Here is a 71,188-nt window from a genome sequence, read left to right as displayed (position 1 = left end):
CACAGGTAAAACCATTTAAGCATATTAAGTTCATCACTTGAAATCGAGTTTCATGCTACCCTAAACCCTAAACCCAATTTCGAATGCTGAAAGACTTGAAATCGAGTTTCATGCTACCCTAAACCCCAAACCCTAAACCCAACTTGAAATCGAGTTCAAAAACAGTCCGTAACGCTGAAAGACTTCGAATAATCGAATTTCGAACAACCTTAAACCCTAAACCCAATTCAGGTCGATTAAATAGTGTTGGAAACTTACTTATATCCTTAAAATTTAGTTACTAAAGGTCTCGGCCAAATTCCAAGTTAGTCATCTTCGAAATTTACGACACATACACAACAGTACCATCCCTGACATCGCATTACGCTATATGACAAACAAACTTTTTCATCCGAACTCCAAATAAGTAGTAATATACCTTTCCGGAATCGTAACAAGACGAGCTACAATATTGAAGAAGACTCAAACAACATTCGATATCTCGATGACCAGCTAAAACAGTAAGCAGATTTCAGGTTTGTTGAATAGCGCGCTGTTTGGTAAAACAGTCGTAATTCTCTCTTCCGATATCGAAACGACTTGTACCATACCATTCTGGAAAGATAACACCCTAAGCTACGACTCTCGTGTTTAGGAAAAATACATCCGAGTACTATACAAGGCCCAAATTATCCGACAACAGTAGACTGAATTTCAGTCCCCCGAATCGTTGTTCGATCGATAAATTATATGAAATAATCTCTCTAAAGTTGCTTATATACCAAAATTTCTTACAAAATTCATACCAAAACCAAGATAAAAACTTTCAATGACACTTACTTAATAAAGAAATCGAATTCCCCTTTGAAAACAACTTGAAATTGTCCATTTGATCAAATTTGGTTCTCTCAAAAATCCTAACCCCAATTTTTGTCTTTTTCTTTTAAACCAAGTGAAACTATTTCATTTCATAAGTGATAAAATCACAATGTTACATGGATATAATTGTTATTTCTCTCCTCTGAAAACTTCATGAGAGTTACATACCTTTAAATGTAAAGTGCCTCACAAAGAGAAAGAAATTGACTCAAACTGACTCAAATAAAAGACCCTAAAGATCCATGTAAAGGCCGACAAAAGATCCTAAAGATCGAGGATGAAAAGACCCTAAAGGTCGAGAATGAAATGACCCTGAAGGTCGACAAAAATACTGTACTAATACTAAAAGAGCCACCAAAGCCATCACCGGAAAACCGCCGCCGTCACCGAAAAGTCGTTTCCATCGCCGGAAAACCGCCACCATCGCCGAAAAACCGCTGTCGTCACCGGAAAACCGCTGCCGTCACCGGAAAACCGGCGCCCCTGAGAGCACCAGACCCGCTGAATTGCACAACTCCGCCACTGAAATACAACTCCACCACCATCACCATTAAAACATATCCATCTTCTTTATACCTCCACACCACCACCACCATCACCACCGAATCATGAAATCCGCCACCCAACACCACGAACACACCACAAGATCAAACACCAACACCACCCCTAAACACACCTAAACAACCAGATCTAACCATTAAATCCGTCTCCTTTATATAACGTGTAAACCCTAGATCCTGTGCTAATTCAAACTCCACCACCATTAACTCCCCGTGTGAAGACAATTAAGGCTGGATACTTCTTACTTTAGTTCCTAGGTGTTCTCCTTCTCTGTTGTTGATATTGTTGCCGCCAATGCTTGTGTATCTATGTAATTGAAGGAGTTGAAGGAGATGTCCTTCGACCAAGGTGACAATGCGAACAATTTGTCGGATAGGACAATTGATGTGGAAGATCATCAAGTCCGATTGATTTAGGGATCGTAGAGTTGTAGCTAGAGACCAACTACGATCGTCGAATTACGAAGTAATTCGCGGCTAACTTCGATCGGATCCTACAACGGGTTACACATAAGAGTGACAAATTGATCTAGGATATGACTAGTGGGAGTGAGATATAATCATGGGAGTGTCCCATAAACATATCTCATAGGCCTAAAAAGGAATTAGGCAAAGATAGTACAAAAAGGCCAAAAACAGGGTTTTTGGGCCTAGACCGGTTCGGGTACTTCTAGGACTCGGATTGGGCTGAATTTTGGAGGGTTAGTTGCTGATATAATAAACATTATATCTGCCAATTTTCGTGGTGTTTGGACACCTCCTCCTTAGGGAATTGAGAAAATACCAATAGTTGCTATTTTCGACTATTTCCCTAAATCTTATTCTAAAGGGTGTTTTAGGAAACCTAAAAGGAGGTGGATTCTTATTAGGGTTCTATATAAACACTCTTAGGGCAGAGAATAAGGTGTGGAATTTCTCTCTAAGCTTTCTTACTCTACCACATCAAGTAGAGAGGAGAAAGTGAGCTAATTCCCATTAACTATCAATCTAGTCAAAGAAGAAGGTGTTCTTCTTTTCCAACCACCATTGGTGTGCTAGCTATACAACAAGGTTGGAGATCAAATTGATTGCTCGTGTCCCAAGTAGAGGAGCTACACTTGAAGCTTTTGGTCTTCTTCAATCAATTCAACTAGTTCGAGGGAAAAGCGATTAGGGTAATCTACTATCTCCATTAGATTAATTACTAGTTTTGCATGTGATCCTGGGAATACTAGTGTAGACATTAGATGTCATATTTCCGCTATAAACACTAGTAGAAGGGTGTAAATCCTTACAGTGGCGTCAGAGCCTCTTGCTATTAACTAGTTTTTGCTAAGAATCGAACTAATTCATATGCTTGATAGTTTGAAAATTGAGTTTATAAAAATATTTTAAAAGGTGTTTTAAAAGGTATTTTTAACTCATAATTTGATAGGATTCAAAAAAATTTCAAATTGAGAATCACATTGATGATTAAAAGTGTTTTAAAAGTCTCAATTTGATTGAATTTCAAACTAATCCATGCTTGATTAAATTGATAGTTATGTTTAAAAAGATTTTAAAACATAAAATTTGATTAATTTTGAATTGGATTCAAAGATTTTTCAAAATTGATTTCAAAATTGTTCTTTGAAAAATTTCAAAAACCTAGATTTTGATCCAAAATTGGTTTGATTAAGAGTTGTTTTTAAGTTTTGGAAACTTTTGAAAAACAAAATTTTGGAATTTTAGAAGTGTTCTAAAAAGAGTAGTTTTGACTTTAGGAAGCTCTCAAAACAAATTTGGAAAAATTTAAAAGTTTCTAAAAGTTTTAAAAATTTTTTTTAGAAGTGTTCTAAAAGGAATTTCAAAAATTTAAGAAAAGTTTTAAAATTGGAAAATAGCAACTTAGAGTTGCATAAGAAAAAAAAAAAAATTTCTTTTTGGAAACTAGGGTTTTGAAAAACCCTAGTGTCCGGCCAGGAAGCTTCCTGGCCGGACCAGAAGCTCCAGGATGCGTCCTCTGGACGCGTCCAGAGCAGCTGCTGAGACGCGTCTTGAAGACGCGTCCAGAGCAGCTACTAAGGACGCGTCTTGAAGACGCGACCAGCAGCTGCGAAGGAGCTTCCTGGACGCGTCTAGGACGCGTCCAGAGCACTCGACCAGACGCGTCTTGGAGACGCGTCTGGGAGGTTCTGGGTGTCTCGGACTAGTCCGAGACACCTAGTGCTGGTCCGGTCCAGTACCAGACACGTCTAGGACGCGTCTGGTACATGGACTAGCGTCCTCGCTCCGGCCAGGACGAGACCAGGCCTTGATAGGCCTCGGCCAGGACATGCCGGCCCTATGGGCCGTGCTATGTCCGGACCTTGTCCGAGCCCTTTTTGGGCTTGGGCCGGGACTTGTCTAGGACTTGTCCCGGGCTTTTTCGAGGCTTTTCGGACCACGAAAAGGGACCATCATTCGAGTGGGAGTTTTTGCCAAAATTTTTTCCGATTCCAACCAAATAATTCCAAAATCAATCCGGGCCATCCAATAGCCCAAAACGGATTTCTCTTTAAATTGATTTATGAAATCATTAAGAATCGAACCAATATTTTTTCCGAAATTGACCCGGGCTTTCTCGAGCCCAAAACGGAGTTTTTCTTAAAGATGATTTTAGAAATCATAAAAGATAAAACCGGAAAGCACCACTAGTAGAATTCTTCGAATTTAGACTTAAGGTCCGTAATGTGACATGTGATGTCAACAAAAGTATCCCCCAAGATAATCATGCATATATAATTCTTAGCCTTGATATATTATATGATTGCATGTGATGTGAATGCGGGAAACTAGTATGGCCATAGATTTATTTCTTTATTCTTGTTTTAAGCACGGATGGGTGCATGCTTTGTAATTAATTTTAATTTCAAGTTTATACGATCTGCGAATCGTTAGAGTCTTGTAATTAGAGTTTAGGGTCTATGAGTCCATTGAAGGAACTCGAGGATGAAATCCAAAGGCGAGTGGGAGAAATCAATGGAGGTTCAAAGATGGCGATCTAAGACGAACCAAAAGGCGAAACAAGAAGAAAACCAAGGGTGATTAGATCTTCTAGGTTAGGGGCCATACTAGGATCCATGTCTGCTTGATTTACTTTCTCGCGCGCATTTACTTACTTATTTACGCTTTATGTCGTGGATGTTAGTTAGGCTAAATAGTTCACTATAACAAACGCCAGACTAGCGTAAAAGTCCCCAAAAGTAATCTTGAGTAATCGCCTATCCAGATTAAGACACTCGTTGCGCCCTTGTTCGAGGAAGGTGGGTCGGCCTTCGCAGAGTACCTCCTCTACCTTGGGACAATGCGGGTAGGTCTATAGAAGAGGCCTACACGTCTAAATGGTTCTACTCAACGAGATCAGCAAGAGAGTCTTGGATACTCGAGGCAAAAGGATAGATTAGTCATTCATTAATGAAATCTATCAACCAAGAGTCATAAGGTATGATCAGTGAAGTAGTTCGCTCACCCGGAACGACGGAGTCAAAGGGTAGGGCCTTCGTCCGCTTTACTTCGAAGAACTGGGGTCTTGGAATCACTTATTCAATCGGGGACGATTTTATATTGAATAATGTGGGAAAACTAATGTTTTTCAAAAACGATAACGAGTTTTAAAACTTTGCCATTACTTTATGTAGTTTTAAAGATGACACAAGGAAACAAGTTCGACCTTGGAACATACCTAAGGAAGGTGTTAAACGAAAACATCCATGAAGGAAGGAATCGGGAGATACTTCAAATATTGGATGGAGAGTTTAAAAACAAGCTAAATGTCTCAGACTATCCATTTTTGGATTTTTTGACTGCTAAGGAAATAGAGCATCAAGAGGATGATCAAAAGAGGGCAGAACCAGAATCAATGACTTCTCGATTGTTATCAGCCATGGAGGCTACTCTTAACGAGAAACCTCTGAACATGGAAGTCCCCTCCATCACTCCGAAAACTGAGGATTCAATCCGAAGCAAAGCGAGAGTGGAGAGGTTTGATACAACCAGTAAATTATTGCGTCTGCGCCTCGAGAAAGGAAAACCAGTAGGTCCTCATGTTCGGCAAATGATAGAACTCTTTGCTAAACTAGAAGAGCTGGGTTCTCCTGTTAGCCAATCGGCGGCTAATGACATGATCCTCTATTCACTTCATGAAGGGTTCAATCTATTTAAGATGGAATATGCGATGAATGGATGGAACAAGCCTTTAGAGGAACTTGATGCAATGCTTCAGGCAGCAGAACGACTAACAATGGACTTGGAGCCAAAGAATAAGATTCTTGTGGCTCAAGAGAACAAGAGGCAGAAGAAGAAACCCGCGTTAAAAGGAAAAGGCAAACGTATTGCTAAACCTCAAAACAAAGGTATTCAATCTACGTCAAGATGTTTCTACTGCAGTGGCATAGGCCACTGGAAAAGAAACTGCCCTAAGTTCTTGGAGGACAAAAAGAATGGAACAGTGGCTTCCAATTCAGGTATAAACAGTTAACTTATCAAATACTGAAAATTCCCAAACCTTGGTATATGATACCTAAAATTGCCCTTTCATTGTGAATGTACAGGCGCAGCTGGGAACTGAGTATTTGGCTAAGGAAGACAAGATCCAAGAGGGAGCAGAAGCCTCGACTGCTAAGGATGCTGAAAGGGATCGAAGTCTACTTTAGGCACTATTCTAGATTAATCGTTTTCTAGTTTTTTTTAACATCATCTCTGTACTAAGTATTATGGAGAATCAATAAAGAACTTTATTGAGATGTTAATAAGTGCTAAATTTAACAAACTATACCAAAAGATTCTAAAATTGGTCAAAAACCTATAAGATAGGTTCATCCCAATCGGAAAGGGATGAGGACAACAAGTCCACTATAACCAAAACATGAATCAAACTGACAAGAAAGAAAGCCTTGAGTCAAAAACAGAGATTGATCTTCAAACGTACTTCTAACCTATCCATATTTGGAGTGTCCAAAAGGATTAAGATGAAGAACACGAATCAAACTCTATCCTCCAAAATCCATTTAGTCTAGACATAGCTTCTCACAAAACTACCAAAATTCCGTCTAACAGCTAAGCTTGTAAAAGCATTACAAAAACTAGCTAATATCTGACGCAATTTCTTTTGAAAGAAATTTGGGCTTCTTCCACAACCAATCAAGAGAACAAAGTGTTTGTTGCTCATGATAGTATTCTTCTAATAATTAGCACACCTGGTCGTCTGGGAGAAAAACACTAATTATTACAAGAATAAGTGGGAGAAAAGTACAAGTCGATTTAATTCGATCATGAGAAAAATCATGGAGGGTCATGAAGAACAATCATGAAACTTGTACAAGACGATTAAAGTCGACCAAGAGCAACAAACTGCGGCTCCTCGGAAAAAGAAAGGTTAAAGACATGATCTTATAAACCCACCGCACAAAAGCGAATGTCATTCGCCGGAGAACTCTCAAAATAAGTGAAAGTGTCTCTAAAGGAATATCTTAAAGTAATTGAGAAAATTCCAAATTGTTGTTCAAAAGCCCTAAAAGGTCAAATCTCAAAGACACAGAAAATAAAGGTTATTTCTGAAGAGATAAAAGACCTGCGTAGAAACGGAAACTGACTCTAGATTTTGGCTAGAACCCAAAATCATCGTGGAATCCATATCTCGTCAAGACATGAAGCTTGATAATTTAAGTCAACAAAAGACCTAAATTGGTTTTCCAAAATAGAAAACTGAGAAGGATGGAAACATTCGTGTTTCCCGAAATGAGACAAGAAGAATAAAGATTCTTCCAATCAAGTTATGTCCACAAGCATGCTTCAGAAATCTATCGACGGATTAAAAGCACGCAAGAGTTAGAATCTTCGATTCAAAAGGCAATCAGAGAAATTTGATTCCTGGAGAATGAAGAAAATCTTGAATCACGAGTTTCAAGAAGGTAAGTGGGAGTAAACAAACCTTCCGGGTCCGTATGCAGAGTACATACAAAAGATTGAGTACGACATAAGGTGTTGTATAACAGTAACGAACTGACTCAATAAAGGACCACACACAAAAGGATAAAATGCCATTTTGGGCATCTGAAGATCTATAAGCATAGATCAAAAGGATGATAGGATTAGAGAGACTCAGTACGCTGAGATGCTTGAGATCCGAAACAGAAAATCTAAGACTCGGAAAGTCTAAAAGAATTTCGACCCAAAAAATCATGACAGAGGGCGTTGCAAAACTCGGAGTCTAAAAGACACCGATGAGCTAGCACGCATGAGAGAGACATTTATGTTCGAAAACATAAAGTCAATCATGTTGGACATGATTAGCATTTAAACATCCGAATTCGGATTGGAAAACCGAAACACTACTTAGTACATCCTAGAAGGCTAAAGGATGAAGTAGTACAAAGTTGAACATGTCATCGTAGCAAACTTCCAGACATGGAAGGAAAGTAGGCTAAAAGTGTTTTAAGCCGGGAACTGTTGCAAATACTACACAAAGAATTAAAGGCCTTAACTCTAGTAAAGATTACTAGATATTATCAAGGTTGAAGATAGTAATCTTCAAATTAATTGATAATAAGCAAAGTTTAAAACCGACTACCACGGTAGTCAAACTAAACTGTCACCTAAGACATAGTATGAGATTCATACACAGTCTAAGGCATGAGGTATAAATTTTAAACCTCGACAAGTAAAACTGAGTGGGTAAAAGGAGTTTTACGGAAGAGGCTCAGATTTACAACTCTCGTTATCAGAAATAATAAGAATTATTTCACCAGTCGTCTAAACTTGGTTTAGTGTTTAAACGACAGTCCATCGATGATAAAACGTTCCGAATAGGTTTGTCAGATACGTGATCTGATGAATGAAACCCTATTAAGTGAACTTGGAATATTTATTATCAAAAATCCCTGGTCCAGGTCATTGCATGGACAACAATGACTCACGAAGACTAGCACGGGAGTCGATGGGTTAGCGCAGTTTCATGGGCTATAGGAATAGTATATTCTATTCGACTACGTGGGTGTATAAAAGGTTTATACACTGGATAACCCTCAAATGAGAAGTACATCATTCATGATGAACGTCAATACTTCTCATAAAGACAATTGGAGAGATTCCTCAAAACATGAGTGCTCCACTCATCTTATGTAAGGAATGCCCGACTTTGGTTCCGTTAAACGCCGCGCCGTAAAAGGAGGTTATAAAGACGGATACTGGGAAGGACAGGATAGACATGAAGTTAAGTGGGAGCGCAAGAATGGATTGTGTCACCCTAATCACATTAGGTACAAAGTGTCTCAAGGCCACTTGATGAGTAGCAACTGAAAATGCGTGGCCGCGCTCAAACGGATTAAAAGTTAATCGTTTGTCTTTTACAGTTGTACTCGGATATCAAGAAAGTCTGAAAGATGTGACGTATCAGATGGGATACTAAATTGACACGGGAATCGAGGCATTGCACTTGATCTAAGTCCAAGTGGGAGTCTGAAGGAGTTGAAGGAGATGTCCTTCGACCAAGGTGACAATGCGAACAATTTGTCGGATAGGACAATTGATGTGGAAGATCATCAAGTCCGATTGATTTAGGGATCGTAGAGTTGTAGCTAGAGACCAACTACGATCGTCGAATTACGAAGTAATTCGCGGCTAACTTCGATCGGATCCTACAACGGGTTACACATAAGAGTGACAAATTGATCTAGGATATGACTAGTGGGAGTGAGATATAATCATGGGAGTGTCCCATAAACATATCTCATAGGCCTAAAAAGGAATTAGGCAAAGATAGTACAAAAAGGCCAAAAACAGGGTTTTTGGGCCTAGACCGGTTCGGGTACTTCTAGGACTCGGATTGGGCTGAATTTTGGAGGGTTAGTTTCTGATATAATAAAAATTATATCTGCCAATTTTCGTGGTGTTTGGACACCTCCTCCTTAGGGAATTGAGAAAATACCAATAGTTGCTATTTTCGACTATTTCCCTAAATCTTATTCTAAAGGGTGTTTTAGGAAACCTAAAAGGAGGTGGATTCTTATTAGGGTTCTATATAAACACTCTTAGGGCAGAGAATAAGGTGTGGAATTTCTCTCTAAGCTTTCTTACTCTACCACATCAAGTAGAGAGGAGAAAGTGAGCTAATTCCCATTAACTATCAATCTAGTCAAAGAAGAAGGTGTTCTTCTTTTCCAACCACCATTGGTGTGCTAGCTATACAACAAGGTGGGAGATCAAATTGATTGCTCGTGTCCCAAGTAGAGGAGCTACACTTGAAGCTCTTGGTCTTCTTCAATCAATTCAACTAGTTCGAGGGAAAAGCGATTAAGGTAATCTACTATCTCCATTAGATTAATTACTAGTTTTGCGTGTGATCCTGGGAATACTAGTGTAGACATTAGATGTCATATTTCCGCTATAAACACTAGTAGAAGGGTGTAAATCCTTACAGTAATCACCCTCGACATACATGTTTAGTAGGGGTCCATAGATCTGCAAAAACATTGAGTTTAGTAGTTCAAGAAGGTTTAGAAGATGGAAACCTATATTCTCTCTGTGCTTTTAGAGAGATTTGTTGAGGAGTCCATGATTAATGAAGAAGGAGGAATAAGAAAACAGAGTAAGGATAGATTATAATTGATGAAAGGCTAAATCTCAAGAATGAAGGAAAACAAAGGAAGAAACGATACAATATTTGGTGGTAACCGGTCGAAACCGATCTGCCAAAAGGAAAACAAAGGAAGAAACGATACAATATTTGGTGAATAATGGTGGTGCCAGAGAGGAAAAAATCGTTCCGCCTCAGAGCGACCCTTATCCTCTTTCTGCACCGCGTGCTAGTCCACAATCCTAATTTCTGTCGAGCAAAAGAGAGAAAGAAAATCTGATTTTTCTTTCTTATCCTAAATCACCAGAAATTACGTTTTGGTCCCTTATTTTGGCCTAGTTGCATAATACCCTATAAATTGTCCTCTTTGCTGATTTGACCCCTCTTTTGACTTGACCCAATTGTCAAATAGTCCCTCAACTAACCTTAAAAACATGGGATGTTACACCAAGGGCGTCAGGCAATGGCCGATGTTTTCATCCCCAAATCTCACAAAATTTTAGGGCATCTTGTTTCTTTCATTTAGGGTTTCTTCATACCCCCAAATCTAGAGTTAGCTTCTTCATCCCCAAATATACCGTTTCTCTGTCTCAACATAACATAGAGACTCCAAGCTTTAAGATTAATGGATTTTTTATTTTTTTTAAGCTTAAAGACCTTAAACCAACTTTAGGTTTTTGTTTTCCTTGATGATGTTTGATGACAATATTTGTTAGTAGATTAATGGGTTTTTAATGTTTGATTGGTTTTCAAATTGAAAGTGAAAGTAGTGAGAGAGAGAGGATGAAACAGTAACGAAGAAAGAAGAAGAGGAAGGTGCCCGGGAGGTGCCTACAATAATTTGGAAAGGTGCTTACAGAGGGAGGGACCTAAGCAATTTTGGGAGGCGCCCATAGATGATCCCTTTATGAATTTGAAAGACAATAGTAAAAACTATGGATGAACCTAAATTTGTAGGTCCTGGGACTCTGGGAGAAGGACAAAAACAACTCACATTCGTTCTTGATAAATGAATGAGGATGTTCTATATGTGTTCAAGATAGACTAACGATTATTCGATTAAGAATGTCCTTGCTTACTTACAGTTTTTTTTCTACTAAATACATGTTAGGCCGAATGTCATCTTAGACTTGATTTGGAATTGTAAAGTTTTAAATTGACTTCCCCCTTAATTTTATTTTTAGTTCACGTAAGATTTAAAAGAGAAATTTATCTTCAATTTTTGTCCACTTAAGAAATCTGTTTGTCTGTCTCTATATTGATTCTCAATTTTACGTCGTTTGGACTTTTGTTCTACCGATAGTGGTTAAACAAAAAAGTAAAATAAGAAATGTTTAGGCTTCTTTTCTTTTATGTAAGTTTAGAATTGAGACAACTTAAACAGGCTATATATATTTCTTATTAATGTGTGGGATGTAATGTAATTTTTATTACTATATGTTTGAAAGAAGAGATGTAGAGTTGTTCTCTCATTTAGGTATAAAGTTGTTTTTGATCTTTTGCATTGTTATCCTTCTCATGGGGTAACAGTTAAACATGATAAAAATAAACATGTATTAAAATTTTATTAGTAATATAAAAATAATTCAGCATAGGTGTTTGCAACTCTTCTGATTGTCATTACAAATCAACCTTTATTCTTAAAGCCCTCCTCCACAACCACAAAGGGCAGAAGAAGCTTAACTACCCGCGCGGACATGTGCCTCCAAAGTAAAACCCACCACCAAACTTGACAGTGTCGAAGCACTCTTTAGGTTCCGCGAGGGGATAATTGGGTTGAGCTGGTTTTTCCGTCCCGCTTGAGTCCGTAACCATGATTTTCTCAATGTAACAGACCTTTTTAAAATTGTCAGGAAGGTTTTGCATAGGCCGAACCCCACTGCCCATCGGTGGGAAATCTCTGGGGAGAGTGCCCTTGGGGACTATTACTTCCCCTCCCCACAGCAGCATTGAAGCTCCCTTCTTCAATTCTGGAAACAAATCTTCCTTCCAGTAGCCGATAAGTTCACCATCCACTTTGAGACTCCATATGTTCTTTGCATTGTCCTGATCAAAACACATATACAAAAGAAATCTTGTCATGTAAAGTGAAAGTCGGATCTTATAACACAATCTTGTTTTCGAACTCCTACAATGTATTTTACCTTGAAAATGTTAATGTCAAGTAAGGATTGAAAGTTATTTGGAACGGATGTTTTAAGAACTTTTCTGCATGATGTATCAATGTGTTGTAAAGACTAACATCGTACTCGATTTCTCAAAAAAGAAAATTGTTTTTCCAGACATAAAGAAAAATTAAACAAGATAAAACAGGAACCATAACGATGAATATGACGAAACAAGGTTTATAAATGGGAGCGTCTAAAGGCGCCCCGAAAAATTGTTGTAGGCGCTTTCCAAATGATTTGATCGTGGTCAAATGCCGACAACTGTAGGATCCTCCCTAGGCTTGACGATCCGATGCCCAAAAAATTACTTCAGACTGGCCCATGTCTGAAAAGAATCGGATTGGGCCTAGTCCGAGCCCTGCTTTGACCCTCGAATTGACTAGTCTAAGGGCATCAGATAATGGCCGATTTTTTCATCTCCAAATCTCACAAAATTTTAGGGTTTCTTCTCCGTTATTACTTTCACTTAGGGCTTCTTCATACCCCCAAAACTAGAGTTGGTTTCTTCATCCCCAAATCTACGGTTTCTCCATCTCAACAAAACCTAGAGACTCCAAGCTTTATGATTATTGGATTTTTGTATTTTTGTAAGTTTGAAGACCTTAAACCAAATCTAGGTTTTTGTTTTTGTTTTCCTTCATAATGTTTAGTGATGATATTTGTTAGTAGATTAATGGGTTTTTGTTGGTGTAATGTTTGACCGGTTTTCAAAATTGAGAGTCAAAGTAGTGTGAGAGAGAAAGAAACAGTAATGAAGAAAGAAGAAGAGGAAGGTGTTCGGAAGGCGCCTACAATAATTTTGAAAAGGCGCCCACAGAGGGAGGGGCCTAAGCAATTTTCGGAGGCGCCCTAAATGATCCCTTAATAAATTTGGGAGACAATAGTAAAAACTATAGATGAACTCATGAACCTAAATTTGTAGGTCTTGGGATTCTGGGAGAAGGGCAAAAACAACTCACGTTCGTTCTTGATAAATGAATGAGGACGTTCTATATCAGTTCAAGATAGACTAACGATTAAGAATGACCCTACTTACTTACTCACAGTTTTTTTTTTTCACTAAATACATGTAACTTTCTCTAGGCTGAATGTCAACTTAGACTTGATCTGAAATTGTAAGGTTTTAAATTGACTACCCCCTTAATAGTTTTCTTTCTGTTCGCGTAAGATTGTAAAAAAAAATATTCTCTTCAAATTTTGTCCACTTAAAAATCTGTTTGTCTCTACAATTTACGTCGTTTGGACTTTTGTTCTATCAATAGTTAGTAGAGTTCAAATTCATTTGTGAAAGTGGTTGAACAAAAAAGTAAATAAGAAATGTTTAGGGTTCTTTCTTTTATGAGCACATAGTTTATTGAGGCACAATCAATCTGCATGTCACCGTGTCCAACCGGACTATAATAACAGATACAGTCCCCTTTTAAAGTGTCACTCCCTTTCAACAAAAAGAAAAAAAAAGTGTCACTCATGTTATGAAATTGCGGTTCAGGATACCTCTTCGCACCAAACAGTAGAAGTTTATGGTACGATGGCTTGTCCCGAGACATATCCCGAACAAGTATGTATAGTGTGTCCAGACACATTTGTCATCATATAAAAAAATATGCATCAGATTTATATGTCAAGTCATGATTTAGAGGGAGAAAATCATAACTTAAATTTATAATCAAATAAAATAATATGTGAAAATGATTCATAAATTGTAGCGAAAATCTCAAATCAATATAAATCTGCAACTCTTGTTTATAGGTGAACAACCCTCACCTAATAAGTTTCCTAAATTAATAAAATGCAGTCATAATAATCTTTGTTTCTGAAGTAATGATAAAAAAAAAGCACCTACTAAAGTAGTATTAGTTCTTACTACCTTTTATCATATGATGCTTACTGTGGTGAAGGTGGTTGTTTTGATGGGGCTGGTGTTGATGGTAGCGGTGGTAGATTTGGTATTATCTCTGCCTTTACCGACTCTGGTACATCCTCCCACATTATCCAATCATGGTCTATTGGACGTTTAACTCAGATATCCTCTATTTTCGACCATGTTTTAGGTAAATGAACTTTAATGTGGTTGCAGTAATTTTTGCAACCAAACCCATATGGAGGTTTACAATATTCAGCACCATCTGGTAATATGTATAAATATTCTTCACTTGAAGTATAACCTTGGTCATCAGGACTCCCCGTTGCTGATCCTACTCCTATCACGTCTGCTGATGGATCAAAATTTTCTGGAACAATTAGCCATTTGGTATCGCGATTTGGTGGGAGACACACAATATGTGGTGGTGGGACATTAGGCAAATCAAGCTTTGGCAAAAGATCTTCCTCATAACTATATTTTTCATTTTGATATACATTTTTAACATAAACTTCTAGGAGTTCTTTGTTTTTTGTGTTAAACTTGTAAGCTGAAGTGCTTCATAAAATTGTTTCCGTCCGATTAACATAGTTGTGCTCATACCCCCTATATCACGATAAGTTATTATGCACCATATCTGCAAAATCATATAATATACTATATTTATAAAAAAATTATTTGCAATGATCAAAAATAGCCATTGTATATATGAGAATTAGATTAGGAATAATAAGTGTACCGTAGCAATAGTTTCAAAGGGCAAGTTGGAACCTTCAAAGAAGAGGAAGAAATCATTAACACCTATTAAGCCATCCCCACGAGTAGATGATACTTTTGTGAAATAATCATCAAAAGCTTTTGGATCCGATACTTGAAGGACGAGCTCTGACTCCACTGACGCCATTCTTGGCTGCTATAAAATACATGTTCACTTCTTTACGCGATGTGGGACTAAAATTATTTGAATGTTTATTTCTTAGGTGAATCTCATATTTATAGATGTCAAATAGGATATATATTGTGTTGTTTGGATGTTGTGGGGCTAAATATTTTGTTACCAATTTAGTAAATCTCCTAAGTTAAGAGTGCACGATTAAATTGTAATAGTGCACGATTAAATTGTAATAGTGTTACATTTTTAGGAAAAAGGGCTTCAACCAAAGATCATCATACGAAAGTTGAAGGTCGAGAAGAAGGATTCGAATCCCTCCAACTCGTACGGCTAGGATTTTTCAACTTAATCGAGAATCAGGGCACAAATTTTGATTACATATAATTAAGTATAATAAATTCACGACCTTTAGGGTCTCCTTCGCGATCTTTAGGATCTTTACTTTGTGACATTTAGGGTCTTTTTCTTTTATTCTTGCAATCTTGTACTCCTTTCCTTTCATGTTGTTTTTACTGTTGTAAGTTTTCAAATGTTTTCATTTTGCGATATGAAGAAAAATTGGTAAAATGCAAATTATAATAATGTATGTAAAAAAAAAGCATTTCTTTTAAGGTGCGGAATTGATTTGCTAAAAATTGCATTTGTAGGAAACAAACCATGTTTTGTATTGTGCATTTTTCTTTTTGTGAAGCTTGTAACATAAACGATATAGAGTAAGGTTTTCATTTGTGGTGCAAAATCGAATCTGTAAGAAAATTTCATGATTTCAGTTAGCGACCGTTTTAAAACTTTTGCAAAAAAGAATTCAGAACAAAAATAACTTATTTTGATGCAAACAAGATAAAACAAGAATCTATTTGCCATCAAGTCTCGGTGGGATCGAGTCTCGGTGGAAGTTGTTTGCCATCAAAATTTATCCCATGTAATTAGGCAATAAATAATGTAAAAAGGAATTGTCAGTTTTTAGGCATCTTTCATGTTGTTGGGTTTTAAACCTCTTTCGTTAATGGTTTAAATTAGGCGGTTGTCGTACTTACCACATCTGCATGATATGTCAGTGCATTGTAACGACTAACGTAGACGTACTCGATTTCTAAAAAAAAAAAAAAGGTTTTTCTAGACATAAAGAAAATGAATAAAGATAAAACAAACCGGAACCATAATGATGAATATGACGAAACAAGGTTTATAAATGGGAGCGCATCTAAAGGCGCCTCCCAGATCTGTTGTAAGCACCTCCCAAATGATTTGATTGTGCTCAAACGCCGACAACAATAGGAGCCTCCCTAGGATTGACAATCCGAGGCCCAAACCATTACCTCAGACTGGCCATGTTTGAGAAGAGCCGGCCTGGGCCCAGTCCGAGCCCTGCTTTGACCCTCTAACTGACTAGTCCAAGGGCGTCAGGTAATGGCCGATTTTTTCATCCCCAAATCTCACAAAATTTTAGGGTTTCTTCCCTGTTGTTTCTTTCATTTAGGGCTTCTTCACACCCCCATCTAGAGTTGGCTTCTTCATCCCCAAATCTGTCGTTTCTATATCACGACAAAACGTAGAGACTCTAAGCTTTAAGATTTTTTATTGTTTTAAGCTTAAAGACCTTAAACCAATTCTAGGTTTTTGTTTTCCTTCATGTTATTTAATGACAATATTTGTTAGTAGATTAATGGGTTTCTGTTGGTGTAATGTTTGATTGGTTTTCAAAATTGAAAGTGAAAGTAGTGAGACAGAGAAAGAAAAAGTAATGAAGAAAGAAGAAGAGAAACGTGTTCGGGAGGCGCCTACAATAATTTTGGAAAGGCACTTACAGAGGGAGGGACCTAAGAAATTTTGGGAGGCGCCCATAGATGATATCTTTATGAATTTTTTTTTTTTGTTGAAATGATACCTTTATGAATTTGAAAGACAATAGTTAGTAAAAACTATGGATGAACCTAAATTTGTAGGTCCTGGGACTCTGGGAGAAGGACAAAAACAACTCACATTCGTCCTTGATAAATGAATGAGGATGTTCTATATGTGTTCAAGATAGACTTACGATTACGAATGTCCCTGCTTACTTACAGTTTTTCTTTCACTAAATACATGTTGGGCCGAATGTCATCTTAGACTTGATCTGGAATTGTAAGGTTTTAAATTGACTCCCCCCTTAATAGTTTTTTTTTGTTCACGTAAGATTTTAAATTTTTTTCTCTTCAAATTTTGTCCACTTAAGAAATCTGTTTCTCTCTATATTGGTTATCAATTTACGTCGTTTGGACTTTTGTTCTATCAATAGTTAGTAGGGTTCAAATTCATTTGTGAAATAAGAAATGTTTAGGCTTGTTTCTTTTATGTAGATTTAGAATTGAGACAACTTAAAAGAAGAGATGTAAAGTTGTTATCCTTTTCAAGGGGTAACAGTTATACATGATAAAAATAATTCAGCATAGGTGTTTGCAACTCTTCTGATTGTAATGTAATAGTACTGATTAGAATATGCATTTAAGTGTTTAATGGAACCACTCATTACAAATCAACCTTTATTCTTAAAGCCCTCTCCCACAACCACTGAACCACAGAGGGCAGAAGAAGCTTAACTACCCGCGCGGACATGTGCCTCCAAAGTAAAACCCACCACCAAATGGGACAGTCCCGAAGCACTCTTTAGGTTCCGCGAGGGGATAATTGGGTTGAGCTGGTTTTTCCGTCCCGCTTGAGTCCGTAACCATGATTTTCTCAATGTAACAGACCTTTTTAAAATTGTCAGGAAGGTTTTGCATAGGCCGAACCCCACTGCCCATCGGTGGGAAATCTCTGGGGAGAGTGCCCTTGGGGACTATTACTTCCCCTCCCCACAGCAGCATTGAAGCTCCCTTCTTCAATTCTGGAAACAAATCTTCCTTCCAGTAGCCGATAAGTTCACCATCCACTTTGAGACTCCATATGTTCTTTGCATTGTCCTGATCAAAACACATATACAAAAGAAATCTTGTCATGTAAAGTGAAAGTCGGATCTTATAACACAATCTTGTTTTCGAACTCCTACAATGTATTTTACCTTGAAAATGTGAATGTCAAGCAAGGATTGAAAGTTATTTGGAACGGATGTTTTAAGAACTTTTCTGCCTGGAATGGTTTCTTTAGAAAGTTGTACATACCCTTCGCATTCCAAATTGTAGCATTGCGTACCCCGATAGTTAGACACCTGATGAATCCCCAAAAAATCACATGAATCAGTTACGTAACTAAACAAAGTTACATGTTAAAAAATTGAATACTTACACTCCAGTAGGTGAATAAACTAAGAACATTATCAGCTGTCACCTATAAATATAGTTAAAAAGAAAAATATCAAAATGTATACAATAATTATGAAAAACGTAAGAAGATAATTGAACAATTACTTTGATTGAAGAGTAGACTTACCAGCCATCCAGCTTCAATAGTATTCATATTCGGACCAGGTGTACTTGTAACCCAGACTTGGCTCAGTGAAACTTGTTTCGGACCTACTGTGGGCTTCCATACAGAAAGTCTGGCTCTCGTCCCAAAATAATTCGCCCCAGTTTGTGCACCAAAGGCATACTGCAAAAAGGAAAAATTGGCTTAAAACATGTTTCTCAGTACTTTTGATTATGTGGAAAACAAAGAACTATAGTAAAAGAATGTACCTTGTGAACTGCACCATCAGGTGATGGTGCATCTTGTTTGTTTCTTCGGATGATTTGTTCGCCATGAGAAGCAGATGCTATTGTTCTTCTAAGAGAAATGGTGTTGTTGTTGAGAGAAGTCGACTCCACAATATTCACGAAAACAATTAGAAAAACTGCCAACATTAAAATCAACTTGCTCATTGTCTTGTTGGGTGTGTGTGTTCAAACTTTTTTTTTTGATGAAAAGTGTGTGTTCAAACTTGATGAACTTAATTTCTTTACCCCTAACATGTTCAATTTATACTCTTAATTATAAGAAAATGAATTATTCTACCCCAACTGCTTATTTCTATTTGTGAAGAAGTTTTGTAATGGATTGTAACATCTTCATAAAATTATACATATTAGGATTGAAGTTTGTTGCGAATATTCTCCTCATTTTCATATTTGTTAGATAATTTTTTTTTAGTGCAAGTCACATCACCAAATAAGTAAAGAGGAATCAATATTTTTATGACTTATGACCTCCATGTGCCACAATGACTATTCTTACATTTTGCACATCCAATATAGTATTTGACGTTTTCCACAATGACCTAGGATCAACTGCTCAAACAACCTAATGGAAGAACTCCCAAGCTCTCTTGGAAGATGCTTAAATTTGTCTGATCTTAAGGTAATTCCTTGGTTATTCTACCTTGTAAATAACTTTTGAATCTTTGATAAGCCGTAAAATTTCTTAGTCGGGGCAATCGCTTTGGATATGTCTACTACAATGTTGTGCTTTAGTGCTATACATTTTCAATGCACATTTTTGTTGTTGAAACTGTGTAAGTTTTATGATATCCATCCAAGCCACATGCCACTCTTCCAAGAATATTCTTGCACCTGACACATATGGAAAGTATTCGAGCCACTCCTTGATGAGTTGAATTTATGAGTGTTTTATTGGGTGATAATGAAATGTCACCTCAGTGCAACTGATTTTACTTAAAAGTCTCGGTTTTGTTCGGATATGTCTTTGTAGTCTAATTTGTATAAAACAATATGTCATTATTAGTCTAAGCCTTGTTTTACTCTTTGCTCTCTTTCTAAATGGTTCAGGCACGTTTGCATTATTATCCAAAACCGTGCGAATTTTAAATTTTTGTTTCTCTTGACTAGTATATATGTTATTGTAAGAAAAACAGAAAAGAATCCGAAAATGATATAGTACGTGATAAGTGTGTTTCTATGAGTATACACAATTTCTTTGTTTACCATGACTTGTGTGCGCACCCCAAGTGACAGGTGTAACAATCACAACTAAAAATTAGGGGAGGGTCAAAGACGCTTTCATAAAATTCTTTCGCTGTGTAGCTTCCCGTCTTTTGGCTAATCATCCAAATAACCTTTATCCTCATCTAGTCCACCAGTTGGAACCGGAACTTGCTCTAGGTTTGAAGTTATCTCACCTAATACCTTTTAACTCATTCAAATGGGCCTTTACAAAGGTTTCGTACCAAACCTCTAAATTGTCAGCCACCGCCTGCAAACATCGTCCAAAAGTCTTTATCCCAAATCAGATTAGGTTGTACTAGGCCATGGAACCAAAGAGTGTCTTTTATCCCCACACGCGCCAATAACCAGAAAACATTTTTTTCCTTCCTATAGCTAGATGGCTTAACCCAACCCCAGGAACCCATAATCATGGATGATACCTGAAGTACCAATAAAACTAAGAAGAAGAAGAAGAATGAAAGTCAAGAAGAAAGTAGGGGACGGATCATTAAAGCGACAAGAATTTCCGGTTCTTTAAATCTATAAAATCGATCCCTGATGAGCCATGAAAATGTCTCATCCGAATCTCTTAACTCGGGTTAGTTAGTCACTTTCGAGCGGTTACTCTGATGATTTGCTTGTTTCTCTTACTCAGGTGGTTTCTATGCAATTGAGCGCGGAAAATGGTTAAAAACAAGATAAACACGTCTAGGGGCATTTTGGTAATTTGGAGATTATTGTAGTCTGGTGATTAGGCCAATTTTGATGCTCGGATGAAAGTAGAGTCCAAGACGAGTTCGTGGGTGAAAACGGAGGTCGAATCGGAGTCCGGATAAGAAAGAAAGACCAAGTCAAAATTTGTGACAAAATCAGTTGACCAAAGGTCAACATGGATCTCTCGGATGCCACATGGCGACAGATGGACGGTAGAGTGTGCGCGAGGGATGATTTCGGGACTAGCAGTACGGCGCTTAGGGTTTTCTTTTAAACAAGATCTGGTACTCGGCGCATCCAAACTTCGGTAGTCCCTTGCATATCCGACGAACAGTGCAATTCCCGTGAAGATCAGACGGCTGTCTCTGCTTCTCTCGGTAATCCGCGAAACACCATATAGTCCCTTCTAATAGCCAGCGAGGCCTACACGGGTTGGCTGTTTCTTTTCCTTCCTTTTCTTTCTCATCTCCAAGAATAGAGAATATCTTCTCTATTCCTATTTAAAACAGAACGTAGAGAGAGAAGGAAGGAAGTCAAGAACAGAGAAGGAAAGCCGAGACAGCGAGATAGAGAGCTCGGCTGGATAATTTCTAAAGAGAGAAACCTCTCGGCTGGAAATTGGACAATATATTCAGAGAAGAAGGAAAGAAAATGAAAGATATTCTGGAGAGAGGAAGATGGATTGAGTTGGGATTCATCTCTCTATAAAAACAGAGAGTTGTAGACAAAGTGAGACATCTCTCGACTGGGGGGCCTTCCTCTAGTAGCTCAACTAAAATCGAATGTATTAGAGAAGAGAGAGAGTGATGTAGAGATACTCTGGTTTTGGACAGAAACGAAGGAGCTAGAGAGAGAAAGAACCGAGAAGCTTATTTTCTGATTTTTGATTCTTTTAATTGTAATCTCAAGTTCTTAGTGAGAAAGAGAGAGAGATTACAGTGGAAGAGAGAGAATTAGAGAGGAAGACAGAGAGATTGTAGAGAGAGAGAGAAAACCGAGAGCTTGTTTAATGGAGTTTTCTTCTTAATTTTTGGATTTTCTTTTTGTTTCTTCTACTTCTTAGTGAGAGAGAGATAGAGAGAGAGACTTAACAGAGAGAGATTAAGAAAAGAGAGAGAAAACAGAAAGGTTGAAGAGAGAAACAGGAGGTTGAAGAAGGTGAGAAAATTATTTTCCCGCAGGGAAAATAATTCCGGGAAGACGAGAAAATCGTTTTCCCGGAGGGTACGTTTGGCAGAATCTCGGAAAATCAGAAGGAAATCCTTTCCCTAAGGTTCTGTTTGGCTGCAACAGGAAACAATTTCCAGCGAGAAAAAGTTTAGTTTTCTTCTTCCTCTCTTTATTTAATTTTCTAATTTATTTTATATATTATCCATGAGTAACTAACTTTCCTATCTAGGGTTTTAGATGAAGTTTTAATAATTGTTCTAATGATAAATTTATTACAGTTTTTATTATTTTAACGATAATATCTTCCGGGTTTTTAGACCATTCATGGACTGAAAACCTGAGTTATATAAAGAACTATCTAATCAGACCAAAATAATTTGTCGTTAGAATTGTTAGAGGGACGGATTCAGAAAACCCTAGGCTCTCCCCCATTTGAGTTCCTTGTATCATTTGTAATTATTTTCTTTTCGTAAATTTATTTTTAATATTTTATTCATTTTAAAACCAAAACTAAAATTAATTTCAAAATCCTATTACTTCATAGTTTTAGAATAGATTCAACTAGTCTCTGAGGAACGAACCGGTCTTACCGGAAATTACAACTTGACACCCGTGCACTTGCGGGTGTAGACCTATTTAGGGTAACCTTTCTAGGCCCATCAATCCCTCAAGTGACTTTTTTTTAAATGATCTTATTAGCTTAAACCTATCTCTTAAACGAGTTACTTTATTGAATAACATTTGTTTGTAATTGCGAATTACAAGTTTTTTTGACCTCATGTTATGAAATTGTGCTTCGGGACACCTCTTTGCATTACAGAATAGAACTTCATGGTAAGATTCCTTTTGACCTTCGTAAGGGCCTGTAAGTTTCTTTCACTGTGTAACTCGCCTGTTGGCTAATCATCCAAACAAGTGGTCTACTTCGCAATGTACTCCGCTAGCACCCAAAAAAAAAAACATTTAGACAGACATCGTCGAACAGTCTTTACCCCAAACCAGATTAAGTTGTACCCATGGAACTTGCTCTAGGTTTGAAGTTACAGCTTAGACCGTTTTCTCATGATCTGCATCAAGAATCTTCATCTGGTCAGACAGGATCAAACAAGCGGTCTACTTCGCAAAAATGTACTCCCCTAGCACCCAAAAAAGAAACATTTAGACAAACATCGTCCAAAAGTCTTCACCCCATACCAGATTAAAGTTGCACCCATGGAACCCAAATGAGTGTCTTTATCCTCAGACGCCCCAAACATTTTTTTCTTTCTTTCTTTCTATAGCTAATAGCTAATAGCTGGCTTAACTCGATCCCGGGAACCCACAATCATGGATGATATCTAAAGTACCAATAATACTGAGAAAAAGAGGAAGAGGAGGAGAAGAAGAAGAAGAAGAAGAAAGATCAAAGGCAACAAGATAGTATGGATCGGATCATTAAAGCGGCAAGAACTTCCGGTTCTTTAAATCTATCAAATCGATCCCTCAAGTCAGTTTTTTTTTTCTTTTCAAATGATCTTATTATATACTTATAGTTTACTTTATCGAATCACATTTCTTATGTAATTTCTATTCCAAGTTTTTTTTTTCTTGAGAAGTTAACTTGTGATTTTGACACCCCTAAATTTATGGTATCAGTATATAGATTTGTATGAACTAAGTTTCATTGACCTAGAACTGTTATTGACTGACTTGTCGACTACATAAAACTAGGTTTTGAATTTTAGATACAAAAGTACTTTTGGGGTAGAGGTTATGAAACTTCAAGTTCAGATTCGTGGGATTTTAGATACAAAAGAAGTGGGTGAATAATGAGATTATGTGTATCAGTGGATACTTAGCAAGGCTTTTGTCAAGCCTATCGGAAATCTACTGCTTAGCAAGTAATAAATTTTTGGTTTTGGTAGAAACTTCGGTCTGTCCGATAATGAAAATATTTCGGTTCATGTGGAAATTTTACTAACAGAAATGATAGAAATATGATGAATGTGTATATAAAATTATTAAACCATAATGATGTTTATAACGGATTTTAATAGAATCCTTCAGTTTGAGGGGTATTAACAATTACACAGTTATGTCGGCAGGCTAGTCGAATGATTTCTTGACAATAACACCCAAAAGATAACATTTTTATTGTTAATACTTAATAGATAACAAAAATCCGTTAGTTTGAACTTTGAAGAGATATCATCAATTACAGAGTTATATCAAATAAATCTAAAAAACATCAAAGAGTATGTACCTTCAAATAACAAAGTATCTCCAAAACCCAAGGCAGTCTTTAAGGTTTATGTCGACCCCTCATCCAATTTCTACGAAAGAAATTTCCTACTCTGGAAGGAGGTATGTAGTGTCGCGTCGGTGCGGAGCTCTTCATAGAGCGTTAGAAAGCGTCAGTTCTCATAGCGTGAACCATAACTCGTTGATCTTGCGGGAATCCGAAGGCATAGCCGGATCCAACCAAGGGAGAGGCACCATAAGAAGCAGGGAGCAGGTTTGAAAAAGGATCCTAGAGTGTCTAGGAGTGCATAAAGAGGCGAGAACCAAACTTCCCTTGTTCACTAGAATGGGGCAAGAGATTGTTAAGGTAGTGGAGCGAGAACCCGGATCAAAAAGCGGCAGCAGTTAGTATTTGCTTCTTTGGATGGTATTACTAGATTTCCATCATGCCGGTGGACATTTTGAATGTCCATCATGTCGGTGGAAACTATACACGAAATAATTAAGTATGATTTCGTGCACCTAATCTCATTTTATGAAATATTTCGTTATTTTCCTCCGAAATTTGTTGAATTTTATTCCTTGCTGCCTTGGTGATCTGTCGGCAATAGACTCACACAATTATTTACATACATTGCTTCATTCCTGTCGCTTCAATTACTTGAGGCCCAGAGCTAGGACTATGAATGTGACCCGTCTCTATTTGTTTTATGGTGGTAGTATCTAAGTGTGAGTGTTTGCCATAAACGTTTACAAAGAAAGAATCGGGTAGGTAGGTCACAAGAGATTCATCCGGACGAGCACAAAACTATCAGAAAATGTACAAGTTTAAAGAATCGACTTAAGTTTCCCAATGAACGAGTCCTTAGTATGTAAATTATCAGCCCACTCCCCCTTGTGAAAAGAAGAACGCAGGTTTTTCTTAATCCTAGAAGGGCTTCCTCTTGCAGTCCTTTTCTCGCTTGGAATTTGCATTGTTCTTTATTTTGCAAAGGGACCACATAATTGCATGTGGTGATGCCACACAGAATTTCATTCCTTTAGAGGGTACTTTACCTGACTTCTACAGAAGCATAATTGGGCCACCTTCAGATGGATTTGTACTAGTCATTGCTCTATAGTTTGTGAACTAGTTACTGATGGAGAAACAAGTGGATGCTGAGATGGTTCAATGACCCAACTCCAAAGAAGTGTGTTCTAGTGTAAACCACTCCATCAATGCATAAAAATCATCAACTTTGCGCTCATGTCTTGATTAACTTGTTCTTTTATCCAGGGAAATTCCAGATCAAGTTTATAGGATTTTGGAGGTGACTGGGGAGGGTGAAAACTGGTGGGAGGTATTCTTCTACTTCTTTCATTTCTTTTGTCTTTAACATTTCTTTTACATAAGCTTTTTATGCAGCATGTCAATTTTGTAATGATAAAGGGATTTGTCTGGTATTTACAGGCTGTGGAATTACAGAAGCTTATATTGGCTCATAATGACATTGAAGTCTTGAAAGAAGACCTGAAAAATTTATCTATGCTATCTGTCTTAAATATCAGTCATAACAAGCTATCTCACATTCCAGCTGTAATAGGAGAGTAAGTAGTTTTAACGTCTTTACAGTCTTTTCTTTGAGCTTATTTTTGTTGTGATAGTTTATTTGTATCTGACAAATGTGTACTTATTTGACAGGCTTAACAACCTAAAATCGCTAGATGTGTCATTTAACTCTATTGCCGCCATACCTGAAGAAATTGGATCAGTAACTTCTCTTGTGAAGTAGGCACCATCCTTCCCACGTCTCTGGTTAATGCAATTGAAACTAGAATATCTGTTAAAACACAGTCATTAGTATGTATGCATAGTATGTTTTTTCTGCTTACGTAAAAATGCCTTGAGATGTGGTACTTATTATGCGATGAGTAAGAAAAGTTCTTTATGATAGGCAGCGTCCTTTGATCCCGTCGTTCACGTGTTTCTAGTTCGTTATGATTGGCAGCGTTGTTTGATACAATGTAGATACGTAGAAGAGTTCTATATGATTGACACTGATTATGTGTGACGTTTTCCAATTTTATTGAAATGAATCCAGGCTCGACTGCTCAAACAACCTACTTAAAGAACTCCCGAGCTCTCTTGGAAGATGCTTAAATTTGTCTGATCTTAAGGTAATTCTTTGGTTTTTCTGCATTGTATATAACATTATGACCTCTGATAAGCTGTAAATTTCTTAGTTGGGGTGATCGCTTTGGATATGCCTATACTATGTAGTGCTTTAATGGTAACTTTTTCAATGCACATTTTGGTTGTTTAAATCTCTTTACTGTGTAATTTTTTCCACGATACAACTGTGCACATGTTTTATGATATTAATGTTTTTGAAATGAAATGCCAAGTATCTAGAAGTAGAAGATATCCATCCAAGCTACATGCAACTGTCCCAAGAATATGCTTGTACCTGACACATATGGAAAGGATGCAAGCCCCTACACAATGAGTTGAGTTTATGAGTATTTTTAGTGGGTGAGCATGAAATGTCATCTCGGGGCAACTGATTTTACTTAACAGTCTCGGTTTTGTTAGGATCTGATATGCTGTAATTATGAAAAATTGAGAACACTTCGGCGAGTGGAATTGTTATTTTCACATTTTGGATCAGCATTTGCATTTGCCTTGATCATGTTGCTTCTAAACATCTCTTTTGGGATTGTTATTTTCTCATTTTGTCAGGATCTGATATCTTGAGAGTAGCTGATCCCTTAGTTTTGCATTTACCTTAATCATGTTGCTTCTGTAGATCTCCTTTGGGATTGTTATTTTCTCATTTTGGATCAGAATTTGCTTTTCTAGAAATTCAGACCGGAAGCTAATACCAACAGTTCTCTGCTTGTTTTCTGGGCGATATTATTGAAATCCATTATTTGCTCTTACCCAGGCAACCAATAATAGCTTGACAAGATTACCTGAGGATCTAGCCAACTGCTCAAAACTGACAAAATTGGACGTTGAGGTACGAGTTATAAGTTTGTAAAATTCTTTAGGTTGTCAAAGTGGTTGTGCTTTCTGCCTTCCCCTCGCCAAAAGCATGGTTATATTATTTATATGCTCGAATAGTAAAATATCTGTGTTATCTCAGGGGAACAAGTTAACAGTCTTGTGTGAGAACAATCTTCTCTCATGGACAATGCTCACTGAACTTAATGCTTGTAAGTATTTATAACGTATAATATACCATTATGGATGTCTATAATTGGGTGTCATTTCCTGCAAATGATGTAACCATAATTTTTGCCTCTTTTACAGCAAAAAATTTGCTTACCAGTATGCCCGAGAATGTTGGAGATCTGTCACGCCTTATTCGTCTAGATCTCCATCAGAACAGTGAGTGATGTCTCTTTTAACTTATTTAACATGGACGTGGGTACGGGTATCAGTATCTGACATCATTTCAATGTGTCTGCTAGACGCATAAGTGGCCAGATCAGGGTTACCGTCCACAACTATTCTGACCAACCACTTTTACATTAAACAAAAAGATTTAACCTTCAGCAGCGTTTTATGGTCCTAAAACAACTGTGTGCAAGTACAGACAGAATTCGTGCAGACACATAGTTATATGATACCTCCTACTCCTACAGTGTCTAGAGTATTCGAAAAGAACATCCGAGTGCCTGGTACGAGTATCTGAGTATAGGAGTATCCGACACGGGAAAGAATCTAAAAGATAGTACTTTCCATGTTACATAGCCGTCTAAACAGAATTCTTTGGGGTAGGAAGCTGTTTTTTTTTTAAATATTCTGATAACCCTACTTACGTATGTTGGGTGCAGAAATTTCCTCTATCCCATCATCAATAATGGGCTGTAATTCTCTCACAGAATTTTCCATGGGGTCAGTTTCTTGTATTTCATCCTTGCCATATCATTTCCTTAAACTAACATTCTTCCATGGTTTTCCTGTTGTACTTGTACCTCATATAAGACTTTGGATTTCAGAAACAATATGCTCTCTTCAGTACCACCAGAGATTGGGGCTCTTTCCCGCTTAGGTACCCTGGATCTTCACTCAAATCAGGTGATTATAAGATTTAGTGACCCTTGAACTTCACTGTAGGTGTTTTTAATTGAGAAGCAGTTGGTGTCCGCACAGTTCTTTCTATCTGTCTAGTCAGCAACTTTCCTTTCCATGTGGTTGTCTGTTTGTAAATTTACATGTCGAAAAGTAGCATTTTTGTGCGTGCAACTTCTTTCTGTTTTGTCGAGCTGTAAATATGTTTCCTGTTTCTTTGACTTTCATTTCTCCTTAGCAACATTTTTGAAGAACATATGACATGAGGTTTATATGCAACAATGTGCCGCTAGTCTCTAAGTTTGCTGAGTTAGTAATAGAACTCAATACGAATAGTAATTTTTTCGAAGTGTTTTGTATGAGAAATTCCATGAAAAGGCTAGCCTGACTTTTATGAGAGGCATATTCTGATTAAAGGAGAACAGAACATTAATCTAGTAACCATTTAACTGGTCAACGTATTGTAACCTCCCACTATCCTGAAAGAGCCAGGGGCTTTGGGGTATGTTTTCTAATTCGCTGACCCAACAAGGAGCTGTTATCAGACCTTGTATGCATAAAGCTAATTTCTTTCTTGCCAGTCATTTTTTTTCTCCTTACTAAAATATATTTTCAGAAATCTAGTATGTGCACCCGACCTTCTCATGTACCTATTGTAAGACTTGTCATTACCGCATTTGATTTTCCAGGGGAAAACTAAATTGTTATTGCACTTCAATCTTCAGCTTCTCAAATTTTATTACTTCCTTTTCACCTTCTCTTGTTTTTGCTTTTGAGGAAGTTCTGTCCTGGAATGGAACCTATAGGTAATAGCTTTTTAACTGTTAAATATGTGCAGTTGAAGGAGTACCCTGTAGAGGCATGTAAACTGAGTCTCTCAGTCCTAGATTTGTCAAATAATTCCCTGTCAGGCCTTCCTCCAGAAATTGGTAAGTTAGCATATTTTATTTGGATGTCAAGTTTAAATATTTTTAGATTTTACTGTTTATTGGATGCTTTCACGGCAACATTGTAATCTTTGAAGAGTAAGGCCTTCTGATGCCAAATCTGTAACTTCCCTAAAGCTTCCAAGATACTTATCTCGATATATTAGTTTAATCTATTAGATCCTTTTTTGTAACTCAAGTTACTTGTCTGTTAGTTGAATGCATGTTTCCTTGACAAGGATATTACAAAGCCGTATGATCTAGTCATTGAAGTTGTTCACTCTTTAGTGGCCCAGACTGTGAGCTATATGCAAACAAAAGAGAAGGAACTCATAGATCCTTAGAAATGCAATGTAGAACATATCTGGTACAATTTTGCTTGTGCTACACAATTACTGTCACCCTTATCTTGTTTGAAATGGATGAATCTCAAAATCACATTGACAAGGAAAAGGGGTTAATGCCACTATTCTGCTACTGCTTTCTACCTTTAAGGGAAAATTCAAGCCATCGCCTCTTGATTTTGTCATTGTAAAATGTAAATTACATATTAGGGCAAACAACTGTTTATTTGATTGATGCTTGTATCTAAATCTATTCTCGTGTCATTTACTCATTTAGGGAGTTTTTAACTTTGTTCCACCTGGATAACTTGTCTTTTCATGTTACACTATCTGCTATTCTTGATTTTAGTTAATGTTTTCCATGTAATGTGACTGTGTTATAGGCACAATGACGAGTCTCAGAAGGCTATTGCTTATTGGTAATCCTATTCGGACTCTTCGGAGGTTTGTACTGGTCCTTGGTAGTTTACGTTATTCAAACGCTTGAGTAGTTAACAGATAAGCCTAACCAAATTTTATTATTAGCTCGTTGGTATCTGGACCCACACCCAATTTACTGAGGTTTCTTCGAAGTAGACTCTCTTCTGCTGATGAAGGTAAATAGGCTCTGAATTTTAATAATAGTAACTGAAAGAACGAATTTTGTGCCAGCCATAGTGTTTTGTCTGTAAACCGCATGATTTTTTCTATTTTAATACAAATTAAATTGCAATGCAGAGTCTGGATCTGCTTCTCCTGCAAAAGAAGATCTAGTTGCCAAGGCAGCTCGATTGTCTCTGTCTTCCAAGGTCTACCTTCTCTAAATATTTCAGTTCAGCATTTGTTTTTGAGTAATCTGGTATCTCCACTAACCATAGCAAATAATCATATATTACTAGCATTGCTTACGCGTGCTGCTAAACGTGAGGATTAGTTTCGTGTCTGCCAGTGCTGAAGTTGGGCAGTCATCGGTCTAGTATCTTGCATAGGGACCATGTTTTGTGATTACAATAATTTTGGACACTTTCTGTGGTCTTTTCACTTGAAGTAAATCAAATTTCCCATAATCTTATTATTTGATTATTTAAACGTATTTGAGTTGTTTTTTCAGGAGCTTTCTTTAAGTGGGATGAGTTTGAGCTCTGTCCCACCTACAGTGTGGGAGTCAAGTGAAATTATGAAAGTCGATCTTTCTAAAAATTCAATTCAAGAGCTACCAAATGAGCTGTCGTCATGTGTTTCCCTCCAGGTGACTTGAATAATATACCTTTCCTAGGCGATAGGAGTTAACTGAATGGTAGAATTAATAGTTATCGTGAAATATATTGTTAGGAATTTGTGAAACTTGAGCATACTTTTGGATGATCATTTCCCTATATGCAGGCACTAATATTGTCCGGGAATAAGATAAAAGAATGGCCAGGTTCAGTCTTAAGCTCACTTACTGGTCTTTTGTGTCTGAAGCTGGACAATAATCTCCTCACAAAGGTATATTCCTTGTACTACTATCTTATTTTACGAAACTGCAATCTTCAGCGGCCAATACACTAGGAAAATATCTCTTATTTGCTTTGGTCTTCACTCCATGGCTCATTCTATTTAGATGTTATATGTATTTAGCGTAATAACATTAGTGGTTTTATTGAGCCAGTGAATGATCTTTCTGCATGATTAGGTCTTGATTTCTAGTCATTACTCGTTTTTCTTTGTTGACGGGAAATTTGAAAATTAATAACAAATTAGAATTCTTTAAATCGAAATTGTCTTGATCTCAACATATTTATAGTTTGAGTTAGATATATCTGCCAACTTCTGTTGTGCTTGTATACTTTCATCATCTCGTGTCAGGTATTCTTCCCTGACTTTATTTATTTGAGTTGGCAGATTCCGTCAAATGGCTTTGAAGCTCTTACTAAACTACAGATTCTGGATTTGAGTGGTAATGCTGCCTCATTATCAGAACCTTCTGGACTCTCTTGCTTGCGGCAGTTGCAAGAGCTTTACCTAAGGTCCGAGTAGACGAGAATTAGTATTTCTTAATAACTGTCGAATTTGTATTTATTTTTATTTAATTGTATCTCATGGCTACAGGCGTACGCGGCTACAAGAAATCCCTACAGAATTATTGAGCTTACAGCAGTTACGAGTTCTTGACCTGAGCCAAAACTCACTTGTATCAGTACCTAAGGTGACAACACTCTATGAAACATGTTTTTCGATGTTACATCTGTTTCTTGTCTGGATTCAAAGCTATGCAACATGGAGTGAATATTCATCTTTAGTATTTTTGTCTGGTACTCGTAGTTGAATACTCGGATAGTCTTATTGGATATTTCCTAACTTTAGTAGGCACCGGGTGATATTTAATACATAGTACTTGTATGAAGCTTGCACTTAGTCGTGTTCAGACCATAAAACACTACTCTAGGTGCAAATCCTTTTTCTTATGTTGACAATGCAAAGTTGGTCAAAAAGCAAAAAAGTCGCAAGTAAAAATGAAGAACCTATCAGTACCATGTTACATAGATTTGAAATGTGTAGTAGGTCCGGAGTTTCTGCCTAAAATTGGAGGTATTCACACATACAATTAGGTTTGACAACTTCCAATTGTTTTGTTATTTCCTTTGAACACAGTTTTAGTTAGAACTTACTATCTGGTGATTTACTTGCAGGAATTCAAGACTTTTACATCTCTGAACGAGCTTAACTTATCAGACAACAATATTTCAACGCTTCCACCTGAGCTAGTAAGCATGAAATCTATCTCTTTTATTGTGGCGTCATTGAAATTAGGGTTAGTTCCGTTTTTGCCCCCAATTTGTGATCAACTAACTATTTTGGCCCCCATAAGTGTCAGGCAGTTCAATTTGGCCCCAAAGAGCCAAAAAAGAATCAACTTTTTCCAGAACTACCCTTAGGGGGAAAAATGGAATTAATCCAAAAAAATTTAAAAACATAAACTCCACCTCATCTCTCCCTCTCTTCTTCCATTTCATCACCTCTCTTCTCCACTTCATTTCTCTTGCCACCTCATCTTCTTCCCCGCGGAAGAAAAAAACATTATGTTTGAAGGTCACTGGCAGGAAAAGGGTCGGCTGGGGACCTTCGCCGGAGAAGAAGGATGAGGTGGCGAGAGAAATTAAGTGGAGGAGAGAGGGAGAGATGTGGTGGACGGTGGAGTTTATGTTCTTAAAATATTTTGGATCGATTCCATTTTGGCCCCCAAGGGTAGTCGTAGTTCCTGAAAAGGTTGAAATTTGTTTGGCCCTTGGGGGCCAAAATGGAATTAACCCTTGAAAGTAAGGTAGCTATGGTGCATATATAAATATATATATATTATGCATGTGTGTATAACATAAATGGAACCTCATACTCGTGTTCTTAAGTATTTCTAATAAATGAAGGTTTTTCGAGCAGGGTTTACTAGAAGAAAGCCTACAGGCTTTGAGACTTGATGGAAACCCATTGAGAAGGTACCCATTGAACTTTCGATCGTTCCATTTTAATTCTTCACTATATTCAGCTCTCTTTTCTCTTTTGGCAGTTTAGGTGCTAAATTAAACCCCTTAAGATTTAAATTTATGTAGCCATGAGAATCTAATTTTATCGTACTAACATGTTCGGCTTCTAGCCAGTGGCCTATTCAAGGAATCAGGGAAAATGAACATCTAAGTATCTAACCTCTTTATAATGGAATTCATTTCATATATTAACCTTGCTTCTCTAATCCATGTTTAACAATTTCTGCAGCATTCGACGAACAATCTTGGACCGTGGAACCAAAGGTGTTCTAAACTATTTGAAGGAAAGAATCCCAGAGTAATATTTTGAGCAATTGACTAAATTTTCATTTGTACTCTATTTTCACACTTGAGTTTGGTTGAAGTTATTGAAGTGTGGTTGCTTGAAGATATTGTTTTATTAGTTGATGAACTATTCAGACTAAACTGCCCTTGTGGGAAAGCTTGATTTTTGGACCATACCAAGCAGAATTTGATGATTATTAATACAATTTGTTACTTGAGGTTGTTGTTCTTTCTATTTTGCATCATTTCTTCTTTTTCTGTACTTTTCTGTACTCCCTTTTCCATTATCTTTCGGGACCGAATGATTTGTCGCCCCTAATTACTAGAAAGAATGTTGCTTCTCTGTGCAAGGAAGTTTGAAAAGTGTCCCCTATAAGTGTTAAAAACATCTCCCTACAAGCAGATTTGAGAGGGAGTTTGTAAGGGTTATTCATGGGGGCGTCTTTCAAAACGTCCTTTCGTGTAATATGTAGGTTACATAATATTGTGCAACTCTCGTAAGCTACATATCAATGTTCATTTTTTTTCATAAAAAATCTCAATGTTCACAATCTATAGTTTACTGAGTGTTAAATTAGAAAGTAACTCTTGCTCAGTGAGTGAAAGAAAGAGTTGCTATCACTAATTGTAAGCTTTCAAACTTGTGATTCTCGTTGTAATCAGACGTCGTCAGTGAGAAGATAAAGAAGACAATTGATTTCGTACAAAAGAAACAGCTAAACGAGGATGACGATAGTTTGTTAAAACAAAATGAAAGTACGTGACCAGAAAAGTAGTAGACAAGTAAGCGTGTGATTTTGTATGTATAAAGAATTCACCGTATAAACAGTTCAATAAAGTCTTTTGGGACTCATAGGGTTCACTAACAACTTAATGGTGTGTTTGGTTGCAGGATTCCTATCAAAAGTGGAATTTGGTAGGAATCATGAATCCTTGGTCTGTTTGGCTACCAAGAATCCTAGGACTCTTGAATCCTAAGGATTCCTAATTCCAAAATTTGTATTGGACCAAAATCCCACCCTACCCCCTAGGATTTGCTAGGATTTTGGATTAATGAACCTAAATTTCAAACTTAAAATCAACAAAAAAAATATTTCCTTCTACAAAATCATTATTTTTTTTCAAAATCATTGTTTTTTTCAAAAATTATATTTTTTTTAAAGACGTTTGAAAATACTCAAATAATAATAAATCATAGGATTCTTAGTTGCCAAACAAGCCAAAAAATATTGCTTGGATTCATGAATCCGTGGAATCATGAATCCCAAGAACTCATGAATCCGCGGATTCATGATTCCGCCATCCAAACACACCATAAATTTGTTTGTTTTTCCCCATTTTATGAACTTGTATTACAAGGAAGTATAACAAATACTAAGCTGGCAAACAAACTCAACCCAAATAAGTAAACGCTCAAATAAAAAAACATATACTCTCAACAAAAAAAAAAATAAACAAACATATACTATATGAAAAGATTGAAGATTTTTTTTTCCAAAAGATCTTTCTCCTATTAAAAAAATCTTTCTTTCCATAATATTTTATAAAGATAGTGTAGTTATCATTCGTGAGAATGAATGAGGTGAGCAAAGATTTATCCTTTATTCTACTTTTAACAAAGAGTCATGAGAAGGAGATGGCCAAAGATTCATCTTGCCAATAGTATTTTATGATGTAGAAAAATGGTTAACAACAAGAAAACCCAAACACGGTCTGGACATAAATTTTATGTGGTTTGCTGCAATTCGTATTTTCCATGAATCAGATTCACTGAAGTATGAATCACGAAAAGCTACGTATGATTTCTGTCTAAAGTCTACCTAATTCCTGTTGGACAAGTCACTATTTAAAAAAATTACCCAAATATCATCTAGATGGTTTGTGTTGAACAGTCTTCAAGAACAACAAAGACTACATTTGAATTTGTCTAACTAGGAGGCCGAGTTGCTGGATTATGTAGGAACTCTTCAAATTTTCTACGAATTCTCCTTTTGTGAGTATGAGTAGATTTATGGAGTCATACTCATCTTTAGTTAATTTATTTTTAATCCTTTTCATTTTAGGACTTCCTCATCAAATCTTTGTACTCATTTTTTTGAAAACCATTGTACTCCTAAGAAGTCATTAGACATGTATCAATGTGTGGAGATGATTAGAGTGTTTGTTTCTCAATTTTTTTCCCACAAGGCCACAATATATATTTAAATATTAGATAGAACTCTATTTAGTTGTTCTTTACTTTATGAGATCATTTTTCTTTGAATTTTTTGATGAAAGGCCCAAATTTTGGGCCCAAATACAAAAAAAAACCCAACAAGGTTTAATATCTCACCCAAAACCCAATAATCAAATAATAACTCATATCAAACCCAAATACACATCCCAATGTGCAATCCGGGCCCAACTCTTATCTCTAAGATTTCCTATTTTCTTCTAAACCCTCTTTTGCCCTCCTATATATATCCCTCAACTCTAACAACTCATATCTTTCTCTCTCAAAAATCTGATTTACTTTCTCTCTCCAAAATCTGTTTCACTTTATCTCTCTACCTAAACCCAAATACAAACCCTATTTTTCCACCTTCATCTATCTACAGTCTTCATCTCTTCGATCATCATCTTCGTTTTCACGTTTCTCTCTCTAATATTGTCATCATCTTCCTTCAGTCATCACCTACAGACACAAACCGAGATACAAACCCTCTTATTCCTTCAGTCATCATCTTCTTTCAGCCATCAACTTGTTCGTTTCTAGACTCATCAACTTGTTCGAATCACCATCTTCTTGTCCTATAAATCCAGGTAACTGTTGATGTTGAATTTCTTTTTTATGAGATTTTATGCTCTTGTTCTTCCTTCTCGTCTACTGTTTAGTTTCTGGAATGTCCGTACAGGTCTATCGCTGTCCGTACAATCTTTTGGTTTCTGGTACAACTTTAAAGTTTGTTTTAACATTTTCTAAAATGTCTGAACACTTGGTACATGTTACAAGTACTTTATCATGTGTTAACACATTTGTTTCATAGCTATTGAATTAGCAGTTAGACCAACATTTGATAGAATGATTAGACATTGCTTCAACATTTGATAGAATGATTAGACATTGCTTCTTGGACCACCTGATTATACCACATATTCAAATCATTCAGTATAATGTTATCCATCATTTTCACATAAACTCACACATTTCATATAATTCTACGACATTCTTTTTGATAAATAAACATTCATACGCATGTCAAAACATTCTCCCCGGTGTTTAGTCATTACACTAGATGTTCACACATTTGTTAACATTTTAATACAATTGATGATACTTTCATAACATTTTATTCAATTTTGCAGTATGGAAACTGAAAGGTCACTTTCTACATCTCAAAATAATGAGAAGAAGTTAGTATGTGACTCATGGGGCGACGTATTTACGGAGATTGAGCAAATATTCCCCGGTGGTGTCATAGCTTTTCGACACGCTCTTGGTCGATATACCATTGCAACCAAGAACAACTACAAATATATCAAGAATGAACCAGGTCGTGTGACTGCCGTTTGTTCCAAACCCGGATGTAATTGGAGAGTGCACGGGGTTGCACCATTGGGATGTAAATCCGTGTTTCTGTTGAAAGAGTACGAACCGAATCACGATTGTCTCGATGTTGTTCTCAAACCTGCGGATCCCAAGTTGTCTAGTAAACTTGTTGGCAGCCTAATGGATGAAGACATCAGAAAACACCCAAATTGGAGTACTGCTGAAGTTAAAGAAAAGTTTCAAGACGATTACGGTGTTGAGTTGACCTATTATTTTTCTTACGGTGGTAAGAAGGTAGCCATGGACAAAGTATTTGGGCAGGAGGGTGATTCCTATGCAAAGTTGAAGTGGTACGTAGATGCTTTGGAGACTACTAATCCCAATAGCATAATTGATTTGCAAATCGAACCCACTACCAACAGATTTGTCCGAGTTTTTATTGCCCTTCACGCATCTATCCTTGGGTTTCAACACTGTCGCCCTGTGATCTATATTGATGGAACATTCGCCAAAACTCGTTTTAATGGCTGCATTTTGGCTGCGGTTACCAAGGACGGAAACGACGGTATGTTTTCATTTTCACATCACATGTTAACATTCTAATGTTCCTGCTAACACCTGACAAAATGTTAGAACATGATCAATAGTGACGCGTCATAGAAAAAGATGCGGCGCAATTTATTGAAGTCATACCTCATTCCCAAATATGGTTTTACATTTCCGGAAATGCTTATGCACTTTTGATTCATGCATCAACAGAACTAATTTTGTATTTCATTTTTTTTTGTTAGGTCTTTTCCCCATTGCTTACGCAGTTGTGGACATTGAGAATGATCATAATTGGGATTGGTTTCTGCAAAATTTGAAATTAGCAGTGGATCCGATGAAACGTTACACCTTTATTTCGGATAGACATGCTGGAATTCTAAAAGGCGTGAAGAACGTTTTTCCCACCGCTCATCACTCATTCTGTGCTTGGCACTTACGATGTAATCTGAACTTGAGGATACGTAACGGGGAGCGCCAGTCACGTTATTTTCAGAGTCTTATGTTTACGGCGGCACGGGCATTACCCGAGAGCGAGTATCACGCAACCATTGAACAAATGGTTGAGATGGGTGGAACCAATGTCGAGAGGTTTTTCCAATCCCTTAATCCGGAATCATGGGCAGATTCCTTTTTCTCAAGGGATAGGTATTTTGTTTTCTCTTTTTCAGTTATTTTTTAACATTATTCATATCTTTCTGTTATGAATGGACATTTTTTCATGTGTTTCGACAGGCATATACATGTTTATACATTTCGCGAAATGTTTTAACACGACACGATTTTTTACAAGCATCCCATTTAATGTTTTTCCACAGGTATGGCGCCATCACTTCCCAACTGTCTGAGAGCTTCAACAACATGGTCAAGAAAGCCCGTGTGCTCCCTATTACAGCATTGTTGGATGCCATAAGACAGAAGATTATGAACAAGATGAGAAAGCATAGAGACGCTGCTATTGGATGGAATACATTTCTTTGCCCATCCATTAACTTGGAGCAACAAGCGAAATACAAAGTTGCGGAGACTTGGAGATACGTCGAGGCAGCCCCACTTGTTTATGAAGTATATTCGACTCCACGCTATTCCGTAAATCTTGGTACTCTCACATGCTCTTGTCGGCGTTGGCAAGTAGATTCGCTTCCGTGCCAACATGCAATGTTATGCATCAACAAGACTCGTGGTGATAGTACATGTTTTTACGATCCGGTCTGGACCGTGGAGGCTTACAGGAACACATACCAACATTGTGTTTACCCCGTTCCAAATTTTGACGAACCATATACTTTTGATCCATTAACCAAGACTCTTCCTCCACTAGTTAAAAGGGCACCAGGCAGACCACGTACAACAAGGTTGCAGAGTTCCGGAGATGTTACCAGGAGGAAAAGAATCTGTCGCAGGTGCAACCAACCCGCTTATCACAACAGTGCGACATGTCGAGCCCAACTGTAGTTCTCATTTTCCTAAATGCTTCAACATCAACGATATGTCTCAACATGTTACAGACTGTCTGTACATTGTGTTGAATGTTTTAGAAAAATCTTTTGGTATTTAGTACATATTTTGGTCTCTTGTGAAAATGTTATAACATTCTACAAAATGTTCAGTTAATGAATCCTTACATGTCTTACTATTATTTACAATGTGTTAACATTATGGATTTTTTTGAATACATTCGTATTAATGAAGGAACATTATTACATATTTCTCAAACATTTATCAATTTGTCCCAGCATTGAAAGGAATGTTCTAACATATCTGTGTATGTTCTTCCCTGAAACAAACTCTAAGGGGACAATGCATGTGACACATGTTGTTGAAGAAAAATAATAATATATTCAAATTTACTTCATATTGTTTTAACATAAACATCCCATCCAAAATCATTGTATGTTGTTAACATCCCAAAATAATTTACAAACCATATTTGTTTGTAATCTAATCAAGAATGAAGTCGTTTCGGGTTTAGTGATATGAACATAACCCGTTACCTGAACAACTACTTCATTTTTGATTAAAAAAGATCCTTTACAAAAAAAACATACACAGGGGAAACTACTTCAAGCTCGGGCCATCCTCCAAGATATCGTATTCTCTCTCAAAATGTTGTGGGTTAGCTTGGCCCTCTTCCTTTGTGCCAGGGATACCCAATCTGGGTTTTCTGTACGCTGTTTGGGTCCTGTTGTCGTGCAGTTTGCCACGAGCTCTTCAATTTTCAAAATGACAAACAGACCGCAATCCGGGCTGTTCAAGACACAAACGAAATGTTAAAGCATAACCAATAATGTTTCTACAGTCACAGACAATTCTGAAACATAATGTTAAATGAGACTAAATTATTAATAACTACGTGTTTTTTATCAAATTTATAAAAACATATAAGTTTTTGTTCCAACATTTCCCGGAATGTTGGAACAATTTCCAACTAATTAAAACATGCATCATAATGTTGGAACAGATAATGACTGAGAACACTTACTTTTCTCCCTGAGTAGGGAATTCTGGCTCCCCAACGACATCTGCATATTTTTGTTGGGTTCCAAACATTGTGAACCCAACTTCTTCCATTACATCCTCGACATATGCCGCGTACTCCCTGACATTTTCGTAACAGTCCTTGGCCTTCTTCTTGTCAAATGACATTGAGTCATAATGGGTCCACCTATGGAGAAATACATTGTATATCAATAGTGTCCAGTGCCCCCCCTTGCTGCGTCCCCCGTTGTTGGGTGGCAGATTGGTGCACACACAAACAATATCTCCGGTTTCCCAGCATTATTACTCAACGTGCGATTGAGCATATGTTCGATTGAAGCTTGGTTGACCTCCGACTTTATCATTGTCTGTCGAACAAACACAAAGTTATCAAAATGTTCACTCATATAAAAGATGACGATAGGAAAACATTCTAATCACTTAACTTACGTAGATCTCTGATGGGAGGCAAAGCACACACTTTTCTTTCAATTCCTTGTGATTTGTGACGAAGGAACTGGCCCAGTTGATTATCTGCGAATCACATTCTAGATTCATCATCAACATGTCGAGCTGGTTTCCACATATGTCGTTTATCCCGTCACTAAACCACACTTTAGTACTGGAAAATGTGGAAAAAACAGTGTCACCTTTTGTAATGATAGGACATATCATCCAATGCTAGAACATTACAGTAAGCTAAAATTAATGTTACAACACAAACAAGAATGTCCCAACATTATTGTCAGTGCATGAACATTACAGTAACCTACTCGTACCTTTTGTCACTTTTCCTGAGGAATTCTTCCATCAGACCCTTTTCATCTTCCTTGACATTCTTCCAGACTGGGCTTCTTCTCCAGTTTCCTAGCTTCTTAACTTTCTCCTCTTCTGACTTTCCGGCTCCCAACTCTATAATGTCCTCTACATTGATTGTTTTCTTTTTCTCGAGTTGCTTGCCTTTCTCGGTCAAAGTTCGGGTTCTTGGCTGAGTTTTTACCCTCTTTACCAGAGAGTTTTGTTTGTTTTTCTCTTTCGTTTGAACAACCTCAGCCATTTCAACCTGTGGCTTATTTACAAAATCGTCTTCCGAAGAACTTTCATTCTCCACGATCTCGTAGTTTTCATATTCTTTGGCCACTTCACAAACCTCTGAAAAGAAAGCTGAAGGCCAAGTCAGCTGGAAGTCTAGTTCTTCCGTCTCTTTTTCACCTACATTCAAAACACTTCCAAAAGACTTTTCACCTGTCCCCCACCACCACACGTTTAACTAGTCAACATTCGATAGAAAACCAAATCTTAACAAAAAGCATTCTCCAATTCTTGATCAATATATATAAACGTTATCACGGATGTTCCAACATTTTACGTATTTATGCGGAGAAGAACACTTACTTGTTTGTTTCTTATTTATTACTTAGCCGACCACTCTACTGTCGTTCGTGGTAAAAGACAGTCTTCAATTGTCGTGGTAAAAGACATCGCGGGAGTACGATAGAACTCTTTTACTTACCGTTTATCAAAAAACTTGTAACGATGGCCGAACAATTTATGTTCATACCAATCATCTGACAAGTAAGTAAGAATTTCAGAGAAGATAGATTGATTGCACACAAGTTAATACGTTGCTTAAAAGAAATAAACTAGAAATAAAACCAACTTAAATCTAAAAAAAGACAATATTCATTACTTTTATAACAATATCTCAAATGTTGAAGCATTCTGGTATTTGCTCCAACATTTCCAAATTCTTATAAAGCAAAGACAGGAATGTCAACAGAAGTAAAGATTTGCGTGAGCATTTACTCACTTGACCCAGCAACTTGGCTCACTTTCTGCTCCTGGTTTTGCCCCTCCACGGAAGATTGACCCCTTACCAACTCATCAGAAATTGCCTTCTTACCCTTATTGTCTATTTCTGCTCCTTCAGTTTTGGCTTCGGCATCACTTTCTTTTTCGATGCTGGGTTCTACGTTTACTTGTTCCGGATTTTTTGGGGCTACTTCCTGCTCCACTATCTTCTCTCCACTATCTCCACTCTCCACCTCTTGTCTAACCTCCTCTCCAACATTCACCTCATCTCTACCAACAGTCACCTCATCTCCAACAGTCACCTCATCTCTACCAACCTCTTCTCGAACAGTCACCTCCTCTCCAACAGTCACCTCATCTCTACCAACCTCTTCTCGAACATCCACCTCCCCTCCGACACCAAAATCAAATTCCAAAACATCATTCTTCTCTCCTCTCTCTCTCTTCATCCTCTCCAATTCCTCTCTTAATACTTCTCTCTCTCTCTTTACCATCTCATTCTCTTCTCTCAACCTCTCCACTTCCTCCTTCAACTTTTCTACTTCTTCGTCATTCATCTCCACCACCACCCTCTCAGTGAACTTTAACAACTCTTCCTCTTCAACAGACTCTGGCACCAACTCCACCTTCACCTACAAGGAGGGATACATATGGTTATTATTCAACACCTCTCAAAAAAGTCATACATTTAATTAAATGTGAACAAATTCATACAAATGTTACAACATTTGCCACAATGTCAATCAGACATCAGTTATGTTAGAACATTTATTAAAATCACAGAGACATTTTAAGAAATGTTACAACAAATTACCTGCTCCTCTGTAATGCTTTCCAGCTCTTCTTCCAGTCCTTTAAGGAAGAATGGCTCGATCATCCATCGAGCTATTCTAGGACTGACCCCTACTTCTCCAACCAGGTCCTCATGGATCCTGGTGTGCATGCAGTACCAGTACTGCAAATAAATTAAACACAAATAGGTCAGAAGTGTTTTTCTGTATCATCACAAGGAATGGAAACACATTTTTTACATTGCCCAAACATTCTACGAAATGTATCAGCATTACAGAAGCCCCAAAAGATTGATGACACATTTTGGAGAATGTCAAAGCAAACTAACTTTATTTATTTGCACTATAAGAAATTATGAAACATTTAAGTGCATTGTAATGAATACTTACGGGGAGAAGAATCAGGCATCCTGAAGCTTTTGCCGGGTCTTCCGAGTGCTTGTTTATTCTCTCCATCATGTAGGAGTGAATAGCTCTCGCCCATGAAACTCTTTTCATCATTCTCTCCGTTTGGAGATTGTGATAAAAACTCCCGACAACCGAGGAGCCGGCAGCTGAAGCAAACAGGAATGTGGCTGCCATGTACATAATCCATAGTTTCAAGAACTCAATGGCCGGAGCCTTTGTTCTTGCAGCCACATGCAAAGCCTTTTCGATGCTGGGACCCCCAAAAGATGCAGCCTTTCCCTCAACAATACAGTCTTTGAAATACTTGCTCAAAAACTGGTCCTTAGCCACATCTATGGTGACATTGGTTGGGAATGCATCATATATTTGTCCTTCCATTGGGACTCCCAACAACAAAGCAACATCTCCGGGAGTGAACTGAATCAACTTCCCTCCGATGTTGAAGGCTTGACTCTGTTTGTCATAGCAGTACAGAAGATCATAGATGGCTTTGTTCGGCTTCTCCATCACATTCTCTGTTCGGAAACTAAAACTGGTCACTGCCTTAAATAAGGCCCCGAATGGTGAAGAAAGCAACATCTTCCTTTGCTCTTCAGTAATATATAACTGCAATTCCCGCGCCACCTTGAAAACTGCTTTAAAATTACATTTGTAATTAAAAGCAGTTTTCTTCTTCTGCTCCATAGGCTCTTTTGGTTGAGGCTCCACCATGGGCTCTCTCTTCTTGGAAGTATATCCTCGGTGCTTCACACAAAAAGTAACAGATATGTCAGCACATTCTACAAAATATACAACACTACACTGAATGCTACATCACTATAAATAATGTCAGATCATTTTGGAACGTGTCCACACAATAGAGCCTATGCCAATGCTGGTCTACACAAGAATGAAGGATCACTAATTGAAACAACATTTCCAAGAATGTCAGCACACTAACAAATATGCCAAAACATTATATGAAATGTCAAACCACAAACATTAAATACAGGACATGGTCAAAGATGTGTATACAATAAGATACCTTGGCTTGTTTTGGACTTGCAATTTTTTTGCCTTTTTTGCTAGGCCCAGCAGAGGATGGCTCTTCAGCAGCCCTCTTCCTAGGGCTAGCCCTCAGTGGTGTCTGTTGTTTTTGAACAGGAGCATCTCCTTTCTTTGTGTTTGGTTTCACCATCTTTTGTAATCTGCAAAAGCTGTTATGTTTTGTATTAGACACCCACACGTATCAAACAAACACAGAATGTATATACACAATCAAAATGTCTAAACATATACTAATTTCTTTTACATAACCATGAATGTTAAAACAAACACCCATAAATGTCACCACAGAAACCTAAATGTTAAAACAACCCTAACCTAGAAACTTGAGGAAGATTCATGAACACCCAAATGATCTTTCTGTGAAAATGCATGCTTCCGAAATCACAAACAACTATCAAAATGTCTAAACATACTCTAACATTTCTTCAAAACAACCCAGAATGATAAAACAAATCATTCACTTCAACAACAAAGACATTTAGGTAAAAATCAAAGACAAAGTACTAAATGTCTCCACAGAAACCTAACTTTCGAATCACAACCCTAAATGGTAAAACAAAACTAACCTACAAGCTTGATGAAGAACCATAAACTCTCAAATGCTTCCGAAATCACAAAACAAAAACCAAAATGTTTTATCACAAACTGTAGAGCAACTTAACCCTAAATCTTTTTTGAAAAACAACCCTAAATGTTTTTTCAAAAACTCAAGATCAGACTACTGAACTTGAAATAACAAACCCTAATTGTTTGAAAACACCCCCAAATTTTCCCACAACCCTAAAAATGTACCAACAAACAAAGATCTGAAACAAAAAACCCCAAAAATGTTCCTACAATCCAATCGATTTACCAACAACAGAGAGACGAGAGAGAACAGGGACGTACCTGTGTTTGAAAGAGAGAGAAATCGAGAGAGAAGCACCGGTTTTGTTCTAAGTGAGCGAAATAGAGAGAAAGATGAGTAGATCCGGTTGCTTAAATAAGTTTGGTTGGTAACGTTTGGAATGAAACAGGCGTTAATGGCTAGGGCTTGTTTCGCTTGAAAAAGAGAAAGAGAGAATAGAGAGATGGACCGGTTTAGTTTGGAGAGGATACAGAGGAGAGATAGAGAGGAGATGGTTGAATGAAGAGAGAGAGAGAGATGGAAATGGTTGTGTCTGATCGGGTTTGAATGAGGAGAGAGGAGAGATGGAGACGGTGAGAAATCGTTTGAATGAAGAGAGAGAGATGGAGTGGGTTTGTGTGGATGGAAATGAAAGAGAGTCTGGTCACTCTCGGGTGAAGTGAAGAGAGAGGGTTGTGTCTGACGGCTATCAAGTCAGACGTCAGGGAGGGGAAGATGGGAGGCTTTTGGGCGGGAAATGTGTGAGGGATAAGAGAGGGAACAATTTCTTTTGGAGGGATAGAGAGGTAATCTAACATTTTGGGTTTTTTTTGAAATATAATTCCCTATTGGGTTGGATTTCCTATTTGGGCTCTTTTTTGGGCCTTAGATTTATCCTCTCTTTTTCTTTTCTCTTGCAAGCTTTATGAGATCAATTGCCGTAGAGAAAAATTGTTTACAAGACTACAATAATATAGTAATAAAGTAGAAAAGTTGTAGCTTGAATATAATATATACGAGTTGACTCGAAATCTTTTGAATGAGAAAAATATGAAATGTGTGCATTAAAACATAATATTGGTGTGCTTGTGAAGGGGAGGTAGGTTAAGATATATAGATACATTTATTATTTGTGAAGTAAAAGTATTTGTTTATGGTTGATTCATTACTTTTTATACCAACTCCTATTTTAAATTAAGAGACAAGTTAATCAAGTTATAATAAGCGACTTATCAAGTGCGAGGCTTATACTTCTTTTATAAAGAAACAAACATTTTGCGAAAGAGAGATAGAATTGCCAATCTTTGTTGTCCATTCTAAATTCGGTTTGGTTTCTTCTTTAACTTTTAGTTGGCTTTTATAACATTTTTCTTGAAACAAAACCCACTGTTTCAAGATTCAAAACCCAAAAAGGGTTTTCAGTTTCTTCATTCACTTTCACAAAAAAAAAAACAGAAAATTAACCCACCAAAGTTCACAACCCAACAATAATTTAAAAGTACAAATGCAAAAAGCATCTCAACCACAAAAGTTTAGAACCTTTTTTCCATCTAACATGGGACTATGCCCGGCTGAGTGGCCGGTAGACTATCACTTGCCTGACCAATATCCCAGCTGAATTACGGCCGACTACGTGACCTGAAAGAAATTAGAGAACATTTTACTCTCTAAATCATGTTCGTCCACATGTCTGACCGGGATTAGACAGATAATGGTCTGGCGAAGTCCTATTTGCAGTCTCTATTCTCTCTCTCTCTCTCCTTCAACTCTGTTTGCTTCAACTCTTTTTTACTGCAAATGTTCCCGAAAAACAGTTAACATATCGGAAAATGTGACGATTCCGGCCAAACTGTTATCATCTTCTATAACCCAAACATAATTAACTCTATGAGCTAAAGCTTGAATCATCACAGCAACTAATGAACTTCCTGGATTACAAACAATTGCTTCAGCTCTTCTCACCATTCTTGCTGAATAACTCCCTGATCTACTTAACCTTCTTCTCCGACCAGTTGATGAAAATGGGGTCATCGGTGAAGACCACCCTGCAAATTCTTCATCGGAAGACGAAGACGAAGAAGAAGATGACGATGATGATGATGTGAGTTTTGATGATTCTTCCATTAAATTCAACATTCCTTCTAATTTTCTATCACTTAATCTTGATTTAACTAATCTGATTAAATCTTCAGGTGGACCACCACAATCAATATAAGCCATTAGATCACCAGCTGAAAGTGTTGTAATTGCTGATGAAACAGTTTCTTCACAACTTGTTAAAGTAAATGGGGAAATTTCACCTATCAATTTTCCTTCTTGATCTACTACAGCAACTGAAGTTTGTTGAATTAGGGCTTGTGAAATTGATTCAATAGCTAATGAAGCTGGTTCATAATACTCAATTGCTAATACTTCAGTTTGAATTATTCCTAGGGTTTCAATTGACAAAGCTGGAATTGGTGAAAAATAACTTATGGAATTCAGAAGAAATCTGATTATATCTTCTTGAGTTAACCAACAAAATGAAGGTTTTTGGATGTGTTTTTTTCTACTGAAATTGGTTTGAATTGGCACAACTAGGTTTTGTGCTCCTTCAAGAACTAGATCAATTGCTTCTAACAAACTGAAACAAAAAACAGAAATCAGAGTTAATACTTGATTAATCAATAGATCACAATAAACAAATTCATTCTAAACTCGATGAAATTTTGTGATTTAAACGATTGAATTTTAACTCTTTCAATCAAAATCAGTAATCTGTTCATAAAACGATGAGAAAAAAACGAGATCTAATCCGCCATGATCATAATCAAAAGCTTAATTCTTAACATGCAGATGAAATTGATCTAATCAGATCAATTCACCGACATTACAAGAAATTTAACCTAGAAAAATTCCTAAAATGACGATCAATTAAGCAGAATTTGAAGTTAACTAACTAAACAAAAAGGAAGAAGGAAATTATATAATTCAGTAGTGAAAATGAAGAAATTTGAACCTTGAAGTTGGATCAATATGACGAATAAGTCCAGAATCAATCGGCAACAAAACTGAAACTGAAGATTTAAGTGCTAAAGAAGGAGAAGAGAGATTTTCTTGTTTAGAAAGATAACAGATAATATCAACCATACAAATTTTGCCTAAACATTTGAAATCTTCAAGTGATCCGTTTTTCTTTGAAAGATCAAAGTTCCAGATACTGATGAAATTATCATCCGATCTTTTCAAAGCGGATAAAGCTTCAGCGATAGTAGCAGAGATTGGAAGAGATTTTAGTGGTGGTTTTCCAAGGCAGAGGTCTGATACCTCATTAACTAGAAAGCTAATTGCCATGCAAATGAAACAGAAACTTTTGATAGAAGTGTTTAGAAACCCTAGCTAGTTATCTTCAGTCTCTCAAAGAGGTAAAGAGATTCTAGAGAGAGAAAGTTGAGAGACAGAGAGAGGAGATACTGGTAGTAGGTAGGAGAAGAACTAAAATGTGATGGAGTATTTATAGAAAAAAATTATGTACATTTTTTATATTTATATTAATTTTTTCTTTTTTTAAATATTGACTCGAGCTCGGCAGGCTGTTAAACGGAGCGGCCCGCCAAACCATAGACCGGGCTCGAGCCATATCCGACCATGGGTTTGTTGATGGGTTGGGAAAAAACACTCGGAGCTCAAAACTGGTCATGGACATCCGAAACTGTTAGAGGCCATAGGCACATGAAATCGAATCTGACTGGGCAAATGAAATTAACAGGTCAGCCTCATATTTGAAAGTATTACCTGACATCTCGCCCGAGACTGACTCAATAATATTTGTCCGAGAATACCCACTTATTAATGTTCATCAATTAAAGTTCTAAGTGACCTATTGGCCATTAAGATTTGACAGAATTGGATATGTTTTGGACATTACAATTTGAAAATTATGTGTCCAATAACTATAGTGGATGTATAATTCCAGTCTGATCAGTTTTATCGGGTGAAAAAATAAACTTGTAGTCACCCGACTCGGTAGGATTCCCACTTCTACACTTGTCCAAGTAGTGTTAGGTCTTGTCCGGCATGGGATCCTGCGCCACTTTGACACCAGTAGTCGTTTGAATTTTTCAGTTTCAATTCTATAATAGTTGAAATTTTGCAATTAGTTTTATTAATTTCAAGTTTAATATTTGTCGTAAGACAAACTATACTAATATAATGTATCTTCTTTTGAAAATTGACTAAGATAGTCATTAGAATGACATTAATTATCAAAGATGTGATAAACACGACAACCGCCAAATTTATATCTTTACAAGAAGAAGTTTAAAGTCAAACTAAATTACGGATCAAGCACAACTAAACTACTTTATTTATACCTAAATAACCTAAGTTCAATAAACCATGCATTTCACCTCTTAGAGAATCTGCGACTTCTAGAGGTTTCAGGTATTTTACCAACTGAGATATCAATTGGTGGCACTAAATATAATATATTGTAAAATATCATGCAATTTAAACAACTTATAAAAGAAATGTTGATAAAACGACCATGCCAGCTTTATAAAACTAGTTTTATATAAACAAGAAATTGGGCTGAAGGTCTAATTTTAATTTTTTTTAGTTAAAAAGACAATTTATATTATTTTTTTTGTTAAAAACCTAAATATTTGTATTTTGTTTGGTTAAAAATCTAATATTTTTTCAAAGTTGTTGCAAGCCGTTGCAAAGTTGTTGCAAGCCGTTGCAAGGTGTTGCAAGACACCGTTGCAAAGTTGTTGTAAAGCGTTGCAAAGCTGTCGCAAGGCGGTTGCGAAGTTGTCCCAAGATGTTACAAAGTTGTCTCAAGGTGTTGCAAAGTTGCCGAAAGTAATTACAAATTAAAAAAAAAAACTCAAAAAATTGAAGACAAAAAAAGTTAACTGATCATTTTACCAAATCAAGAAATTTATAGGGAAATTTGATCAAATTTCCTTTCTATAAACTAAACAAACAAATTAGTTTGAGTCACTTTAATGCAATACTCAAACATAGAAAATTGAATGCAATACCCATAGGAAAATATTGACGATGGCCATACTCAAACTAATTAGGGCATCTAGAATGCAACAGCCCATGGATCTTAGAAAATTGAGTGTGCCACTTAAATAGTAAGCTGATTAGAAGATCATCGAGAAACTTGTAATTCTTTTAAGATTTACAATTTTTTCTTTGAGACGAATTGAATATCAGATAAATAAAGAGTTTTAAGTTAGATGTTGACAACTTATGATGATCCTAACTAATCAAATAATCAATCTTACCTCAAACAAGAAAGCAAATGCTGGCATTTAAACTACAATGTGATCTGCCCTGGGCAACAAATTTGGGTATGGTTTAGAGGACCAACAAAAAGGTAGCTAGAATATGGGGTCCCATCAATTATTTTTTGTTGAAAGGGGTCCCATCAATTATAGTAGAGGAAAATTAGTGGTTCCCGAATTATATGAAGCCCCGGTCTTCAAATAATTAAATTCGTACATAAAAACTTTGCGTCAGTTGTTTAGTTATACAAATTCGATGATACTAACTTTTAAACTCCTGAAAACATTATAGTATGTTCAACTGAGTAATCAAAAAACATTTCCGTATGTTGAACCAGACGTGTATTTAGTATATGACTTAAGCTCTAACTACACTAGTAATGAACTGAAAAATCAAGGGTGGACCTCAAAAATCGGAATGTAAGAAAAGGATATACCTTAATACCTTGTTATGGGTGTAAAGCTCCTTTCAGAGAGCTAATTATGGAAAAATAATAGAAAATTGATTAATTTTCCTATTTAATTGAATAATTATATTTGAGTTAGGTTAACTCAATGACAGTCCCAGATTAGTGTCTGAGTTTTAAATATTTTTTATGTGAGAGAACTGCTCTTTTTCAGTGGAGAGTCTTACTACTCAGTTAGGTTAATTAAATAAAATGACGGTCTTATCAATTGTGTATGCCATACACTGTAAAGCTCCGATAAAAATCTAACTAACTTAGTGTGAAGAGGTATGTATAAACCTCTATAGATGTTCATCTCGGATGAAGCCGAGATAGAGAGGTGAAGTGAGCTCGGATTGAAGCCAAGGAGAGAGGGAAATTGAGATCGAGTGATAGAGCTAGAGATGTAAACATAAAGTAAATAACACCATAGTTTACGTGGTTCGGTCGGAGGATCACGACCTACATCCACGGAGAAAGCCATTAATGGCTACATTATATTATCTCCACAATCGTGGGATTGATTGGTTACAGACTCGAAGACTCAATGCAACTCAACTCAATGTAAAATACATAGAGGTCACTTCTATTTATAGAGTTATTCGGGTATCTTATTTTTCTAGGACTCTATCTAGGATAAGTACAAATAATATCTTCATATATCTTGGACGGTTGATACGGATATCTACGGATCTCGATTCATCTTGATCTTTATACTCTAACACTCCCCCTCAAGTTGGAAGCGGAACTTGTGAAGTTTCCAACTTGAAAATTGAACTTGGAAAAGATGGATGTTGCTCGCATGCGATCGGATTCAAACTTGAACGTGAACTTGAACTTGAACTTGAACTTCCACGTAGACTAATTTTTGTTTAATGTCGAACAATTTTCAATAGTGTTGAATTCTTTGTCTGCAACTTGAACTTGTAATTGCACATAAACTTGATATAATATTTTTATCTTCCGTAAGCTCGAATCTCATTCTTTTCTTCTTTGTTTTCTTTCTTTCTCGAGCTCGAATAAAATTTGGTGAGAGGGAGGAAACGATACCATATGTAGTTGATGATGGAAGAGAGGAACCGGTGGACATAATCGATTCATCTCGAGGATCCATGAAGAGGATGATGATGATATAGTGTCACAAAAAGAAAAGGGTGACAGAAATATTGTGTCACAACTAGAATAGTTGGATATAAGGGACAAAAGTAATCTGTCGCAAAAGAAAATTTCCAACAGTAAATAACTGTGGCAAACGGCTGTCACAAAATAGAGAAGCTGTCACAAATAAAAATTGTGGAAATTAAGACCTCTAGCAAAAATAACTAGGGTTTCCCGAAATCAGGATTTCTCAAACTCGATTTAGGGTTAATGTCAAATAATAGAAATCACATGTAATGTGTATTAGACTCCTAATCGATGATTTGTATGGACCATATGAATCGGACTCGGCCAAGATCAACCGGCGTTGATCAGTTTGTAGAGAGAGAGTGATCGGAAGTTATCACAATGGATTCGTCACCAAATTGAAAAGGAAATCGTTGGTGGTCAATAGAGTGATGCCCAAATCGATGAAAGCAGTCGATTGGTAAGACAATTTGGTCGGTTAAAAAGACCCGAGAAGAATGGACCATGTTGACTCAACGAAAAGTAAAAGCACAACGAAAGAAATAACACCATTAATGGGTAACTCAGCGACGAAAATCGTCAAATCCCCAAGTTTTTGAGAAGTAGACTCCCCCTAACGTCCATTAATCGGAGAAGTTTGGGGTTAATTTTGACAAAGAACATGATGAATCGTCCATGTAACAGCATAAGAAAACCCATTGATGGCAAGAGAGAAAGCATAAGAAGGAAGGAGCTCGGTCTATCAACAAATATTGTTTGGTATACTTGAATCAATAACCAAGAAAACCCTTAATCATACCAACAATGGTCCCACTGTAATTGGGGAAATTTTGAACGGCTATGACAACATGAGCAGCCAAAAACATGAACAAACACATTACTGGTACCTATGGTTTAGTTATAATCCCAGACTCCCAGTAACAGCAAGCCACATAAAAGGTAACCGGCCAAACACCGAATCTATCAAGTTGTGATGAAAACCCATGAAAATTATCATAAGATAATTAGGAAAATCCAAAGAACCGGTCGAAACGATTGATTGATGGTTCAATCATGGAATGAATTATGTTTACCGAAAGTCGAATAAATCGACAAAGCAACTGAAAAATAAAATCACAACGAAGAAATCGTTGGAATGGCGGAAGCAAAAAGTTGAATGAAACAGGATTGTTAAACCCGCTCTGATGCCATGTGAAGAGGTATGTATAAACCTCTATAGATGTTCATCTCGGATGAAGCCGAGATAGAGAGGTGAAGTGAGCTCGGATTGAAGCCAAGAAGGAGAGAGGGAAATTGAGATCGAGTGATAGAGCTAGAGATGTAAACATAAAGTAAATAACACCATAGTTTACGTGGTTCGGTCGGAGGATCACGACCTACATCCACGGAGAAAGCCATTAATGGCTACATTATATTATCTCCACAATCGTGGGATTGATTGGTTACAGACTCGAAGACTCAATGCAACTCAACTCAATGTATAATACATAGAGGTCACTTCTATTTATAGAGTGATTCGGGTATCTTATTTTTCTAGGACTCTATCTAGGATAAGTACAAATAATATCTTCATATATCTTGGACGGTTGATACGGGTATCTACGGATCTCGATTCATCTTGATCTTTATACTCTAACACTTAGCACTCCTTTTTTTAGATTGACTTGCAAATCTATGTAAAACTACAGAGTGAATCTTTTTCATGTCATTTTAGATCAACAAAGTCTTTTAACCTACGAACAGAATGTAGAAATTCACGAAAATGTGATGATTGGAGATAGATGAACATAAATAAAGGACACCATATTTAACGAGGTTCAGTCGGACATTCACGACCTACATCCTCGGACAAAGCCAAAATAGCTACATACTTTATTAACCACAATTGTGGTGATTCGTTACAATGATTGATTAGTAATCGAATGATTTAATCCTCAGAACCCTTTCTTATTTATAGAGAAATTAGGATCAGGGTTCCTAGTTTATCCTAAGTAAACTAAGAAACAATATAAAATATATCTAATAATAATATTAGATATATTACAAGAAATATTCTAAATATATGAAACTGAAAATTCTTGATCTTCACATATCTTCAAATATCTTTAGTCTTGATTGTCGGATCTCCTCATCTCGATTCGTCTCTTATATCACGTGTTTACACACGTATCTCAACACCCTCCCGCAAGTCGGAACACAAAACTTTTGAAGTGACCGACTTGAAGAAAAGGGTGAAATAATCACATCCAAAACCTTCTTCACACTCTTCTTGAAAACCTCATTAGCCATAACTGATAACATAATGTCATCTTCTACCCGGTATTCTCGGTTTGGAAGTGAGAACAATAAACACAAGAGAATTTTGTAAAAGTCGAACAAATCAACAAAGTGACTGGAAAGTGGAATCACAACGAAAGAAAATCGTTGGAAAGAGAGGATTTTTTTTTTTTTTTGAATCTGAATTCAACCTTAGGGTTTTGACTTGAGAAGTTCAAATGAAGAAATCAGAACAAGAAGTTCAAACCAGGATAAATTGATTTTGGTTTAGTCTTGTCTGGATCAATCTTCACGAAGAAGAAGAAGTCTTCTCATAGATAATAACAATCGCCCTGGCTCGGATACCATGTAGAAATTCACGATAATGTGATAATTGGAGATAGATGAACATAAATAAAGAACACCATATTTAACGAGGTTCAGTCGGACATTCACGACCTACATCCTCAGAGAAAGCCAGAATGACTACATACTTTATTAACCACAATTGTGGTGATTCGTTACAATGATTGATTAGTAATCGAATGATTTAATCCTCAGAACCCTTTCTTATTTATAGAGAAATTAGGATCAGGGTTCCTAGTTTATCCTAACTAAACTAAGAAACAATATAAAATATATCTAATAATAATATTAGATATATTACAAGAAATATTCTAAATATATGAAACTGAAAATTCTTGATCTTCACATATCTTCAAATATCTTTAGTCTTGATTGTCGGATCTCCTCATCTCGATTCGTCTCTTATATCACGTGTTTACACACGTATCTCAACACAGAAACCTATTGTTTGCGAGCACAAAGAAAAGTAGTTGCCAAGCTGAAGTGAGAAATTGAGTTGGGCCGGGGTCAAGAGAATCTTATTGTCCTTTTTCTTGTTTTGATAATTAAATCAGTTTGTACGAGACCTTTCATTAGAGTTGGAAGCGAATCTTAATTATTTAATATTAAAAAATTTAATATATTGGACTTTAATAATTTTCTCTAACTTGTCTTAACCACAACATTATTATGATCCAATATTAGTAAGGTATAGTGGACCTCTTAATCACATGATTATAACAGTTGAGTGGTCACATTAATGTTTGGGTTCCGCACATATAATGTATTTTGGTAGGTTGAGTTCAAATTGGAAAACAGATTCATTAGTACAAGAGCATTGACAAAATAACATAAGAAAATAGAAACTAGGCACATAAAATTTCTAATTAATTCTTTAGCACAATTGACAAGATAGATTAGTAACAAACGATTTAAATGGAGGCACCCTATTTTGACCTAATGGCAAGATCTAAGTTATAACATACTACATTTTTTTGTACGTGCTTTTGGGTTGATTTAGCCTCTAGATTTGTCAGGTGAAAAGCCCGACTACATTATCTTCGTTCGGTTCCGGACTGTAGTCTCTAATGAAGAATATAGATTCATGAGCAGAGGTTGTTGTTATGTAAGGGCGAGAGGAAAGACCGAAAGAGACAACATTTGTTTACTAGCAAGCAGTGAAAGTTGATGCCAAAATGACTATCTAGTAAAGGGGGACAGAGCGTCAGGATCTTTGAAATTTGTGCACGAGCCTATGCAAACAGGGTTAAGCATTTGGCAGTCTGTCTCATTCGAACAACGCTCGTTTGAGTGCCTTTGTTATATACATGGAGTATCTCCACCGTGTTATTCTCTTTGTAATATTACAAAGATCTGCTTTGGACGGATAGAAAACATCTCTCTTTTATCCCTTGTGCCTTAACGGAGAATGCCCGTCCAAAAAAAAAGAGAATGAGTTGTTCTTGTTGGGAGAGGTGCGACGGAGTCATCTTTCTCAGAGGAGGAGGTTTCGTCGTCCGGCTCCTCATAAGTGATGTTAGGATTGACCGGCTCATCCTCGAAATCCGAAAAGGAAATAGAGAAAAACAGGAATCAATTTGTTTTAGTGATTGCGGCTTTGCGCTGCTCGTACACGCCAAACAATTATGAAGCGGATTTTATCCCAGCCAAGCAACCAAAGCCGGTGGCAATAGCAGTTCAGTTCAACAAGTAACAAGTCAAGAGTTCAACGACTAGGATTTCTTATCATGTCACGCATGGAGATCTTATTTCAATCTTGTGCAAAAGTTATGTGCTATCTATAAATTAGACTAGTCAATCAGTGTGTGTGACGCTTACATTTTCTAAACACAAAAGAAACTATTAGGCACAAAATACACAATGTGCAAGGCACTAGATTGTTTTAGAATCTAATTGTTGATAAAGCGATGCTTAAAAGTCAAATTTATGTACCTTTTTTAGGAAAAACATACGAATAAAATAATCATATATTAAAGAAGTAACTTAAACAAACAACCTAATCAAATAATAATAATAATAATAATCTTTTTGAAACTTTTAGATCTGAATGTTCTGTGGATAGTACTTTACATCCACTTGGTGTTTCACTAAATTAAATTTGGTCTAGAGTATTTAAAATTCCAAAAAGTACACCAATATAAAGTTTAAAATAATAACTACAAAACTATTATTGATGTGTTTGCTTATCATGCCAGTTCATCGACGTCGAAAGGTCAATTTTCCTTCGTTAATATAAGTGAATATACATATCAAAACGACATGTTACTGATCGACATTATAACGTGTTTGAAACATTAGTTAAATAGTTACTGGGAGAATATAGTTGACCGAGTAAATTGGTTTCCGACAGTAGATTTGTCATCTACGTGTCACCCATGTTCGGAAAATATTTTAATGATCAAACTGTAGTTCATAATAAATTTATTATCCATTAAGTTAATTGAAGCACGAAACAAAATTGAAAATTTTCATCACACATAAAATAGATTATAATTCACATATTCAGTACCTCTAATCTTTTTTAAATATTTACATGTCATTTTTTATTTTCGTAATTTAGTCATATTAACTGTGCAAAATTAAAATCGTTCCAACTCTTTCGGCCCAAATTAAACAACAAAATTCACATTTTAGTTTACCAAATGTATAGAAGTGAAGTAAGATTTAGCTAATTTAGTATAGAATTGAATATCATCCTTGTATAGGTTACGAGGCTGTGTATGAGAGGAAAAACGAACAAAACTGTCGAGCTTGTTACGCAAAAAATTGTCGTATATTTTCTTTTAACGTTGTAGATTTAGGATTACTTCGACAAAACTATAAGAAGTTGTAGATTTGATAAGGTGTAGGTTAAGAAGCATATTGCAGTCGGGACATTATTTTATTTTATATTTACTAGCTAGTTAGTATTACTATTATTGGAGGAAACGTGTGCAATGAATCTGGTCAAAATGTAATGAATATGGTTAAATGTAGAATAGAATTTTGAGTCCTGACTAACGACTGACTCAGTTTTCACGTGATCCATCAACCACGATTATATGACTGTTAACATTTACACAATTTCCTTTATGGCTGCTGTTTTTCTTTTTTCTTTTTATATGGAGTATAATATGATTGATATTCATTAATATTCTTATCTTTTAGAGGTTTATGATCCCAAATATAGGAAAAAAAACACTTTAAAGGTTTATTAATTATTTGTTAGCAATTTTACGTTTGTTTAGTTTAGATATTGTGTCGAAATGATTCACAACAAAATTGTATTTCTGAGTACAGGAACGTGGTTGAGGGGGTGCCACAATTGCGACCGCACCAGACCTCCTCAACCCTAGGGGCTCCCGCTCCTATTTGATAATGGTAAAGGTACAGGAACATGATATAAAGGAGGATGTAAAACTAAAACAAGTTGCAATCGTTGCTAACCTGGTAGTAAGTGTGGTGAACATCATACAAAGGAGAATGTAAAACTAAAACAAGTTGCAATGGTAAAGGTACAGGAACATCAATTCTTTTATGAAATTTGGGTTTTTACCAACTTAATAAATCTTAAATTTAAATGATTTTGAAATTTAGATTTTAACCAACTTAATAAATCTTAAATTTAAACAATTTTAGCGGGTGTTTAGAAACATTTTCAATCCATTGAAGAGTTTAAACAAACAATATTGTACACACAAATATTTCTTGATATCTTATAGATTTATTATTTTTCGTTTTGAAATATATATATATATATATATATATATATATATTTCTTTCTTTGTTTCTTTGTATGTACTAATGCGAAAATATATTGTTTTTTTATATCTCTTTGAATCGCATATTTTTTCAATTAAATTATTGTGACTGTCTATTGTAGTAGTCTAGCAAGAAACTGTACTTTTAATACATAATTGCGTTATATACTTTCAAAGTTTTTTAAAAATAAATTAGTTATAAAAATAATACGTGCATGCATACGTGCATGCATACTTGCGTAACTCTTTTTTTGTATAATGTCGTAAAAGATATTATGGTCAAACTCACAATTTAATATCATGTGTTTCAATTTTTTTTCATATTATTTTGTTAAGGTCCACGACAAAAATTTCGCACCGGACTCCTAAAATCTCGACCACGCCATTGCTGGAGTATTAGCCTATTTCTTGTTCAATTGTAGCCCAAAGAAGTAAAATCTTTCCGGATTGAGAAGTTCATGTTTACTCCAATTTAGTGTTCCGGTTGATTTGTCAAAGCTATTGTTAACATCCTAGTGAAGAAGAAAATTATCATCAAAAGAGATACTAACTTTTTTCTGTTGGATACATCAATTTGCCTAGTTAACATCCATTCTGTCTCCACCATCCTATATATTGTTAGTCACCACGACCCAAAGACCAAAATTCAGTTTGGGATTGCTTCACCTTCATCTAGGGTTCATTGACGGAGAAGAATTGTCTTGGCTTTTGTTTTCCTCATAGTCATAGGATCTAAAGATAATGAGAAAAGAACAAAAGGATAGAAATAGAGATGGTAATTAGATGATGGTAGAATTTTGTTTGGTAGCGAGTAGTTGAGCTGTCATACACACACACATAAAAGAATCCGTACCCTTTTGCATTTCACATGAACGTCCCTCTCTCTCTCTCTCTCTCTCTCTCTTTTGGGTTTAGTTGTGTGGTGAGACTTGAGAGTCAGAATGAGGATAGAGACAAAGACACAAAGTGAGAGAGAAGTTATAGAGAGAGAAAGAGAGTTTTAGGTGGTATGGCCGTATGAGTATAAAGTACAACCCTAGTTGTCTGTACTGACTGACTGTTTCCGAGAAACGACAGGTTTGGTGCGTATGAGCTGCGAATCAACTTATCTCTCTCTCTCTCTCTCTCTATCCTCTCTAGTGCCGTGTTAGACTTGGACGCCTTCTGTTTTGTCTTCAAGACTGAACACACATTCGTCAACAAAAAAAATAAAAATAAAGACTGAACACACATGATAATTTCGCGGTCTCACATGGCCCATGGCCACTTTTCTTATTGTTAAAAATAAAATAGAAGTCGGAAGTATACCAACAAAAAAAATTATAAGTAAAATGGTGTTAATTCAACAAAAAAAAAAAGTAAAATGGTGTTGTTTTTATGATATTATGAAAAATCAAGAATCTGATCTTCCTATTTTAATAAAAATACATTTTAGAGTGTCTTTCTGAAATAGATTCAGAGATAATTTTATTTCTAAAAAATTAATATTGTATTTCAAACAGATTAAAAGAAAAACAATATGATTTAGAAACAATGATTAAATAAAATGTTAGTGAGAGGAAGCCGAGTCGAGTTGTCTCTTTCCTTATGACAGTGAACACCATGGTATTAGTACTAAACCAGTAAGGTGTTCTCTCCCAGGATACAACGACTGTACCTTTCAGTATGACGACTAAGAGTACTTCGTTTTCGGAAAGCGTGCGAACTTAGAACAAGTAGTAAGAACGACAGATGAATTGACTTCTCAAACTCTAAATGCTAAGTATCTTTGAATGCTGAAATTGTCGTGTTTTATTTGCTGGATTCTGTTTGGTATTTATAGAAGTATTGGTGACACTTCACACAGGTGCTTATAGACGAATGGATGCTTCCCAACAGTCATATTTGACTGTTGGTTTTCGGGTGCCATCTTGACCGTCAGATCTCAACGGTCTATCAAGATCTCGCACCTTAAACGCCCACCGTTAGATCATCAACGGATCTATCTTAAGGGTGCCAATCATCCTAACCGCCTTGAACGCCCACCGTTAGATCATCCGCGGACCTATCTTAAGGGTGCCAATCATTCTAACCGTTGGATCAAATCTATGACCGTAAAATCAAAGTGAAAAGTGTGTATGCCTCTAAAGCGCCCAATGCGCCCTAAACGCCCATTTGCCCACGCCGCGCGTGTACAAATCACGCGAAACACCTTTCCATTTCAACCAACATACCATAAATATATGGAAGATTCTATATAAGGAAATAAGACATTTCGTCCATCATAAATGTGGTACTAACTCAAAATCCCGGTTTAGAATTAATGGTATCCATACCAAACTAATTTTGTAATAACTTACTCATACGGAATCAGATTTGGACAAACCTTGAGTCTAAATTCAAGAGCTCGACGAGACGAAGTCAAGGAGACGTCTTGATCGAGATTCTAATGAATATAGGTACATCAAATTAAGAAAAAAAAACGGTCCAACTGCTTTTGAGCTAGGTACCAACTCCAACAAATGGAACTTAGTTCAACAAGGAAAAAGTGAAATGAAACTTTTCAAAATATTGTATTATAAGTACAGCAGGGGTTCAATTTGTGGTCTACTGATTAAGATCGTAAATGAAGTTGGTGTATGTCAGTATGTGTACTATTATATTTTTGTGTCATGTGAAGTTTGTCTAACGTTTAAAACTATCATGCCTATGTTTTGAGGTCGCCGATTCAAAACTAATTGGTGATAAAGTGGAAATAATCTAGACACTTCACTTTTTACTCTTTTTTCTGCACGTGAGACTATTCTCACAGTAAGCATGGCAATCCCTGCACTGTTTTTGAAGGACATCAAATGTTTGTATAAACTGGAATAGCGCTTACTCGTGATACAAATCAGCGAAGTTTTTTTTTTGAGTTAAACCAGAATTTCATTCATACGAAGGAATATAATCCAACACATTACATGATTTTGAGAGTTTTGACTTCTTTGAGTACAACATGGATTTACTAAAGTAAATAACAACATCAAAAGTAAAGACAACATGAAGAGAAATGAGTACAATATTGCAAAAAAAAATAAAAGACTCTAAAGATCACAAATTAAAGATACTAAAGATGACGAAGGAGACTCTAAAGATCGTGAACGTTATTATACTCAATGAAGAAGAATGAACCAAGTAGAGATGCATGACGGTTGCATCAAGAACACCACACAACCATGGTGATCAAGAAGTTGGTGATCAAGGCCTTTTAGAATGTTCTTCATTGACATTATGGGCGTTTAGAATGTCTTCTTCATTATGGGCTTTATCATGGCCTCTTAATTTCTTTTACACTCGTACTCTTGTCTCGTTTTCACCACAACCATTACAACCACTGTCTTCAATCACCATCATCCTTACTGACTAGGCGACTACCACCATCTGTCTCTATATGGTAGAGAAAACCTCTGATGAGGATTATTCTCTTTGGCTCAGACGAAGAGGTTGTCGACAGGGTTCCTCTCAGTGGCGTGGCCGAGAATTTGAGGGCCCGGTGCGAAATTTTAATCGGGGCCCCTTACATCGCAACAGGACTATAAATATAGAATCATGCATCCAAATAATTAATCAAGATAAATATTTAAAATAAATAATTAAATATGATTTATTTATCGTAAGTAATGAATCTACAAAAATCACAATTTCATAAAACGAATTATAATACTTTCCATACAACAAATTAAACATATGATCACATAATCCATAACAATTAAATATTAATTATTTTTGTTTAAAAAAAATTGAAAAATAAAAGAAAAATACTAATTTGATGAAAAAAAAAATCAACCCTTTTAAATTAAAGAAGTGAAGGAGCAAGAAAGATAAGAAGATTGAGCGTAAGAAATTGTAACGTCAAATGTTTAGTTTTGTTGTTTTATATTTGGGTATTGGCATATTACTCTTTCAAATAATCCTCTTTGACGGACTTGGGAAATAAAATGATAAGTGATCGGGAATCATGGTGGAACCAACCTACTAACTAATTAGAAGTCTCTCTTGACCCCCTACAAAAAAAATAGCATTGTGCCTTCAACCATTTAACCTAAATCAGGCCCCCTTACAAAAAGAATAATATTGGGCCTTAAACCTATAGCCCAAATCAGGTCTCCAGTTTGGCCCAACCAAAAACAAAAATATTTTTGGAAGATGCTTGCTGGATTCAAAACCGAATCTGATGAGTGTTGAGGCGAGTATCTCGCCGGTTGAGCTATCTTACATGTACGTAATTAGGTTAGCTTTAACAATTATTATGTAAGTTTTTCCGGAGAAGGGGCCCTTAAGGAGAGGGGGGCCGGAGCGATCGCACCGCTCCCACCCCCATCCACGCCCTTGGTTCCTCTATATCTATAGTATATCACCATCCTATTTTCTTTTTGTTGGGTGTATGTCTAAAAATACACGATCCACTTCCATGGAACAAGTCCAATATGACGCTTTGGGCATTCCAAAATCCCTGTGCGCCCATATAATTCCTCTTTATGTAAGCTTCACGCTGGGAGAGAGTTAAAACAACCCCCTCATTCTTTTTGTTCAAAGGCCTCAATCTTCGTACTCTCCTCCTATATTATGCTGGGAAGTTCTAAAGCGCCCCATGTGATTGTTTTAGATGCACCAATTACACATCTGTTTTTTCAGTTTTAATTCGAACCGAAACTGAACCAATAAGTAATGGTTTGACTAAATCATCGGTTGTACCCGAGTCGATCATTGGGCCGTCCAACTAATAGTCATAGTGTTAATGGAGTGTAATGAGAGTGTTAGTTTTAACTTTTCTTATTACTGTGTTGTACTTTAGAATAGTGTGGCCTATCACACTATAACCTAAGCTCCTAACAACCTAACCACTCCTAACAAACTCTCAACAGATTCTCAACTAACTCTTCTATATATTTGTAATCTCTCAGTTCATCAATACAAGTTCTCATTTCATCTAATATGGTATTAGAGCAAAATTCCGCTTTCTCTCTCTAGATTCATCATCATCGACTTCGCCTTCATCTTCTAATCTCTCTTTCTTCTTCTTCTTCCTTCTGTTGTTGGATGTTAAATCGCAAGGTGTTCGACGAAAATCCTCAGCAGAAAATTTGTCTCAATCTTCATCTTCTTCCTCTTCGACTGCAATTTTCTCTCTCTAAAATTTCTTTCTATCTCTGCTAAATTTCATCCAAATTCAATGGAGTATCCAAAGATCACAACTGTTTCAGTAAGTTCAATGGCAAATGCTATCCCTATAAAACTCCAAGGTGATAATTACATAACCTGAAAATCACTACTTCTGCCTATATTCAAGAAATATAAAGTTCTTGACATAATTGAAGGTACGAGACCTTGTCCTTCCAAATTTCTGATTAATGATGAAGAATCATCCGATACTATAAGTCAATCATATATTGATTGGCAAGAAGAAGATCAAGCACTGCTTATTTGGCTTAATTCTACTCTTTCTGAATCTGTTATTCCATATGTGATTGGAGTAAATTCTGCAAGAGATCTATGGTTAACTCTTGAAGAGAATTTATCTTCGTCTTCAACTGCTCATGTTCTTCAATTACAGAACAAGCTTCGAGAAATTTCAAAAGGAAACTTATCCATTAGTGATTATCTTGGTTCAATCAAGAAAATTACTGATAATCTTGCTGCAGCTGGATCTCCTGCTTCTAAAAATGAGATAATCATCACTATGCTTCGAGGTCTTCCTTCTGATTATGATGCATTTGCTGCTGCAATCAGAGTTCGAATTCCACTAGTTAGTATTCATGAATTACACAATCTCTTAATTACTGAAGAGATCACTTTGGCCATTGACTTTCACTTCATCAGAGAATTGGTCTCTTCAAGTCGAATAAAAGTGTTCTATATCAAGACAAGTGCTCAACCTGCTGATGTATTCACTAAGGCTCTGCCTTCTCCAAGATTTCGTGAACTAAAGACCAAGCTGAAAGTCTTTGAGAGTCCCTTTCATCTTGAAGGGGGGTAATAGTCATAGTGTTAATGGAGTGTAAGAAAAGTGTAATGAGAGTGTTAGTTTTAACTTTTCTTATTACTGTGTTGTACTTTAGAATAGTGTGGCCTATCACACTATAACCTAAGCTCCTAACAACCTAACCACTCCTAACAAACTCTCAACAGATTCTCAACTAACTCCTCTATATATTTGTAATCTCTCAATTCATCAATACAAGTTCTCATTTCATCTAAAACCAACATGGTTCGACACGGTCTGGTTCGGTTCGGTTGATCGATTTAACCGAGCACAATTTAGAGAAAATGCTGAAGTGATTTTATTCATTTCATTGTATAAAGAATTCAGGATTTTCTTAATCTTTTTTCCTTTTCAGTTGAACACTTTTACATTTTATTAAATTATTATTAACCTAAGATAACAAGGGTAATTCAGAACTTAGTACTAAAGTTTAGTATTTCTTACTCTTATCCCTATATATATAATATGTTATTATAATGAAGCCCTTAGGGTTCGATCGATTCGGCTTGGGCGGTTTTTAGAAACCCAAGTCGCAGCTAAACCAGACTTATTTTGGTTGCTCCGTTTCTCGATCGCGACGAGTGGAACAGTGATTGATTCGGCCTAAAATCCGATCGGTTCGACCGATTGGTTCGGTTTTTGCTCGCCCGTAATAAACAAAATATTGGACGCGTGAGGACGTTTATAGCATGAATTTGGGCGCCTATAGTCTTGCAGGGAAAGTGTCTTTAACTTTGCCTACAAACATTTTAGTAGCGTCATGAGTGTGATGTTTTATAGACATCAATATTTTAACATTTATAGGCATCCTATTTTCTCATAGCAAACTTTCCTCTGTAGACACCTCTCCGAGTGTGATGTAGCCAAGGGCTGTCTCAATCACTTGTTTCCTGTGCATTCCCCAAACACTTAAACAAGACGGAAATGTGTCGTACGCCGCAAGAACAACCACTAGAGTTGAGGCTGGAAGGAAAAAGGAAAATTTTATGATATTTTATTTAATTGGTTAGCAGGGGAAGAGAATGACAAGGTAACCGCATTACGTAAGAGAATGACAAGGTAACCGCATTACGTGTCTGTGTACTATGGTACTTATGGAAAGCTCAGACCAAATTAGTTTTTGGAGAACATCCTCATGGAAGTCTGACAAATTATAAATTCTGCAGTGGAGTTAAATGATGAGTTCGAAGTACAAAGCATACCAGATAATAGCTCACCAGGGAAAGGATAAGCTGGACTCCTGGTCTTGACGAGCTAAAGATCAATTTCGACGTTGGGTATACAGACGGAAGAGCGTACATAGCAGCAGTTTGCAGGAACTCCAAAGGTGAATTCTAATGGCTTTGGTTCATATATCGACACTAGAAGCAGAGGCAAAGGCAGCACTACTAGCTATGAAAATTGCAACCGATTTGCATCAATACATGTGCATTATAGAAGGGGATTCAATGAACGTTGTGAAAGCCTGCTCGAGATTTTAAGATGATATCCTGTGGAGGATCCGATCAACGATCATTGACATAAAGACTAGTATGAGAAATCCCACTGAGTGTTACTTCTCTTTTTGACAACAAAATGCGAATAAATTCTGCACATTTAACATGTTGACAATGGTGAGATCCATCTTGCCCATGTAAATGTAGTGGACTTTGATCACTTGACAACTTGTATCAAAGTTTTGATTAGTAACCAAGGACAATTTTGGTTTTTATAGTTTAGTCCTCCTAATTCCTTTTGGTCCCTCCACCATTCATGTGTTCAATAATTGTACCACAACTAAATGTTAGGTAAAACCCAATAATCTGAAGTAGTACCACTCATGGAAATTGGGAAGTCAATAAAACGCAATTTCATCTAATCTCTTATGATTAGTTAGAGAATGTTTGTACTGTCATATCTAAGGGACATACAAAATTACGTAATATTATTTGCATCTATTATCTAACAGAACTTTCTCTCGTATTAAAAGAAAAACCCTTTTCGAGTATCTCAAATATCACCACTTCGATTTTTTTTGTCGACAAAATGATGGTATGCCGGGCAAGTATCCTGGGATACCTGCAGGGGATACTATCACCATTGTATAAAAAAAATTGACAATAGAGATCCACTAACTTGGGTCTTAAATCTTTTTTATTCAAAGACAGGTGATTAATTAACCATTACTTATCTTGTGGTCATCAAGGCCTCTAGTATGACTCTAGGAGTGAATCTTTTATGAACTTAAAACTCCAAACATAACAATTTGAATTAATGTACCCTAATAATTTGGTGATATTGTAGAATAAAAATCTAAAGTTCAATTTGAAAGCAAACATCACAAGTTGATAATGGATTGTAAATCAATTTCCATATTGGGTGCGTGTTCTTGGGATTAAATACTTTTTTTTTTCTCAATTCTGTGTGACTGATTTTAAAGAAGTAAGGTTTTGAAGTGCTAAAACGGATTATATTATTAGTTGTACGAAAAGTTGTTTGGACATTACTATAATACGTTATGATGTGACGTGAAGAATGTTTATCGTAAGTCTGTCTCATAGTTTGACTTTAGCCTTCGAGGTAGTTAGCGATGTTATCCTCTTTGAATTTTCATCCGTTTAAAATGTGTCACTAGAAAAATGGTGCTTAATTCCTTACAAAGTGCACAACCCACCACCACTTATTCTCTTCACACGAGCAAGAGTTGTCAACAAACTTCAATGTTTCTACGACCCTTCAGTCAATCAGATCATCTTTTTCCTCCCCTCCCACCACCCACCTCTGACCATAACCACCATTTATCTCTCTTCCTTCTGTTCCGACGAAAGAAAGAAACCACTGCCTAAAACACGAGTTCCTGCAAAAGGGCCCATTCCCTTCGCTAAAAGAGACAGAGTGAGAGAGTATGGTGATGGTAGTGTGCCGACAACCCTCGTCAGAGTGAGGAGAAAAAAATGTGGTGTGTAGTTGGAGCCTTGGAGGAAATCAAATTTACTCCGATTTTTTTTTCTCCAAATAGCATCACTAATTCTTCATGACTTTCCTCAAAGTGATGTACTAGTCTCCGCACAGCTGTAATGTATCATAACTACTCTCCCTCGTCGGTCACATATTTAAAGAGTAGATTTCAAATTTGAAACTCTTTTCTGCGAAACAGAAATGGGCATCCACGCTTAATCTATTGCTGTTTTCTGCAACTTGCACTTCTAGTGAGAGAAAGAAAGAAAGAGATTATCTTTCATGCAAGTGGAGGTAAAGTCTTCCTTCTATTTTGTTCTTTTTTAGTTATTGACTTCTAGTAACAATCAATTGAATTCTAGGGTTTCGTTTCTCAATTATTGCTAGAATCTCAATTTTCCTATACCTATTTCATTCCTTCAGTAAATGACCTAGCTAGATTAAGGGTAACTGTCTCCGTACTATTATGCACGAAAACGACTTTTCCCCTTTTCAGTTGTGAACTCAAATTTGATAATTCAAGAATAGTAAGCTTCTTTTTAGGTTTAAATTCGGGGAGTTTGAGGTCACATTTCAATTCAATTCAATTGACTCTCTCTCTCTCTCTCTAAAAGAAAGAGAATGGTACTTGAAGATGTTATTCTAAAGTTACTTTTAGTTTCATATCTTCTTTCAACAACAGTTTTCTCTCAAACCCTAAACCCTAAATTTGAAATTGAAGCCCTAAATGCCTTCAAAAAATCAATTACCCATGACCCAATTGGAGTATTATCAGACTGGACTGATAAAACCCCTCATTGCAATTGGACTGGTGTTGCTTGTGACACTTCTTCCACTGTCATTTCGATTATTATTCCGAAAGTGGAACTTGAAGGCCAAATTTCGCCGTTCCTTGGAAATCTATCAAGTTTGCAAGTTCTTGACTTAACTTCAAATTCATTCACAGGTTCGATTCCGTATCAATTGGGGTTCCTCAAGAAGCTTAATCAGTTAGTATTGTACCAAAATTTGCTTTCAGGGTTCATTCCTGTAGAGTTGGGGAAGCTGAAAAATCTTCAGATTTTGGATTTGGGAGAGAATATGTTAAAAGGAAGCATCCCTGAGAGCATATGCAACTGCACATTCTTGACTGGGTTGGCATTCAACACCAACAATCTCACCGGTACGATTCCATCTTGTATTGGTAACTTGGTTAACCTTCAACTTTTATTAGGTTATACGAATAATTTGATTGGTTCTTTACCTGTTTCCATGTGGGGACTGTTGTCTTTGCAAAATCTCGATTTTCATCAAAATCGCTTGTCTGGGGTAATACCTCCAGAGATTGGAAACTTCTCAGAGTTACAGTTTCTTCAGCTTTACGAAAACCAGTTTAGTGGAAGAATCCCGCCTGAGCTAAGCCAATGTCAAAAACTTGTATTCTTGAACTTGTATGATAATCAGCTAACAGGAAATATTCCTCCCGAGCTCGGGAGTCTCGTCTATTTAGAATCACTGAGGTTATACAGAAATAGGTTGTCTTCGACAATTCCTCCCACCTTGTCGAATTGTAAGTCATTGATGTTTTTGAGTCTGTCAGAAAATAAGTTAACCGGAACGATACCTTTTGAACTTGGGTATCTGAGATCACTTCAAGTCTTGACATTGCACCTAAATAACCTCACTGGTACTATCCCTTCTTCTTTGACGACCTTAAAAAATTTGACGTACTTGTCTCTGGGTTTCAATTCTATTGAAGGCGAAATTCCAACAAATATTGGATCACTCCATAAGTTGGAGAGACTGTATCTGAATAACAACCTCCTAAAAGGTCGTATTCCTTCTAGCATAATTAATTGTTCCCATCTCTCTCAATTAGGGTTAGCTTATAATAGATTAACGGGGAAAATTCCTGACGGTTTTGGAACCTTGCGGAATCTCAGCGTCTTAGCCGTCCCTAAAAATGAATTGTCCGGTGAAATTCCAGAAGACATATTCAGCTGCACCAATCTAGAAATTTTGAGTCTGGCACTTAACCATTTCAGTGGGTCATTGAGTGGGAGCATCGGCAAACTCTTGAAACTCAGAATTTTGCAGCTCGGGGGAAATTATTTTTCTGGGCAGCTTCCTCGAGAGATTGGGAATTTGAGCCTCTTAAACAGTTTGGAAGTATCTAGGAATAACTTTTCTGGGAAGTTACCATCTGAGATATCGAAGCTCTCAAACCTGCAAGAGCTTTTGGTAGCTGATAACTTTCTGGAAGGTGGATTTCCTGAGCAAATTTTTGAACTAAAACAGGTCACTGAGCTTAGGTTGCAGCTGAACCTGTTTACTGGTTCCATTCCAGATCAGTTCTCAAAACTTGAGATGCTTTCTTACTTAGATTTGCATGGAAACAATTTCACTGGCTTTATACCAAGAAGCATGGACAGTTTTGACAAGCTTTCAACCCTCGATCTTTCTCATAATCGTCTTACTGGACCAATTCCTGGACCTCTTATAAGAAGGATGGAAAACATGCAGTTTTATCTCAACTTATCATACAATTTCTTGACGGGGAGCATTCCGCATGAGCTTGGTGGGATGGGAATGGTACAAGCCGTTGATTTCTCAAACAATAATCTGTCTGGAACCATTCCGACCACACTTCGAAGCTGCAAGAATCTATTATTGCTTGACCTGTCTGGAAACAGACTCGATGGTCAAATTCCTGACGAGGTTTTCTCTCAAATGGAGTTCCTTGTGAGCTTAAATCTTTCAAGCAATATGTTAAGTGGTTCACTCCCTGGAAAATTTTCAAGTCCGACAAACTTGAGCTCTCTCGATCTTTCTCTGAACAAGTTCACCGGACAGATTCCAGAGAGTTTCAAGAACCTCTCGAGTCTTAAACATCTCAACCTTTCATTCAATCAGCTAGAAGGCCAAGTTCCAACCAAGGGCATATTTAGAAATCTCAGTTCATCAAGTTTGGAAGGTAATCTTGCTCTCTGTGGGACCAAAAGTTTGAGAGCATGTAACGAACGCAAAGGCAAAACTCCTCAGCGATTTTCCAAGAAGGCTATCTTAATTCTCGTCGTTCTTGGCTCTATCTTTGTAATCTTGATCGTGGTTTCTGCTGTTTTAATTCATCGCAAGTTCTTCAATAAGCCAAAACCAAAGGAGGTTAAAGATTCAGAAGCCCAATATTCTGTAACTCCTGCACTCAAGAGATTTGATAGGAAATGTTTAGAAATCGCAACTGATTTCTTTAATGAAGATAATGTGATTGGTAGAAGCAGTCTGAGTATTGTTTATAAGGGTAGATTAGAAAATGAACAGCGGATAGCCGTAAAGAAGTTGAACATAGACCAACTTTCTGCAGAATCCAGTAAATGTTTCGACAGGGAACTGAAAACCTTAAGCTATTTAAGACACCGAAATTTAGTGAAGGTAATAGGTTTTGCTTGGGAGAGTGGAAATATGAAAGCTCTAGTTTTGGAGTACATGGAGAATGGGAACTTAGAGAACATTATACATGATCTTGGCTCAGACAGATCAAGATGGACATTCTCTGAGAGGTTGAGAGTTTGTGTTTCTGTCGCAAATGCATTGGTTTACTTGCATTCAGGTTATGGTGAACCCATTGTTCACTGTGATCTGAAACCTTCAAATATTCTCTTCGATGAAGAGTGGGAGGCTCATGTCAGCGATTTTGGGACAGCTCGGATTCTGGGTATTCATCTCGATAATGGAAATGGTGTTTCCATCTCATCAGCATTCCAAGGCACAATTGGCTATTTGGCTCCTGGTAATCATTTCTTAACCTCTTCATGATTTCTTTGGAGTACTTATTATGTATATATATATATTTGTCAAGTCGTTAGTCGACATTGTTCTAACTAGACATATTCACATTTTCAGAGTTCGCATATATGAGAAAAGTGACAACCAAGGTGGATGTTTTCAGCTTTGGTGTATTAGTAATGGAGTTCTTAACTGCGAAAAGGCCGACTGGGACCATAGAAGAGAATGCTACACCGATTTCTCTGCGTGAATTAGTAGAATCAGCTCTTACGAACGAACCCAATCAAATTCATAAAGTTTTGGATGAAGATATGATACCAAGTCTACCAGGCAAAGAGGAGAGAGTTGCAGAACTCCTTGAACTGTGTTTATCTTGCACCAATCATGATCCCGAAGATCGACCGGATATGAGTGAAGTTGTGTCTTTGCTCTTGAAGTTAAGTGAAGGCAAGTAACATAGGAAGCAACCTTTGATGAATGAGCTTAGAATTGTGTTATCTCATTGAGGTAAATACAAGAACCAGAGCTGCTATATTCAGTTTTACAAGCTAATGTATATCATAATGCCTAAGTTTGGAGTTCAATTAGATCGTTAAATACGATAAATGTAATCCAAGCCGTTTTTAGCAGTATATCATCAAATGTATCAACTGTAATTTAGACAGATACGTTTCAATCTTCAAAGTTAGAAAAATAAAAATTAAGTTAGACTAAAACGACGATACGTGAATATCGTGACCACATTTTTCAACTACTTCGTTTGAACAGTAACAATTTAGAATCAAAGATAAAGATTGTGATGCATTAGGTGAAATCCCTAAATTATAAGTAATTGTAGAACTCCTTGAAATAAATAGTACACCTATTCTCCAGCAATTCGACAAAACCACAGGATCAAAATTTTTAACGTATACAAATTAAATTCCGTCAGAAGGAATCGACTGGAATTCAGTGAATACCATTTTGAAAGAATAGTTAGACTATTCCTTCCACAGATCCGCAAACTCATCAGGCTCCAATGGATTAGATTGCTCGA

General features: G+C 36.6%; 5 protein-coding genes across 12 annotated transcripts; 3 read left to right on the top strand and 2 right to left on the bottom strand.

Moving 5' to 3' along the window:
* Positions 1-22,685: 22,685 nt before the first annotated feature.
* On the top strand, positions 22,686-33,255 carry LOC147550736 (Leucine-rich repeat (LRR) family protein). Of its 2 annotated transcripts, none has more exons than XM_086665810.1 (21): positions 22,686-23,176; positions 25,187-25,250; positions 25,361-25,497; positions 25,592-25,678; positions 25,992-26,067; positions 26,835-26,909; positions 27,036-27,105; positions 27,203-27,280; positions 27,730-27,790; positions 27,895-27,973; positions 28,806-28,896; positions 29,621-29,681; positions 29,763-29,833; positions 29,955-30,025; positions 30,328-30,465; positions 30,600-30,704; positions 31,101-31,225; positions 31,308-31,404; positions 31,889-31,963; positions 32,634-32,689; positions 32,967-33,255. In XM_086665810.1, the coding sequence occupies exons 1-21, from the start codon at positions 23,112-23,114 to the stop codon at positions 33,037-33,039; spliced, it is 1,755 nt and encodes a 584-aa protein (XP_086521936.1). In that variant the 5' UTR covers positions 22,686-23,111; the 3' UTR covers positions 33,040-33,255. The 2 variants fall into 2 exon arrangements, with proteins under 2 accessions (XP_086521936.1, XP_086521937.1); XM_086665811.1 differs by having other exon boundaries at positions 22,897-24,051; positions 24,313-25,250.
* A 3,113-nt stretch (positions 33,256-36,368) lies between these two features.
* Positions 36,369-37,869, top strand: LOC147550735 (uncharacterized). The gene is made up of 3 exons (XM_086668490.1): positions 36,369-37,116; positions 37,343-37,745; positions 37,833-37,869. The coding sequence occupies exons 1-3, from the start codon at positions 36,369-36,371 to the stop codon at positions 37,867-37,869; spliced, it is 1,188 nt and encodes a 395-aa protein (XP_086524616.1).
* A 3,345-nt stretch (positions 37,870-41,214) lies between these two features.
* LOC147550734 (uncharacterized) lies at positions 41,215-45,141 on the bottom strand. The gene is made up of 5 exons (XM_086671501.1): positions 44,522-45,141; positions 43,611-43,773; positions 42,569-43,330; positions 42,202-42,342; positions 41,215-42,019 (listed from the first exon to the last, which is right to left on the bottom strand). The coding sequence occupies exons 2-5, from the start codon at positions 43,761-43,763 to the stop codon at positions 41,378-41,380; spliced, it is 1,698 nt and encodes a 565-aa protein (XP_086527627.1). The 5' UTR covers positions 43,764-43,773; positions 44,522-45,141; the 3' UTR covers positions 41,215-41,377.
* A 393-nt stretch (positions 45,142-45,534) lies between these two features.
* Positions 45,535-47,923, bottom strand: LOC147550733 (CBS domain-containing protein CBSX5-like). The gene is made up of 2 exons (XM_086671500.1): positions 47,239-47,923; positions 45,535-46,863 (listed from the first exon to the last, which is right to left on the bottom strand). The coding sequence occupies exons 1-2, from the start codon at positions 47,571-47,573 to the stop codon at positions 46,029-46,031; spliced, it is 1,170 nt and encodes a 389-aa protein (XP_086527626.1). The 5' UTR covers positions 47,574-47,923; the 3' UTR covers positions 45,535-46,028.
* Positions 47,924-66,337: 18,414 nt separating this feature from the next.
* On the top strand, positions 66,338-70,868 carry LOC147550732 (LRR receptor-like serine/threonine-protein kinase FLS2). 7 transcript variants are annotated; one of them, XM_086668847.1, is made up of 4 exons: positions 66,410-66,684; positions 67,337-67,552; positions 68,249-70,156; positions 70,270-70,868. In XM_086668847.1, the coding sequence occupies exons 2-4, from the start codon at positions 67,471-67,473 to the stop codon at positions 70,605-70,607; spliced, it is 2,328 nt and encodes a 775-aa protein (XP_086524973.1). In that variant the 5' UTR covers positions 66,410-66,684; positions 67,337-67,470; the 3' UTR covers positions 70,608-70,868. The 7 variants fall into 7 exon arrangements, with proteins under 7 accessions (XP_086524969.1, XP_086524973.1, XP_086524971.1 ...); XM_086668845.1 differs by having other exon boundaries at positions 66,451-66,684; positions 67,712-70,156; XM_086668843.1 differs by having other exon boundaries at positions 66,338-66,684; positions 67,337-70,156.
* Positions 70,869-71,188: the final 320 nt, after the last annotated feature.

Source organism: Eschscholzia californica, unplaced genomic scaffold (genome assembly GCF_041429995.1).
Source record: "Eschscholzia californica isolate CP2 unplaced genomic scaffold, dmEscCali1.0.p SCAF_3, whole genome shotgun sequence".
Lineage (NCBI taxonomy): Eukaryota > Viridiplantae > Streptophyta > Magnoliopsida > Ranunculales > Papaveraceae > Eschscholzia > Eschscholzia californica.
This window is presented reverse-complemented; position numbering and strand designations above follow the sequence as displayed.

What these genes read in the sequence shown, in the direction of transcription:
- LOC147550736 (XM_086665810.1), top strand. Translation starts at nt 23,112, where the DNA reads ATGGATCGGATCATTAAAGCGGCAAGAACTTCCGGTTCTTTAAATCTA. An exon ending in TGGATCTTCACTCAAATCAG is followed by an intron (nt 27,974 to 28,805) that starts GTGATTATAAGA and finishes AAATATGTGCAG; the next exon opens with TTGAAGGAGTACCCTGTAGA. An exon ending in ACTCTCTTCTGCTGATGAAG is followed by an intron (nt 29,834 to 29,954) that starts GTAAATAGGCTC and finishes ATTGCAATGCAG; the next exon opens with AGTCTGGATCTGCTTCTCCT.
- LOC147550735 (XM_086668490.1), top strand. Translation starts at nt 36,369, where the DNA reads ATGGAAACTGAAAGGTCACTTTCTACATCTCAAAATAATGAGAAGAAG. An exon ending in TACCAAGGACGGAAACGACG is followed by an intron (nt 37,117 to 37,342) that starts GTATGTTTTCAT and finishes TTTTTTTGTTAG; the next exon opens with GTCTTTTCCCCATTGCTTAC. An exon ending in TCCTTTTTCTCAAGGGATAG is followed by an intron (nt 37,746 to 37,832) that starts GTATTTTGTTTT and finishes GTGTTTCGACAG; the next exon opens with GCATATACATGTTTATACAT.
- LOC147550734 (XM_086671501.1), bottom strand. Translation starts at nt 43,763, where the DNA reads ATGGTGAAACCAAACACAAAGAAAGGAGATGCTCCTGTTCAAAAACAA. An exon ending in GATGCCTGATTCTTCTCCCC is followed by an intron (nt 42,343 to 42,568) that starts GTAAGTATTCAT and finishes ATTTATTTGCAG; the next exon opens with TACTGGTACTGCATGCACAC. An exon ending in AAAGCATTACAGAGGAGCAG is followed by an intron (nt 42,020 to 42,201) that starts GTAATTTGTTGT and finishes CCCTCCTTGTAG; the next exon opens with GTGAAGGTGGAGTTGGTGCC.
- LOC147550733 (XM_086671500.1), bottom strand. Translation starts at nt 47,573, where the DNA reads ATGGCAATTAGCTTTCTAGTTAATGAGGTATCAGACCTCTGCCTTGGA. An exon ending in CATATTGATCCAACTTCAAG is followed by an intron (nt 46,864 to 47,238) that starts GTTCAAATTTCT and finishes TTTTTGTTTCAG; the next exon opens with TTTGTTAGAAGCAATTGATC.
- LOC147550732 (XM_086668841.1), top strand. Translation starts at nt 67,012, where the DNA reads ATGGTACTTGAAGATGTTATTCTAAAGTTACTTTTAGTTTCATATCTT. An exon ending in AATTGGCTATTTGGCTCCTG is followed by an intron (nt 70,157 to 70,269) that starts GTAATCATTTCT and finishes TCACATTTTCAG; the next exon opens with AGTTCGCATATATGAGAAAA.